Source organism: Typopeltis vanoorti, chromosome 12 (assembly GCF_054136105.1).
Source record: "Typopeltis vanoorti isolate ZY-2024b chromosome 12, IOZ_Tvanoo_1.0, whole genome shotgun sequence".
NCBI lineage: Eukaryota > Metazoa > Arthropoda > Arachnida > Uropygi > Thelyphonidae > Typopeltis > Typopeltis vanoorti.
The window spans coordinates 104,285,239-104,357,327 of NC_143560.1; the positions used below are offsets into that span (position 1 = coordinate 104,285,239).

General features: G+C 37.4%; 1 protein-coding gene across 1 annotated transcript; it reads left to right on the forward strand.

The window, feature by feature from the left end:
* Positions 1-29,277: 29,277 nt before the first annotated feature.
* Oli (basic helix-loop-helix family member olig) lies at positions 29,278-56,728 on the forward strand. Its single transcript, XM_090401993.1, has 2 exons — positions 29,278-29,762; positions 55,724-56,728. The coding sequence occupies exons 1-2, from the start codon at positions 29,315-29,317 to the stop codon at positions 56,266-56,268; spliced, it is 993 nt and encodes a 330-aa protein (XP_090258119.1). The 5' UTR covers positions 29,278-29,314; the 3' UTR covers positions 56,269-56,728.
* Positions 56,729-72,089: the final 15,361 nt, after the last annotated feature.

Here is a 72,089-nt window from a genome sequence, read left to right on the forward strand (position 1 = left end):
CATTTGAAGCGGGAATGTAAAGCTGATTGGTGCTGCCATCTTTCATCAGTGAGCAATACTTTCGAAGTATTATTTAATAAAATATTGACATGAATGAGATATTAGGTATCCTTTTTAATTCATTTTAGAAAACAAAAGATGAGAAATAAAAAAATAATAATAATAGAAAATAAGCAATACTAAATTATTTTAGGACGTTGAGTTTTTTTATTTTTATTTTCATTTTAGAGAAGCTTTCATAGGGAATCTTTTATATCTTAAAAATTCGACCTAATAAAGGTTGGTTGGACGTTTTTTTTCGTATTTTTATTTTAAATATCTGCGACCAACCTGCCAATCATATAAAACAAAATAATAAAATAAAAAATCCATAATTATAACAGCGATTATTTTTTTTTTTAGGTGAGTTAAACAAGAATAGAACAAAAACTGAAAGATAGGTTAGTGACTCATGTCTGCAGTTAAGGGGGGGGGGGGCTAATTTTGCTGGGTCCTGAAACAAACAAAGCTTTTCAACAAACATAGTAAAATTAGGGACCTGGAATATAATAACATTGAACCAAAAGGGTTTTTTTTTCTTGATGTCCTCATTGAAGAATTTCATAGATACAAGTTGGAGATGCTTGTATCTCCAACTTGTAGGATACCATCAGGGGAGCGGGTCTCCCCTGATGGTATCCTACAAGAACATGGTTATGTCCTAATTAATAGAGAATGGGCAAGTTCTTCCTGGAAGGACGTGCAGATAGGATCTGACGAATACCTTTGTAAGGAGCATATTACATTTTAACTCTTTTAATACGAAAGCATTGAACAATGCTGATACCACTAGAATTTATTAGAATGAGTTCCTCAGATTTCATAAGTCAGCTCACAAGATCGTAATGTATAAAGAGTGTGGGATGGCTTCTAGAAGGCTTTGAATGAAACTGGCCAATCTGGTTTAGGGATTAGAGAGAATTAAAAATAAGTATTTGATTAGTAAATGCGGTTAATTACCTTGCTTAATGTGATGAGAATGTAGGAAGATGTTAGAGCGATATCCAAATAATTACTTTTACATTTTTAATTAATTAACTAAACAAATAATACCACGATTGCAAAAAAGATAAAATTTCTGGTTTAAAGAGCATTGCAGAGAAAGAAAACAATGCATTTAGACAGAGAAATCAGGCTACTGTCTCAGATTATCGCAAAATGACAAAAATGCTGCACAATTCCAAATTGCCCTTCCACACCTTCGCACTAGCAAGCAATAAAAATCTTAAAGTGGTCCTCAGAGGGGTTGTCGAGGGCATCACAACAGATGAGATCACTGCAGACCTCATCCGTCAAGGACTTACCCCAATCAAAGTTAGCAGAATGCTGAGATCCGACAAAAGGCCAATGCCTTTAGTTGCCTTTAGTACTAGTAGAAATCAACAACACCCAGAAAAGGATATACGAAGTGACAGATATCTGCCGGATCAAAATTATAACTGAGCCTCTAAGGAAAACGTCATCGCATCGGCAGGTCAATGCCACAGATGCCAAAAGTTTGGGCATGCCCGAATTTTGTGCAGAGCAGCCTACAGATGTCTAAAATGTGGTGAAGGACACCAGACCAGCTCCTGCACCAAGCCAAGAACTACACCTGCGTGTTGTGCTAATTGTAGAGGACCTCTCCCCGAAAATTACAAGGGGTGCATTTTCCACCCAAAAAATAGTGGGTCAGCAAGAGTGAACCCTGCTCCCCCACGCAATGATACCATAAGCAACCAAACAGGTTGCCCTCCTGTTTGAAATACCTGATCGTCAGCAGCACAAGAAAGCACGCGATCTTCATCCATGACCAAAACATACGCAGAAGCGACTCGAACTCAGATTCCTTATCTGATGAGCAAACAAGCTCCAACTTAACATCAGTTTCTAACTGCTTCTCTTGCCATCCTGCTGCAGGAATTCAGCAAAGCAACCTCTTCACCATCTCCCAGAAAGAGATTCTATCTAGAAGCCCAATCCATACTGACCGCTATATACAATGTATAAAAAAATTCAAACCGAACTCACTCGTGATAATAGCATGGAATGCAAATGGTCTGTTAAACAAAAGCCTTGAACTGCAGGAGTTCACTCACAGATACAATCCTGATATAGTCTTATTTAACGAAACACCTCTTAGGCCAGCTAATAACCCTAAATTATGGGGATTCGTGATGTATAAATCAGACAGACTCACTGCCGGTGGAGGAGGCACAGCCGTATACATCAAAAATTATTTAAGCCATAACGTCTTGACCAAATCACAAACCAAGAACCTTGAGCTAACAGACATTGAAGTTCATACTAACAGCAATCAACACAATCAACAATAAAGGTCGTACACTAAACAACTACTCAACCCAAAACTCAATAGTTATAGCCGGACATACAGAGTCCACTCATCATAGCCCAGCTGGAAGCTCAGATGTACTTGACATAGTCATTCTCAGAAACATTAGATACCAGTATCAGTTGGAAACACTAAATGAACTTTCTTCCGACCACAACCCCCATCCTGCTTAAGGTCGGTACGCTCCAGCAACTCACTCCTCCGCACTCATTTATACCTTGGGACACATCAGCCCAGCCCTTGTTATTCACAATAAAGAGGAGATAGACTTTGCTGTAAACAACCTAAACAGTCACATCAAAAAAGCAATAAATTCATTTACCCAATTACAGTCTTTCACCCGATTAGTCAGATCCCCGAGGAAATCATGGACCTAATAAGAGCAAAAAACAAAGCTTGCAAGAGATACCACAACACAAGAGCCCCACAAGATAAAACAATACTGAACAGATTAAATCTGCAAGTTTTCTGGGTAGTAATTAAATTACTACCCAGAAACGCTATAATTCATTTAGTCAACATAATCAATGCTACTCTCGGATTTCAGGACTTTCCCACAACCTGGAAGACTACTGACAACCTATCAGTGTTCTACTCTGTCTTGGTAAGGCGTACCAAGACAGGGTAGTTATACTCACAAGGCTTCGATCTGAAACGGACAAGTTAGGAATCATTCCAAACGAGCAATTTGCATTTCATAAAGACCATAATACTGTACAACAGATACACAAACTGGTTGAGCAAATCACAAAACGCTACACTTTGAACCTCCATACAGCTGCAGTTTTCATAGATGTTGCAAAAGCTTTTGACAAAGTGTGGCATCAGGGCGTGCTTTATAAACTCACAAAATTCAACCTACCAATTAAGCTAATAAAAATAATAGATGCATACCTCAAAGACAGATTTATGGAAGTCAAAATGAATGAAATCGCATCAACTAGACGCAATATCCTGGCTGGAGTGTCTCAGCGCGCTATCTTAGCCCCCCTGTTATTTTCAATTTACATAGCTGACATTCCCCAAAACCCTAGTACAACCATAACTGTATTATATGTAGATGACACCGCTCTACTAGCGAGATCACTCAGCCCCCGACTTGTAATCAGTAGACCCCAAAGCAGTATTCATACACTAGAAAACGCTGATGGACCGGAGGATTCAAGTAAACTCCCCCCCCCCCCCCAAAAAAAAAGTACAGCTATAATGTTTTCCAAAAAGAAGGTCCAGAGCAAGAAGGACATGCACCTAGTAGGAGTCAAGATTCCATGGCAGACCGAAGTTCAATACCTAGGCGTGATACTTGTCAAAAAACTTAAATTCAACAATCATACAAAACACATCGGCTGGAAGACATCTAAAGCAATCGCGCAACTCTACCCCATGATCAACAGAAGCAGCAAGCTGGATGTACAGAACAAACTACTTATTAACATAAGAATTGCTAAGAGTGTCTGAATAATATAACAGCGCAGTAATAGCTAATACAATGGCAAAGTATGATATTTGTATTATATTAAATAAAAGGATCCCAAGAAACTGCTTCTCTAATGCAGTAAATGAATTAAGCTTTTAAACTTCAATAATAGATGGCGTGCGCGAAACATTTAATGAATGCCGTTTCGTAGCGCCATCTATCGGAGGGAAGTATAATTTTCTACAAAATCGTATACTTAAATAAAGAAAGCTTTTCGAATTATTCAGATTTCGAAGAACGTGGCTCAACTTTACCTGTTTGTGTTCGACAGTGTAATTTTCACTTACATGATGATTGCTACAATAATAACTTCCAAAAAGATTTTTTATTTAAGCACTATTTTGTGAAAATTTACACTTCTCGCTGATAGATGGCGCTACGAAACGGCCTCCATTTCGTATTACATTTTTTTTGTTAAATTAAAGGACTCGGAAATTAGTCCAAGAGGCTTTTGTAACATATACTAATAATTTAGAAAGAATGAATGAGGACAGATGGTCAAATATTGCCTGGAAATATAAACCAAAGGGACACCGATCAAGAGGAAGACCCAGGAGGAGATAGGTAAATTTTTTTAAAGTTTTGAAAACGTTACAAACAAACACTTGTCAGAACCAATGAAGGAGTTACAGAAGGAAACCTCTAAGCAGCTGAGTCCGTCAAAGATGCCCAGTATCGCAGATTGTTTGCAGAGGACCAAATGATCATAGCACGAAGTGAAGATGAACCTTCAAAAATCAATATTTTTTTAAATACAACTGCTAAAAATTTTGAATGGAAGTATCAACAATAAAACGAAGATCATGGCTTTTAAAGGACATGAAGTGACGACCTTTAGTCAGTTAGAAGAGTATTTTCAGTCCAAAGCAAAAATATTATTGCTAATAACAATTTTAAAACAAATTAACTGCTTCAAATATACATTGGATGTGATAGATCATGTCTAAAAGAAACTAACGTAGTTGCTAAAATTTCTCATTTCTTAAAAATAACTGAGATGATCAATGTCTTACGCCAACCAGGTTCAAAGCATACAAGAATGAGTCTGTCAGGGTCTATTTTGGCGAGGTCTCTAATTTGGAGAACTGAAATAGGAATCCCAAAAACCAAGAAGAAGAAGGAAAAAAATAGTAGAAAGCATAGAAATAAAATTCCTGTGTAGAATAGCAGACTGTATTATCAGGGACACACACATAAAAAAAAAGTTTGCGTAATAAATTAAAAATCGCATCAATAGTATATAAAATGCACAAAAAAAAAAGAAAAAAAAGTGTACGAAGTTGGAATGAGACCTAAACAGGACACTGTACTTAAAATTTCTAGAATAATAATGATGATAATGATTATATAAATTGTGTAATTTGCGAACGATAATTTTGACAAAGTCCATATTAAATTCTTGAATGCGCTTATGATTCATGACATACTACTTGCTCAATGATATATAATCTATATAATATGTATTAAAATATCAAACATATGTATGCACACTGCTTGCAAAGAAATCAACGGACACCACATTGTGTGGAACAACCAGCAATGGCGCCCACCTTAATAAGATGTAGGACCTCCTTTCGCTACTGCAGCAATCTCCGAAGGTCAGTGCTATCTACAAGCGTTCGATAGCAACCATGTAGGTTACAGCAGCAGCTTTATCATGGTGCATTGTCTGTTGAACGAGACAATGGTCAGTCCGGTAGAAACGCCACAAAGTAGGAAGCATTGCATTGTCCAGAATGTTCAGATACCTCTCGGAGTTCAATGTTCGTGGCAAAACAAACAGACGTCCGAGGCCAAACCAAGAAAAACAGCATTATATCATCACACCGCCACCTCCGACTCTCATAGTTGGGGTTACACGCTCTGGCAAGAGACGTTCACCGGAAATCGCTACACCCATTCCCTTTCATTTGCTCAGTAGAGTACGTAGCGTGATTCATCTATTCATAACACAACTTTGCAAGCATCCAAGTCCTACTGCACATGCTCTTTGCACCACTGAAGGCGAATCTGCCTGTTGGTTCGGATAATATGATGGAGTTGCATATTGGGGGTTCTACCATGGGAAAACCATTTTGTGAGCCTCAGTTCAGAATGTTTCTGTGCATTCGTGTTCCAGCCGAAGGCCAGAACTCCGTATTGAACGTATTGGCCGACGAATGGTGGTTTTTGCATATTATCCTTTGAAGCACCCTACAATCACGTCCGGTGAGTCTGGTGGATTGTCCACTGCGGGTAGCACTTGTAGTTAACTCCCTTCGCTTCCATTTCAGTATGGTGTCACTGATTGTTGAACTGGAATGGCCCAATTTGTCAAGAATTTGCCGAGCAGATAAGCCTGCAACATGACATTCTATCAAGGCTCTTTCAAACTCTGTCAGTTCCCTTCTCGCAGCCATTTTATCCGGACACAGTTGTATTTACTTAGGAGCATCATATTCTAACAATTCATACCGACTACAACATGTACGATGTACCTTGCTTATTGGGATGTCTATTGACTTCTTTTCAAGCAATGTATGTTTGATGTTTTCTCTACATAGCGTTTCGAATTGTTTAGCGATATCCACAGTTGTTTACATTAGTGACGAATTATGGTGATTTCTGAACAAGCAATTAATGTTATTGTAATTGGTGTTATCGTGTATTTTTACGTGACATCACCCACCAAAATAAGCTTACTACTGTGATTGAGCAAACAATATTTTATTTATTTTTATTTATTTTAATAGCCTTTTTATTTTTAACACGCAAAAAGTCTTTAAATGTTAAAAAAGAAATTGGTGTCGCCTCTCAAACAAACATCAAACCACGGCAAGATTATCTCTGCTGGTTGGAGAGCGGATACGCTAACCACTCAGCCAAAAAAACATTTCTTTTTGGCTAATTTCTTTTTACTTCAGAATTTTCTTCCAACTAAATCTGTCATTTTCAGTAACTTAATATTTAGAAGGTTTCATTTCCGTTTTTTTTTTCTGTCTACTAACTGCATCAATCCATTTAGATATTGGTCAGCCTCGGGATTTTTTTCTCGGTCATTCAAATAAAAAGATAAAGTGGTTATCTACTAATCACAGAGACGTCAGCATTCTGATAGATATTTACGAATGAAAAGAAAATAAATAATAACTTTTTAACTTATCTCATCTTCCTCAACATATAAGACCGAATGGTCTTCCACAGTCAAGTACCTTTACTTCATAGAAACCTAATTAATGTTAAGATAGGGAAATTCCATCTCCAAACACGTTGTTCTGGCCGTTTTTTCTGTCTGGAGGGATGAAAAGTCCGAGTTTGGGGGATATGAAACCCTCTACACGAGATCAGCTAATCGACCTTCAATAGAAAATCCTTCATAAAGATTCTTCGCGTGCAAAATGGGATTTGAACCGAAGTCTTTCCCACCAAAGGTCATCGTCGTTGACAACCGAACTACGGAAGATTTCGGATTTTCTTATATGGTCAGAAATTCATTTACACTAATTAATTACCAGAGATTTTGAAAAATAAAATGAAGTAAAACAGGAAATATAAAGCTTTTTCGAGAAGCTTTTTCCGATTATGAATAAGTCTGATTATATCTTATGATGAGTCTGTTCTTCACGAACTGAGATGTTAGGCAACAACCTACAAATACACTTTCGCCATTAAAATGCTAAATTCTGCTGTTCTTTCATTTGAACTGGAGTAGCCAGCTTGGAAATATCGATAGCTATTCAATACAACAATCAACTGATCAATTTGCTTCAAAACATACAATCCATCTATTAGCTTGCAAATCGGTTGTATAAATACTATTTGCTTGAGAGAGAGAAAGAGTATAAATACTCTCTCTCTCTCATGTGTGCGTGTGTGTGTGTGTATGTGTGTGTGTGTCTACATTCTCAGGACATTAAATCAAATATCTGTTATAGAAGCTTCCTTTACCAAGTTACAATTTCATGGTCTCTCTTCAGCCATCTCACTTCATGTGACTGATTTTTTTTTTTTCTGGAGATATTTTCTTTGCTCTTTCAGAATTAACAACAACCATTTCTCCACTTTCTTCTCAATAGGCAAGAAAAAGACAATTTATCGAAAATAACAATTCATGGAAACTACAAATCATCGAATGAATACCTCACCGAATAATGAATTTTAAGGCACGAAGAGTCTTCAGCCAAAAATCACTCCACTTTTTATTGGAGTAACTGTGATGCTGTTGAATATCTGCTAGCATATTTGAGTGTAAGAAAAAGCGAGGAGGGAACTTGTTTTGCCTATACGCAAATGCGAGGAACGTGAGATACAAAGTGGTCGAGTTTGTTGTTTTGGTGAATTCGTTGTGGCTTAAAACTGTTCGCATTACTGAAACCTGGCTCTCAGAGTTGGATGGAGTACCCGAAATGACATGTGAAAAGTTTAGTATTTTTAAGAATGGCACAAAAAATAAGAGTAGTGGGGAAAAGGTACTTCTAATGATGTCAGACTTGAACAGTTAGAATAGAAGCGCATGACAACAATAATGATTGGTAATAATGCCCCGTGTAGCAGTGAGTTTGAGGCTATTGATGTGAAGGTTAATAGCAACATCCCACCATATATGGTGGGATGTTGCTATAAACCTGGTAGTTCATTTGTTGGGGATGACGAGATGCAATGCTAAATTACCCTGATGAGAACTAAACAAGTAATTATTAATGGACTTAAATTATCCGAATATTGATTCGGATAGCAGAGAAAACCCATAAACACGAAGGGATAACTTATTGAGGTGTTTCGAGACAACTTTCTCAAGCAGCATATGAAATAAGGAACGCGAGATCAAAGAGTGTTATATTTGATCATAGCATCAGAAGATGTCTCAATAAAGGATTTTACTGTTTTGCCACCAGTTTGACAGTAATCGAGGTAGCAAGCTATATAGATGTCCCAATCAGGACAAGTTACATGCTGAACTACGAATCCGGAAATTATCACAAACTTGGGAGAATGCTATCTTCTGTTCAACGCTATCCGGTTCTGAATGAGAACGATACCAGCAGTGCATGGGAAGCATTGAAAAGATGCTCATATGATGTATCTGCATGTGCCCCTATAGTTCAAAGAACAAATGAAACGGGAATAAAATGGAGGTGCAACCTTATTAAGCAAGAGATTCACAAGACGAAGATGATGTGGAAAGAATATCGTGAGAATAAGAGTGAGAGGAGTTGTGAAATAGCGTCATGAGATTTCCAGCGGTATATTATATTGGTGGGATTATGCTTAGAGTAACTGATGAGACAACAGATCTTGGAGGTATGGTGGATAGAAAGTTGAAGTTCGAAGGTCACATAATAACCATTGCAAATACAACTTGCGATGTTGAAACGAACATTGGATATGGAAGTCATTTTACCTCTTTATTAAGGCCTTGATAAGACCACATCTGACCTGCAGCGCGCAGATTAGGTCTCGTGAATTCTAAGGGAACAAAGAAACAGTGGAAAGGCTGCAAGGAAGAGTTACGAAGATTGTATCAAGATTACGGGATTTAGATTGCGAGGATAGATTGAGAGTATGTGGACTGCAGACACTGGTAAACAAAAGAAAGAGAGATGACATGACAGAGGTCTTTAAACTTTTGAGAGGGCATTATAGAATATCAGTTGATAAAATCTTTGATTTTATGGAACGTGAGGAGAAAACATAGGGACATCCATGGAAGTTAAGTTCGTGTACATTTAAAAGAATTTTTCCCCTCAAAGAGCAGTGGAATAGTTGGCCTGTTGAATTAGTGAGTGCATCCGGTGGGAAAATGAGTTTAAAGAAGATTATGGCAGCGCGTGTAAGGGATGTAGGGCATCCTTCGATCACTCCTTGACTCCTTGGAGGTCTAATAATTTTATTTTTTTTAATTTTTTATTTTTTTTATATATGATACATACATTACATGCATTTGATTACATATGATACACACTTGATTACGTATTTTTCTTTTAAAAAAAATTAAATCCTTTTTTTTTATTATTAAAATTATGATTAATATTGTGATTATCTATTTACAACAGGTTTAATTCTGTTTTGTTTTTCTAACAATGAAATTCGTTTTTTTTTTCTTTTTTTTCCTGTATAATGTATTAATAATAATAATAATAATAATAATAATAATAATAATAATAATAATAATAATAATACAGCATTTATTCATTTAACAATGAGTTATATATAGTCACAATTTTGATTTTTAGTATATTTAAGCGCTGTAACTACAGCACTGAAATTTTATATATGGGTTTGGATTTTTTTTTTTTTTAAATCTTGGATGAGATGTAATTTCTCAACTTTCATCCTCGAAGCTTATTTTTAAGCTTATCTGAGGATGACACCAGTTAGTTTATATTTATTGATTTGTTTTCTGTGTTGGGAATTTACGAAATCAAACCTATGTTTAATAGGGTTTGATTTTCACTGCAGCCATTGATTGAGAAATTCGCGCACGTCACGCACACACGCACGCACACACACACACACGCACACACACATGTGATAACTTGGGATGTCTTGATGCGTCGCTGAACTGGAAGCTTGAACGAATATATTGTGTTTCATTAGGTTTGTATGGTATTTTGGGTGCGTGTTTCTTGTTCGTAGTATGTCCTTAGAGCTCTTTTCAGGCTATTGTAGTTTGTAAGGTTTCTGTGATCAAAAGGTAATTTGTTTATCATGTCTGGGATGTAGAAGTTTCGCGTGGTCTTTCTGTAGTGATTATTGTATTTATATGTGATATAATTAGTTGTCTGAGGTCTTGTTATTCGGTATGTATTTCTAACCGTCCTGTAGTTGGCATCGAAATAATGTTTTAGCAAAGCTGCATAGTGACATAAATGTTTTGCTGTCAGTATTTTGTGTTCTCACATTGCAATGTATATAAGGTCGTTATTTTCTCTTTGTTCCCAAAAGATCAAAAGAATCTTAGTATATTTTGGCATAGTGCTTTGTATATTAGTGTTTTTAGGCGTGTGGGAACTATGTCTTTTAACCTGTAGAGTTTGCTACTTATTGTTCGGAGTTTGTTGTGTAGATGGTTTACGTGGCTATTCCAGTTCATATCTGCATCGAGGTAAATTCCAAGGTATCGTATTGTTTCAACCTGAGTGATTGTAGTGGTTTTGCTGTTCTGTGTGTTTTGTATGTTGGAAAGTGGATGTTGGATGGTTATATATTTGTTATCGACTGGTCGAGTCAGTGGATTTCTGAATATCATTAATTTGGTCTTTTCTGAGTTTAGGTGTATGGAGTTTTTGGTTAGCCAGTCTATGAGCTGATTTATGTCATGTTGCATATTTGTTTGGGCTATGCTTGCCTTATTATGGATGGATATTATAGCTGTATCGTCTGCGTATGGGAAGATCTTACCTTTGAAAGGAAGCTGATTAATATCGTGCGTGCAAATGTTGAATAGAGTTGGGGAGAGTATAGCTCCCTGTGGCACTCCATAGATTACTGGTAGCTCTCTGCTTCGGTTTGATCCGATGCGTGTGATATGCTTTCTATTTTGGAGGTAGTTTGTAAACCACCTATGAAGAGGCCCGTCTATTCCAACATGCCTCAGCTTTTCTAACAAGGTTTGATGTGTGAGTGTATCAAATGCTTTAGTTAGATCAATAACGACTACCATGGCAATTTTGTTTTTGTCTAAGGCGGTATTAATTACGTCTGCAAAGTCTTCCAAGAGAGATGTTGTTCCCTTATTTTTCTGAAAACCATATTGTGTTTTGGGGATAATATGAAAGGTCTCTGTATATGCTGTGAGTTTCTTCAGTTTGATCCGCTCCATAATTTGATTGATAATTGGTAATGTTGCTATGAGTCTGTAATTGCTGATTAAATTTCTTTTTCCATGTTTGTATATGGGTGTGATTATGGCAGTCTTTAGTATACTTGGTATCTGTCCTGTTTTAAATATTTTTTTAAAATTAATTTTAGTAGGATAAGGCCTAAGCTAGTTGCATATTGCTTGATATCCTTAGGTCTAATGCCATCAATTCATGGGCCTTTGTTTGGTTTGATTTGATGTATTACAGAGAGAAGTTCTGATTCTTTTGTGGTTGGGAACCATAATGTCTGTTTTGATTGTGGTCCAAGTGGAGGATCACGTTTTGTGATTGGGGGAATATTTCTGTGCAGTTCTTGGATGGAGTCTGCAAAGTATTGGTTAAAGTCATTTGCTAGTTGTTGGATAGGTTTTGCGTCTTTCATGAAGCTGTGTTTTATGGTTTCATAGGCGGTGGTGAATAATAATAATAATATTTCTCCCATTGTATATTTTATGTGAACGGGTGTGCACTCTTACTATTCTTCTTTTTTTAAGAATTGTTCGTTTCAGTCTACGTGTATATAGTGTTGTATTTTACATAATATGAAAAAAATTACGTAAAAAATAATATTTACTCGAGACCAAACATGGAACTTTTCAGTCACTTACTTTAGACTTCCATATATATTCTTTTAAGTTTAGAATGTCTAAGGAAATAAATCGATATATTTTTATCGACGGTCCATCTTTCAGTCATAGATATTTTTATGAATGCACATCTAATTCTGCACTATAAAATTTGTTAAATAAATTTCTATAATAAAATAACTATTTAGTTAGTTATAGTCCAAATACAAGTTGTATGAGCGTGCAAAATCTCATCGGGTACCACCCTGAAGAAATAAGCAATTAAAATAATGTTTTCCATCTTCGACCAATAAAAGAACAAAACAAAAAAGAAAAGTCAGGTAATCACAAAAAATAAAAAATAAAAACTTCGGCACCTCCGTAGACATTTGATAGCTACGAAACCCTTCGGGTGAAAATACATTCGTTAGAATTTCGTCTGAAGCATACACGAAGAATTTTGTGTTTTTCCACTAAAGTTGGCTTCGTCGTCTCATACGAGGTGAAGGAGTTTGTAACCTGAAAAACAGACAAATCAACCACCTTCGTTATGAGGTTGGCTGGCTCCCATGTGTCAATCACTGATGGTCAGCAGTTTGGCAGAGATTTTTTTCCGGAATCTTTCAAGAACGGCAAACTGAACTGACAAAAATGCACGCAATTAATAAGCATAATTGATTGTCCTCCATAGCTTTATTTGCTTCGGTCATATTTCCAATCAACAGCAAAAGAATGGCCGACTATATAAATAAGATTAGTCGAGTTATGAAATAATAAATAAATACGCTAATTAGTAGCCTAGTTAGGTAGCCGTGATTGGGCAAGATACGTAAAAAGAAAATGGAATGGGGTTAATTACGCACACAAAAAATGGATCTCGACAATCAAAATACCCTTATGAAAATAAAAATAAAAAATAAAAATAAATAATAAATAAATATAAAATGGATAAAAAATAGAAAAAATCTTAGCAAACAAAAGTTTGCGCCTGAAGTATTTTCAGGCGCAAACTTAGCAGCAAATGAATTGGAAATGAATGGTTTTCAATATGCATCACTAGGTAGCAGCACGGTTTAGGATGTTGGGAGTATATGTAGAAGACACGCGTGGTATGTTTTGCAGTTCTTTTCAACAGTCTCAAATGGCGACCGTACCGAGGAATGTACAGCGTGCAGTTGTGTTTCTTGTGGCCTAAGCAAAGAACATTCATAAAGAAATCAATCCAGTTCATGGCTTGCAGCAGTTTCACAAGTGGGAATTTGTGAACTGCTACTTACGATCTTTTGGAATTTCCAGGAAGTACTGCTGACTCGTTTTCAAAGGCGCGATGAAAATGCGAATACCTCATCATGCTGAGAAATTTTATTGAAGCTTCGGGGGATGAAATTCACCCAAAACATCCAACCCTACTGCCAAGTGGCCCTAAATGACAATAAGAGATCTCATGTAACTACAGGAACCCTAAAGAGAATTCAAGAACTTCAGAGGTAACTCCTTCAAGATCCATCTTACAAAACCTCACTCCAAGCGACTTCCATCTTGTGACGTGCAAAAACAAGAACTTTGTTTTGGAGACAAGCACTTGTATCATCGCTGTGTCAGTCCTTCGAATCCAGTAGCATAGAATTAATTAAAGTTAATATACGTTGTGATATTTAGACATTTGCTTACTCGTATTTCATACATTCGGATAACTAAGATGCTGCAAATACACGTGCTGCTGATTTGTATGGTTGCATACAGAAATGAGTCTGTGTAAGTAAGTAGTATGCGGTAAAATACTGCGATCTGTGCTATGAATACTAAAAAACCTTAAAAATCCTTCAAAGCATTTTACCCTAAAACTCTCTATTATTAGCTCACGGTTACTTTGAACTTGCAATCCCCAAACTGGTTGCCTTATTTTAAAATCTATTCCGATAAAGTAGTTCGAAATAAATGAATCATCATCCTACAAATGAGTGATTTGTAGGATGATGTCCCTACTTTTTCAAAGCATCAATATGCGACTCGTATATCTGACTTGTTTTCATGAGGAAATGTATCCAATTTTCTCATTTGATGAGAGGAATTCTCCTTATATATTTCTTCAGAAAAAATAGCATGGCTTCTTACCATTTCCCTTAGTAGTGTTCTGTTTTTTTTTCCCCAGCAATGTAGTTAATATGACTTTTACATTTTACAGTAACTGAGGCGCCTTTATCTTAGTTGCAAGGGCATCTTTGATTGACAAGAAGAAAATCAATTTTGTTGAGTCCATCTTTTATAAGACATTTGAACGGAAGGTATACTGCAACAAGTCATCGAGATTGCTTCGTATAGGTATACGAGTGTTCGGAATGGAGAGAACGTCGGACCTTTTAATCCACGTAATCCCAGAGATGTTCTAAGAGATTCAAATCCGATGGCCATGGTAACACCTGGCAGTCGCTGTCGTGTTCGCGAAACCACTCACAGATGATACCAGCAACGTGGCACAGTGAATTATAAGTTTATGGAACGTACTACCTGTATTGTCTGAAAGGTTGTCACAATGGAAGCGATGTACCGGATCAGCTACAATGGATAGGTACTGTGCAGCATTCATAGTCTACGAGTATTAGGGCTTCAAGAGGCTGCTTCAGGAAACATCCGCTATCACAATGCTGCAGCCTATTTCTGCTGGACCAAAACATATGGGTGATTCTTTCCTCCTCTTTCCCCTTGTTTTTTTCGCCCAACCCTCCACCTACTGTCCATTCAACATATATGGAAACTATATTAATCCGAAAAAGACAACTTTTCCAGTGCTTAATGCTCCCATCTCTCGGATACAAATTGCAAACATAGTCGTCAATGATTAAGTTGACGTTTCCTCCACCAGATCCTTTCTTGTTAGAAATAAGAAAGCATGGGCACCTACTTCGGAAGCTTATGTGGACGAGACTACGTCGGACTATAATCTGAGAAATAAAAACATTCTTTCTCTAGTTATTCCATGGTACTCCTTCCATATTGTTTCGTCTATGGACGTACACAAGGTAGGGAAACCTATTTTCACCAAGAGCGTCGATGAAGAGAAGGTATACTGCACCACCACTCTTTGAACACCCTGAGCACAGCACTCCACGAACACGTACGATATTGGCAGTTTCTTGGCTATCCTTTATTCGATATCCTACAATCGTGCCTTTTTCAAAGTCCGTCTGATCAGTTCCTTTTCCATTTCGATGAGCAAAACTTCGAATGTCATGATCGTACTAAGTACTTACTTTCATTCAACTAAGCATCAGGTCTCTAGACATTTGTAGACATTTTCAAAATGTTTTATAGTGTTTGGGAGGCTAATGGAAGTGAGTGAGATTTAACCAGTTCTCAAGTGTGATACGAGTAGATTATGCCTGAAGAGATGTTTGCAGTGGTGTGGTTTAAATATGTTACGCACTCTACTCTTAGAAGCAGTCATCTTCACCTGTTTGAAATAGTTGTCGATATTATGTTGCGATGCTTTGATTTGTTGTGGCCTTTAAAATAATTTTTGAAATTTGTTTCTACTTTCATTCATTCCTTTTAAGGCTCCATTTTAATGTTTTCGTTGACGAGTATTAAAGTGAACAAAACTTCCCCATTTAAACTTTTAACAAAATAAAACTTTACCTACTCCCCCCCGTGAAGAAGTATTTGTTCTGTAGGTAGGTTTCAAGTCATGCTCGTGTGTTGGAATTTAAATATCAACACTTGTTTCGCAGTGTTCGGTTGCAGTGTGGTGAGCGACTTGTTTTGTCTACGTTCGCAGCTGTAAATGGATTGGAATATGACACGAAACATTCGCAACTTACAAGGGACTTTGAACAACGGATAAGCAGGAAAATAAAATTATTGTGGGTTTGGGAAAATCATTTCAAAGTATTGCGCAGTAAATAACAGGTAACAGTGTTGTTAATAAGGAAAACGGAAATACACAAATGTCAGCCATTCTGTTGGTAATAGCGACAGAATGCATCAAACTTTGAGCTCAATTCCTTACCGAACTTAGCGATTTAATTTATATCTTCAATAGTAGCAAAAACCAACTTGCATGTATTCTTTTGTATATGTACACACATTTATAGCGAGTTCATTGTAAGTTATGTTAATTACAGGGGTTTTCATTTTGTAAAATTAATGTAGTTGAATATAAATTCTTATTAGCGATTTATACAAATGATGTCCAACAAAACAACTAACCAGTCAACTGATTTATGATTTGCAGAATGTCTTAGCTCAGTAGGTAATTGATTAGAAAGAGGTAGGTTCAAATCCCGCGTGAGACGCGAAAATTCTTTATAGTAGTTTACTAAACGTGATTAACCAGTGTTGTAAGGGGGGGGGGGATATTTTCTCTCCCAGATGCTCTGGTTTTCATGTGATTTTCTATAGGACTACCTCAACGTCTTATCTCTTTGTAAAATGATAATCGGGTGCATCTACCTTGTACAGGATAGACTTGTGATTACAGCCATAGATATCTACAATTACTATCTTATTGGGAAGCCAACAGAAAAGTATAAAATGGAAAAAGAATATTTCATCTTTAAAATACAAAATTACTGAAATGGTTATTAGGATGCTAGAGTCAGAATACGCGTTAATTGCTAAAAAAAAATCAGAAATACTGAACTTCAACGATCACCCACTTGTCAATTACCAAATACATTGTGGAAGTAAATATTTCGTTCATCCTCTGCAGTCGCAAAAAAAGAAAGATGATGGTGGTCGTCCGTAATATTACTATATCGTACTCGTGATTTACATTCTTCTTAACCTCGAAACCAAAAACACTTTCGAAGAAGTAATTTACGTGTGCGTGGACCATTTAATGTATTCTAACACACCGACAAGAATATTCCACTTCCACGGAGCAATAAGTGAATAAACTGAAAATCCCTCTCCTCTTGCGATCCTCTCTTCACCCCAACCTAACTCATTCGGACACAAACGTCGTCCGAATTGACCTGCACGAACCCCCATGAATCGACTCCCTACGACGTCCTCATCCCTGCATAATCACTAGCGACGCCTCCGACTCTAATCTGTCTCCGCTGTTGACGCGAGTGATGTAGCCGAGTGAAGAAACGGAGCGAACGGCAAGCTCCTCTCGCACTGTATCTGCAGTAAAAGGGATGAGACGTTGTCACTTCGCCAGCCGACGGGTGGAAGAGAATGGGGAGGCAAAAGACCGGGGGGGGGATTAAGTGGTTGTTGATTAAATGGCGATTTCCTGAGAGATTTATTGAAGGCTGCCAGTATCTCTGGGGTGCAGTGTTGCGGCGCGTGCTAAGGCTATCTGCGTAATATCGGTGGACCAACGTTTGGGGTTCTGGTTTGACTGGCGCTATTAAAGTTGAAAGAAAAAGGCGAAGAGAAAAAAAGACTGCGTTATTTAGTGGGTCGCACTAATTGCTACGTAGAAACCTTTAATTCCAAGCGGGACACTTAGCTAATATAAGCGTACTATATATTTAAAAGCAGTCATTAACGAAATGGGAATGCAAAGATTGGTCTCTCTGGTCCTTGGCCTCTTGCAGCTTAATTATAGAGACACGCCTTAATTTAATAATTCACAGGTTGGTATTAATTAGCTGAATGACTTATTGAAGTAATAGTATCCGCTCTGATAGAAAGGAAAGCTTAAAACTGCAATTATGTAGGTAAAAACATGAATTGTTTTGTGTCAATTGAGATCGCGTGTATTTTACTCTTTATCGCAAGTGATGGAGAATTAGACGGCTGTAACCACTTATAACACCTCTGCGTGAGTAAAAGTAAACGTGTGTGTGTGTGTGTGTGTGTGTGTGTGTGTGTGTGTGTGTGTGTGTGTGTGTGTGTGTGTGTGTGTGTGTGTGTGTGTGTGTGTGTGTGATGCACTGCAGCTTTGTAACAGCATTCTTGATGGAGACCACAGTCGTTATCTGAGCAGTTGAATCCAGAGATTGTTTGGGCGTATGTACTTGGCCAATAAAAACAGGTCCAGTTTTTCAACCTGCGAAAGACTGTTCGCCTATCGGGCAGCATTAAAATTAGTCCCACGGAACTAATCTTTTTCAAGGGAGAGTAGTAAGCAGGGAGGGTATTCTAACTCCAAACAATGAAATTCATCTTCCATCTAAAGAAAATTTCAAAACATCCATGCCATGTCTCAATTGAGTTTTGTAAACGTACTTACTGGCAAAATGAATCCAATAGGTGCTTTACGCATTTGGTGAAATGCTGGTGGATTAAGGATGGTAATGCATAGAATACCAGAACTAATGGAAACAGGATCATCATCATGTGATACAAGTCGTCCACTGACTTCGATTAGAATAATGCCCATTTATCCCTCCCGTTTTATGTGGGCTAATTACGAATAGTTAAATTCCGCGTTAAGAAGTATGTATTAAACATAGCACCTTCTTAATGAAATTGGAAGAAGATGCAACACGTGACCTTTCGTCTGATTGGTGGAACTATCTTCATTTGGAACAAGTCAGGGATTTAGGAACCTTCATATAGGCCTTTGAAGGCTGATCAAATCCACTGTCGAACACACGCAGCTGTCAGAAATAATAAACTATAGAGATATGATTTATCATTATGATAAAGAGAACGGGGTTGCGTTGTCGTATCAGGTTATTTGGCCTGATATAAGCCTACAAAAGAATAAGAAGAACAAATGTTAAACACATAGAATAATAAGAGTACATCAGCACACTGTGAGTACCGTCGACCATTAAGTAATGATGTCTCCTATCTGTATAAATCCTGCCACGTGAAAGAGAAATAGGCAAGACCCACTTACCTGAAAATACAAAGCCAAACTGCAGAAAGTGTAAAAATTAGTTGGTAAAAGGAGAGAAAGGAGAATGGCTGAACTACCTCATTTTAGGAGCTCCGAAATAATTCCGATGTCTGATTGTGGTGATCCTCCCACCCACCCCCGTCATATCGTTTGTAAGAAGATATGAATAACCAGGTGAATTATTAGATATATCAGACGCGAAGTGTTTGATACAGTGAGACACAAAGCGTTTTCCACCTTCTAAAGAGCTTAATAAGCAAAATAAGTTGAGTTATGCAACTTGTTGTTCTTTTAGTGTATACAGTGGACTGAAAATACACCGCATGAAAATTTTCGAACTTTTATTTAAATTAATTAAAGAGAACCAACCAGTTCGAAACAGCTGTCGGGCCAGTGAAATCTTTATCAAAATGGACTAATAAAAGGCGAATATAAAGACGCTTGGGCGGCGCCTATGTCTTTTAAGTAGACCACACTAAGGCAACTGGTGAATTCCGTGGAGTGTATTCCCGTAAGATCTCTGGTCAACTTACCTTACGAAACTTTCATAGTTTCTATATTCGGTTTTGAAATAATCCTGAATATAATATCAACTTTGCTTACGTAATTTTGCATCGCCGAAATGAATCCTTTTGGCTCTTTATCTTAGTAAGCACTTTTCAGAGAACTGTTTTCATATTATAGTTCAACACAAGATAAAAAGGAATATTGATCAGAGCTGATATTTTTTTATTTCCTTCTTTAGATATCGGGGATGCAATTTATTAATAAGGGATGCTTATAATTATACACTGATTACAAGAATCCTTTTTAAGGAATTCTCTTTCCAGAGATCAAAGGTGTCAGATGAATAAGAATTCAGTCTTATTTTGTTTTTTCTTGGTATAAATACAGTAAGTTCCCCGTATCCGAGGGGTTTGGTTCCATCGTCTTCCGCAGATAGTAGCGAACCACTAGTGAGACCAAGATTTTTGCACATATATAGCAAACTTGAAGCAGGAAATTATTAGTAAATGGACTTAGTCTCACGCACTAGGACTGTAGAGTTCTATAGTGAATAATATTACATATTTATTTAAAATTATCATGAAATAATTTTTACATCTTTAGAATCTACGAGGAGCAATGGAATGTGTGTCCAAATGCGGTAGAAAGCACCCCTGAGTAGTACGGGTGAAGTAGCAAAACAAAAAAAATTGCCTCATTCAATAAAACTTCGTCTTTAGACAAATAAAATTTAACCCACGTAATAATTATGTAGAACGAAATGAGAAAATATGCTAATGAAATGTAATTGTTAACAAAATCTTAACCTTTTTATTCTTATTAGGAGGAATCAACTGAGAACAGAACACCTCGCTGTGTTCAGCTACAATTCAGTAAACAAGTCTGCAAAGGTTCCAAAGCTTCTGTTCTTGTGCGAGTAATTTTTATGCTGCGCTCCATCATTGAATCATGATCCATTATCTGTTCCTTTAATGTTTGAGCCGTTCGAAATATCGTGAAAAATTTTTCGAGTGTCCACGCTAGTGGTTCTTGTTCACTTTCATCCTCATCTTCTTCTGTAGAAGCTTTGGCAAGATCTTTCAATTCCTCGTTAGTGAGGACCTCACGATGTCCATCTATGTAATCATTGAATTCTTCTTCTGTCATATCGTCAAATCCCTCTCCACCTATTTTCTGTGCTGTGTTAATTATCGTTGTTATCTGTGAGTTAATATCAGGCTCGTCTTGGGAATTAAGAACGACATCACTCCACAAATTCTTCCAGCATGCAGTTACCGTTTCTGGTTTCAATTCGTCCATTGCTCCCTCGATGAATACAATTGCATCTGGAATTGTGAATGATTTCCAGCATTCCATGACTCCAAAATCAGATCCTCAACCATTGCACAAATCATATCGAAACCGTGCCGAGCCTATGAGGCTTTGAAGCATCTAATAACACCTTGATCGAGTGGTTGAAGCAATGGAGTCATATTAGGTGGGAAGAAAACCACTTGAATATCTTCGGTGACTCAGGGTGCCCTGGAGCGTTGTTTATTATCAATAAAACTTTAAATGGTAATCCTTCCATCTCCAAGTATTTTTTTCAACTTCGGAATAAAACATCTATGGAACCATTCCGTAAATAACACGGCCGTGATCCACGCTTTCAGATTTGATTGCCAAAAAACAGGCAGAGACAACTTTTGTTTTCAAGGGCACGTGGATTCCGTGCTCGGTAAGCAAGGCCAAGTTTAATTACATGACCAACTACGTTGCCACAGAGCACCAGCGTCAATCTGTCCTTAAATGCTTTAAAGCCTGGTGCTTGTTTCACAGTTTTATGGATGTTGGTCCGTTGGGGCATTTTCTTCCAAACCAGGCGGGTTTCATCACAATTAAAAAAGTGCTTAGGATGATAACCTTTCTCTGCAATAATTTTTTTAAATTCTGCTGGGAGCAATGCAGCATCTTTCTCATCAGCCGATGCAGATTCTCCCGTAATTTTTATGTTTTTTAGATTAACCCTAGTTTTGAATGTAATCAACCAGCCCTTGCTTGCTATAAATGACTTTTCTTCCTCTTCTGTTTCGTCTTGTGGCCGCATGTCTTCATAATAGGGTCAATGCTTTTTGTTGTAACGTGTTACAGTCAATAGGAATCCTTTTTCGTGTTATGTCTTCCACCCACAAATTCTAAAGCTATCTCTACCTTGAGTAACGTCTTATCACGCACTGTACCCGTAACTTTTGTAGATTTGGGTGCAATGGAAAGACTGGCACGAATTTTTTCTTTATTCTTCAACACTTCACGTATCGAAGATTCGTTTTTATTATAGATCTTGGCAACGGTTACAAATGACTTTTTTTCTACTTCAATCATATTGAGAAAAATTTTGCCTGAATGTAAACGCAATTTTTAATTGCAGTGACAGACAACAGATTGCTTTCTTCGTCGACAATTCCAGTAAAACTAAACATGAACAAACACGCATGTTTAAGTAAACGAGCCTGTTATGCCTATAGACTGACGGAAAAAAGCTGTAATAATTGCAGGTACATTTTGAGAAAAGCACCACGAAACACGATGTCCATCATTTTAAATTTTATGGTCAAATTTTAAATCATTTTAGATGTTCTAGCATCCAGTAACAATGCAACAATGATAGTGATGCAGAATACATATTTCACAGGCAGTAATTGAAAGCAAAATGTTGGAAAACATTTTACTAAATTTAAGAATCAAAAAAGGCGGTCAACTGGTTCTAGGGGTGGCCATCCTATTGGCAATTAATATTATTTTTTTAATCCATAGGGTTTTATTGGGTGGTATTATGATACCACTCCTAGATATCGGACCGCCATCCTGTTTACTTTGCAGAATCATATATATAATAGTGTTTAAGGTAATAAATAATAAAATGGTGTTTGAGATTTTATGACTAAATTAACATGTTTTAAATTAAACTAAATGTTAATAATCATGATAATTTATGTTAATATTATTAATACTATAAAATATTAGACCAATATAAAACATTAAATAAATTTAGAGGGAACTAACGTTCATTTTAAATGCATACATATTAGTTACATTAATATACGAAGCTACTAGCCTGATATGGCCAAGTAGATTAGCTATTTTATAAAGTAATTAATGACAGTGCTAATAATAATTAATAATAAATGTTGCATTTTATTTATAAGCTGTTGTAAAAGGGAGAAAAATTGAAATTATATCATTTTAAACCTAAAACCGTAGCTCCAAAAGGTTTGTAGATAAAGTGTTGCCATATTTAGTTTTGATAACAAACACAGCCTATTTGGTTCATGCATAATATCGTATTTTCCAACCATGTTTCTCCGTAGTAGCCAGGGTGACCACATCTAGTACTTTCGTACTAAATCTATTACTTTTTATAAATTTTTAGTGTTCTAGTACGTTCACCAACAGATCTAGTACTTTCTTTCTTCAGAATAATAATAATTAAAATAATAATACGAGAGTTAGACATATGAGTTTAATATTTTTCTCTTCTCTCACCTCCCCATATGTCACATTCAGTGACACAATCATGATTTCTCTTTTTTGTTTTCTGTTTTTTTTTATCCCCTTCTTACTGTTCGCTTTCTCTTCCTCCCTGATCCTATACTCACGCAATCCGACTAGTATTAGCCAATGAAAATATATTCTTCGCTATTCAGATACTTCTCGTTCTGATGATTGGCAATTGCATTTCTTGGATTCACACAGTGAGGTGAGTTTGACTTTTGTTTTTCATATCTGTCGTACATGTTTTAATTTAGCGGTTTTACATTGTGTTCATCTATGATAATAAGGTACTAATACCGTAAAATGCCCTAAATAGAGTGAATTAGTACCTTTTTCCTGCATAAGTTGGTACTAAATATTTTTGCTGTTTTCATTTCGGCTGATTGTTCTGATTTTCAGATTTGTATGTTGAATTAATATTATCGTCGGTCTTTCATTAGGTTCCGTGGATAGTATGACTTAACACTTTCTAAGCATGTATTTTATCCATTTCACGTTACTTAAACAGCATAACAAGAGTAAACAATCTCATACATTCTGAGCGCCATCTTGTGCTGCTTTTTATCCGATGAAATTTATGAATTTATATAGTCAATCTTATGCTAGCAATTACCTTTTTTTTTTTCAGCAGTATATTATTGGGAATTAATGTTTAGTGATGTAGCATAATAAAATTATAATTTTTAATCTTCGGACTCAGGTTTGATAGCGAATAACTGATTTCCTCATCAAAATAGAAAACGCTAATTGCAATTAAACTACCTTCGCTTAAATTTGTGTATTAATTTTAAAATCTAAGTAAGTTTAAGTAGTTTTATATTACTAATGTTATGTGATGAATATGGCTGAGAATCGCTGTTACGGAAAAAAAACGAAATATGGAAAATAAAACACGACGATCGGCTTAGATAAGTAAAGGTAATGTAGAAAATAATGTTAATTGGTTAGTTTTAATAACTAATCAATCAACATTATTGTCCACTAAAATTATGTTAAATGTTGGTTAATTAGATTTAGCTCACATCCCTTGTCTTTACACCGTCCTATGCACAAGTGGTTTGCCACTTGTACTAGTTCGATAAAAATTGGAAATCCGTATACTTTTTGCTGCATTGCGTAATTATAGATATTTTTGACTGTAAAATGCAATAAAATAACAATTATAAAGAAGCGCACTTAATGGTTTTGTTTTTAATGTATAAGAGTGATAAAGCCTACAAAGACCAGCTTGCGACTACTTGGACAAATGGTTGAATTGCATGAAAATCCTTATAAGACCCAAACAAAGAATCAGGAAGAAATTACACAAGATTTTAGAACACATCGGATCATATTTTAAAGTTTCTTGCAATTTTCATCGGGAGTTTTTAAGATATTACTGCACGAAGTTATATAACTGAAACTAAATATTTAATGGCCCAGTCACCAAATTTATAATACGTTTCCGGTTCAAAATTCTGAAATGTTATTTCCACTGGGTCACACTAATGATGCTATTAATGCTCACAGTCAGTTTACCAAGTCGTATTTCAATGTTGCGTAAAAGCTATCCGGTGATGAAGACTTCCAAATGAATAAAATGTTTTAAAAACACCTTATTTAGTGTCTAGAACTGACCTCACATTATTCTACTAGAAAAATGATGTACTAAACTTGTTCAAGTCAGTGGGTTGAGTGTCTGTGCATCATCTCATCTGCAGCTGATGGTTGCTGTCTGTTTGTCTGGGCATAACTTCAGTGGACTATGAACACTTGAATCCATTTGTGCAAACCGTCAAATGTTATTTTTAACGCTTCATTATCACTGAGTTCATGTTCGGAATTTGATCTGTCCACAGTTAAAATGATAAACGAAGTTTGAATCAGATTGCACGAAGATGAAGTTAAACAGAGTTATCTGTCCACATTCGAAGATCAATTACCCTCAAACAATCATAGCAACCTCTTGAAATAACTAGATTTGTTGAAAAAAGTTACTGGATCCGTCAAACTGCTAGTTGCTAGTAATTAAAGAGAAGTTTGTTGAATCCAGTAACTTTCTTAAAATTGTTAATTTTAAGAAAGTCAATGCCATATCATTTGTTTATCCATTCGTGATATCAATAGATGACTACATTACCCTAATTCAACAGCAAGCGACATAATCAGCTGATGGAAATTTAAGAGGACCAACTTGTCCAGCAAGTTAACCCTAAGAGAACAAAATTGTTTTTTGGAAGATCAGTACGAACATCTTAACGGTCTAGTACGAAAAAAAGATAAACCAGAAGTTCAATGGATCAATTATCAACAACCTTCCCAAAATTGCATACTTCAAGTTAGCCTTGAATAAATTCAAGTGTGGTATCAAAAACAATTTAAATCACCGTAAATATTCATTATTCTATCGTGTGTTGAATAAAATATAACAGGTAATTCTGATAAGAGCAATGACCTAAATTTGTTTTGAATAATTAATTTTTTTTAAGCGACTGTTTTCTTGTTTGAGAGAGGCAAAAGTGGTTGATATAACAGCACGTGAATTGCCTCGATGCAAGTCCAAGCTGGTATATCACCAGTTTCCCCTTCAAAGTCTAGTCAAATCCCTTGGGGGGCTAGAGCGTCCCAGAAAGGAACGACAACCCCCTCCTAAACCATAGTTACATATCCCGAGGACCACATTTTCACGACATATTAACGACAGTGTAACACGGACAGATGTACATCTCGGAAGGACTATTCAACGGCCGAGTCCCTGCCGCTACCATGTGCGTGTATTATTTCCATAACAATAGTCAGAATGCAATGAATGAGGGGAGAGAGAAAGGTGGGGGGAAAGGCTAGCTTACTGCTGTCTCGTCATACGTCAGGACATATGGCGGACAGTGGCAACCCTGTGAATTAAGTATTTCTTTTTTTCTTTTTTGCGGTGGTGGTGGAAATTGTTAAGGTTATGTCACTTGACGACCACCTGTTCTTCAGTTCAATATGCAGCGACAGGTGGCGCTGTATTATACACTAATGATGGTTATCGTTATGAGTTGCTTATGTGCAACGTATGGCAACATATGTTGCGTGAAGTTGTCGCGATACCTTATATCTGATCACACTGCACTGAACACTACAAAGGTCATGCTGCGATTTAAACTAAGTTCTAACTATTAGTGATAGTAGTAGTAGTCACTTTCCAAGTATCCTTGGATTTCATAACCATAATTGGAGGATAAGGTGGTTAGCCCTATACCTTATGAGTATTCTTTGTCTGTAAATTGCGTGCGTCCTATGGCTGGTTTGCCTGGTTGCTGGACGAAAAATCGGAGTTTCCGGGAGGAAAAGCTCTTGTACTTCCGTATGAGATTGGCTAATTCACCTTTAGTTGAAAAGTCGAACCCAGGTCAATTCCTGGAAATCGCATTCTCAAAGAAGCGATGCGAACTTCTTAAATGATAACTCCCGATCACGTTCTTGTCCTTCATGTGGAGATCATTTTAATTGTCCTGTTTGATGGCATAAAATGTCATTATCAATATTTCGGGTTGATTGTTGTAAGGAAATTTTTATGAAGGAACGTTTGTTTCCCACTATCCAGTTACAAACCTCAAAAAATTAAGAGAATTCTTCCAAGTTTTTCAAATGTCTTTGGTCAAAAATGTCCTTTTTCCTTTTCTTATTTAGACACAAAATATGACTTTACTAGGTCCCTTTCTTCTTCTTCTTCTTCTTCTTCTTCTTCCTCCGCAAAATGTTTCAGACAAATGTACTTTGCCACTTTTTTTTTTTGTAAAATTGAAACCCCAATACTGATCACTTGTCAAAATGGAATGGAAGAATTCACTGCGCATGTGTTTCATTCTACTTTTGCAGCAAACAGCATTACTTCACTTGTTGTCACCTCTCATTCAGAAATCATCACTGAATCGCCACCAGGAAGTATTTATTTCATTAAATATGCTGAGCTTAATATTTCTCCATCCCATCATGGACGAAGTGGTGTTGCTTGAACTTGTCTAATATCAAATCCGTTGCGTCCCCAAATTGCCAGGAAGAGCAGTTCGTTCTTCGCTCTACCACCGAGTAATTCTTTGTGAACAAGACATTTCTCAGAAGGAAAAATGAGTTATTCCTAGTGAATGCTTGGATTCATTTTAAATTCCCTGTTCATACGAAACTTGAATCCCTCTCAAATCACTGTATTTATTATTCTGTTCGAAAACAGTTTATTTTGAATATGGTGATTTCGTTCGACCAAAAAACTAACATAATAAAAAACAACGAACACTGGGCTTATGGGTCTAATAATTATTTAATAAACTTACTAGTTTCGCTACTTTGGCTTCGTCTGGGTTAGGATGAACACGCAAATAAAAATACAACAAGCGTTAAATAGGAATCATTTCATAACTGAAAACACCGAATGTGTAGGCACACAAAAATACAACACGTGGAAGTTGGCTCATTGTCAGTCATCGCTCTCTCTCTCTCTCTTCGTTTATCTCTTTCTCTCTCTCTAGCTCTCTGTGTGTGTCTCTCCATTTATCTCTCTATCAATCTCTCCATTTATCTCTTCATTTCTTCCTCTTTTTTTTCCTCTCTCTCTCGCTCTTCATTTATCTATCTATCTCTGGCCGTTTATCTTTTCTTTCCCTGTCTCTCTATCTCTCCATTTATCTCTATCTTTCATTTATCGCTTCTCTCTCTCTCTCTCTCTGTCTATTTTCTCTCTCTCTCTCTCTTTTCTCTCTCTCTCTTTCTCTCTCTCTCCGTTTATCTCTCTCTCTCTTTCTCTTCTCTCTCTCTCTCTCTCTCTCTCTCTCTCTCCTTTATATGTTATCTCGTTCTCTCTATATCTCTTCGTTTATCTCTCTCTCTCTCTATCTATCAATCTCTCCATTTTTCTCCTCATTTCTTTGTCTCTCTCTCTCTCTCTTCATTTATCTATCTATCTCTGTCCGTTTATCTTTTCTTCTTTCCCTGTCTCTCTTTCTCTCCATTTATCTCTATCTTTCATTTATCTCTCCTCTCTCTCTTTCTCTCTCTCTCTCTCTGTCTCTTCGTTTATCTCTTCTCTCTCTCCCTTTCTCTCTCTCTCTCTATCTATCTATCTTCGTTTATCTTTTCTCTTCTCTCTCTATCTCTCCATCTATCTATCTATCTCTTCGTATACCTTTTCTCTCTCTCTTTTTTCTCTATATTTCCATTTATCTCTTTATTTTCTTTCTTTCTCTCTCTCTCTCTCTCTTCATTTATCTATCTATCTCTGTCCGTTTATCTTTTCTTTCTCTGTCTCTCTATCTTTCGATTTATCTTTATCTCTCTCTATTTATCTCTCTCCATTTATCCCTTCTTTCTCTCTATCTCTCCATTTCGCTCTCTCTCTCTCTCTCTCTCTCTCTCTCTCTCTCTCTCTCTCTCTCTGTGTTTTAATCTCACTTTATCTTCTCACACTCTCTCTCTTTCTCACACAAAGTACTCTCTGTCTACCTATTAATGCCTATTATTCTCCCTCCCCCTTCTCTCTTTTTAATATTTCTATAACTAATTCTCTCTTTTTTTTATCATCTTTCCTTTCCTCACTTTTCGTCCTCTCTGGATGAATGCCTGTAGTTGTTCTTACCCACAAAAATTATTCTCCAGTCGTTTAATCTTTGTCAGCACCGCAATTATTAAATATCTTAATCAAATTACAACCACGTGATTTGCTCAGGCCATTCTGTTTCCGAATAAACATTCAAATAGAAAAAGAGTTTGAGGAAAACGCGTCGTCTTTCGGGCATTTCCTGTTTACTTCCTCTAATTAACTTCACAAAGAAAACTTGAAAGAAGAGCCAACATTCCTTAGTAAATTGTTTCTTTGCGAAAGGTGCTTAAGACGAACGAGACGTAAGGGATGTCCCAATTGGTACGGCCTTCCACGATATTGCCAAATAGAAACGGAGTTCTGCGGAGACATACTTACCTCCTATGGCTACTCATCGTTCTTGCTTTTCCGTCTCACGGAGCGAAGTCTGCCGCTCCTATTGGCTCACCCTCAGCATTAAGGCACGATCAGTGGGTGGAGCGATTGACGGCAGTTGGCGAAGGAGGCCGAAGCAAGAGAGAGGGAGAGAAAGAGAGATAGAGCGAATGGAAGAGGGGAGGATGCAATATACAGAAATAGCGTTCCTTCCGTAAAAACCAGTCGGCTTTTAGACTACGCGAATGGCCGTTTACGGCAGCCAAGTATAGCGGAAAGATCGAGAAAATATGGAAGCTCATTGTACCTCAGCATCCTTTCGGCCTATCGTGGCTCCGACCACGACTTTCGGTTACGGACTTCATGGACACATCTTTCCACCTCCTGTGCTGTCGGTGGGCGAGCCCACTCGCACGTGTCCCCTTCCTATGCCGCAAATGATGGCTCCCACTACTACGGAATATAGCATCACGGGGACTTTTCTCTCCGACAGGCCTCTCTTGTTTCCCTCGTCGACAGCTGAAGCCGCTGAAATCCGTGTGCCTTCTCCGCCATCGCATTGCCGGTCGCCTTCTCCAGCCAGGGATGGAACCCCAACCCCACGACCCGTAGGACTGCATGGAGCACTATCGTCAGCCAGCGACGCAGGAAATACTGACGGAGCAGACACAGCGGACGAGCACCAGACCGCGAGTACAGATGACGAATTCTCCCCTCGGGACATAGAAATCGAAGTTGGTAAGTTTGTTCTGTTTATTTTAATCCCTCGCTCCCGATAGCCCTCCTGTTTATTGCTGAGACACTTGTTATGCCTCTCATCTCTTTGTTACTTTGATCTCGGTTTTCTTTTATACCCAACATCACTGTTTCTCCACATCTTCCCCTTTTATCTTTAGCTCAATGCAGCCATTTGCTCGAATTCTTTACAAATATTATGATGACAAAGTAAATCACTTTTGTCTCAGTTTAAAGCAGGGATGAAATCTTCCAAATATACCATCCCTTAATTTGAATCTTTTATTTTTTTTGTTGGCTTTCAGTTTCTCTCTCTCTCTCTCTCTCTCTCTCTCTCTCTCTCTCTCTCTCTCTCTCTCTCTCAACTTTCTTATATTTTCGTTCAGCAGTCTGCCACACTGATTTAATATCTTCTGTTATTTCTTTGTTTTCGTCCATTTACTAAATCCTAAAAGCCTGCTTGAGTTTCTATCTCTTTTTTGATTAACTACCAAATAGTCAGTAATTTCATCATTTAAATAGAATAACAATTTAAATTACAAATGATTTATTATTATATAAACATCTTCTTATAATTATTGATGTTCTGCACCATATAAAACACTCTTCAAATAATATCTCAATTTTAGAGCTACACCCTAAAATCACGAGAAGGAACCGTTGTTTAGTGCTTACCACCTCAGAAAATAAAACCAAACGGATCCCCTTCGTTGCAATGAAAGGTCTTTTACTTATTTTTTTAAGAAAAGTGCTGCTGAGTTATTGGGAAATGAAGTCTGTAAATCTGCATTATCAAAATCATATCCTTCACGAAAAAAAAATCGCTCGAAGATATTTTATTCAATGATCTCCTCTCGGCTGGCGAGTGTACGGCATCTAAAACACAACGCTGGAGGGGAGGTTGTCAGCCAATAATCGCTAAGAGTGATGAGGGATGCTAATGTCTTAAAGTTAATTCGGTATTGAACTGTTCACAGGGTTAAAATCATTAGCATTCAACTTCTAAAATTAAACTACATTGATCCAGATTAGACTAGCAAACACAAGACAATCTTCTTTCATGCTACCATTAAAATATTGCATTTTAGATTGAATAAAATAAAATCATAAAGGTAGCATTAAATGGTGTGTGTTTTCGTTGATGTTCGTTTGAAGATCTCAAAGAAATGACAATCCGTACACAACGGGAGGGTCCTATCAACGTATTATGAAGTAATATGCCTTCGTAATACATCAAACAATATGCTGCTACAAAGCAAAAACACTTTTCAAAATAGGAAAGACCTAAATTAAAAAATAAAGATATCCAAAAATTACTGAATGGGTAGTTCATTATGTATACCCTGGAATTATTCTAACATCCTTGGTATAGATACACCGCTTGGAAAGAAGTCAACAGACACCACAGTATGAGGAACACACAGTCACGGTGTCCACCTTAATGAGATGTAGGACTTCTTTTCGCAGCAATCCTGCGGGGTATACTTTCTACCAGCGTATGTTTACCTTCCTGTGGGGATGTAATGAGGTCCTGGATTGGTGTAGAGCGGACATCCCATGACCTCTCCCGAAGCTCCAGTTCATCCCACAGTTGTTCAGTAGGTTTGATATCACGGTTCTGTGGAGGCCAGTCAAGTGCGATGACGTTCATGTCCACAAACAACGCAGTTACAGCAGCAGCCTTTTGATATGATGCATTGTCTTGCTGTAAGAGACAATGGTCAATTCCTTAGAAATGCCATAACGTAGGAAGCATTGCATTGTCCAGAATGATCAGATACCTCTCGGAGTTCAGTGTTCGTGGCAGCACCACAAACAGAGGTCTGAGGCAACCAGGGAAAACAGGACCATTCCCTCACACCGCCACTTCCGAATTTCATAGTTGGGGTTACGTACATTGTGGTAAGCAACATTCACCGGACATCCGCCACACTCAAACCCATCCATCTGCTCACTAGAGGATATAACGTGATACGTCGCTCAATAAGACAACTTTCCAAGCTTCCACATCCCACAGTAACCGCTCTTTGCATCACCGAAGACGACGCTGCATGTTGGTTGGGTTATGTGCATCTTGCATATTGCGGTCCTACCATGGAAACCCATCTTGTGAGCCTTGGTTTTGAATGTTTTTGTGCCGATTCGTGTTCCAGTCTATGTCCGGAACTCCGCAATCAAGATATCGGCAGAAGAACGGTAGTTTTTACATACATATATTACAACATGTTTAATATGTTTACCTTCAACCTCGACGATCTTCCGGAATCGTATCACAAAATCTTGTGGAGGACGTCTGTTGGAATAGCCAAGATTTCACGCTCGTGGAATTCACGATACTGCGGGTGACACTTGCAGTTGACTCCCTCCACTTCCATCTCAGTATGGTGTCACTGATTGCTGATCTGAGATGGCTCAATTTGTCAACAATCTATCGAACAGATAGTCTTGTAATGTGGCATTCTATCACAAGGCATCTTTCAAACTCCGTCAGTTCCCTTCTCGCAGCCATTTCAACAGGAGACACAGTTGCACTCATTTGGGAGCATCATATTCTTCCAATTTATACTGGCTAAACAAATATGTCATTTGTTCCATGGCACAATGCACCTTGTCCATGGAGGTGTCCGTTGACTTCTTTCCAAGCGGTGTATATCAAGTATATCCATGGAATGTACACATAAAAAGCAGGTATTTTGTGTGTGTGTGTGTGAGAGAGAGAGAGAGAGAGATAATGATGAGTCATAAATTACTTTCAGTGTGGTATGATAAGTGTTACTCCAGTTATCGTGAAGTAACACTCCGCGACGACTGTAATGAGTTATATTCCTCTCACCAAAAAACAGAAGATGAAGCATTTATTAAAACAGTGACAGAAACGCTGACAAAATACACTTCAGAAGTGAAAAAAAAAACACTTTGTACGATTAGTTGTGATTATGGAGTATGGCGATAAAACATTAATCATTGGACAAGTGATACCACTGTAAGCATCTTTTCCTATTGATGTCTGGGTAGGTTTCAGGCAGGTTAAGTATAGGTACATGCGAAACGTCTTCTGAATGTCAGCGTACTTGAATGCTGTTCCTCACTAGATGCATCCTTTCTTGTGGCCAGTTTGTCCATCTGGTAAAGATACTTCAAACGGAACAATGATACAAATTGTTCGGAAAGGGTTCCAGTAGAAAAAGTCAAATTTCCAGACGCAACAAGTAGACATCAACATATTTCAGTGACCCACTTAATGAACCCGACCTCAACCCAAACGAGTATTAACGTGGCAAAGATCTGTTAACGCCTAATCGGAGATGACTAACGATGCGATGGAATCTGCAAGGGACAGTATTTCTGGAGAGAAACACTTTCGATATCTTTCCCAGATGAGGAGTTGTTTGAAGAAATAAAGGAGATGCTACTCGCTGTTAGGTTGATGTTGCTAATAAACTCTCCATTCAGTATACTTCCCAACTGTCGAATCATCTCACTAGAAGAACATTTCCATTATTCTACGTCATAATGTTCACTTTCTTTTGAAAATCATTCAGCCACTACAATGAATAAAGTTGAAGTGTTAATAACAACTTTTCCTTATCAAATATTATTTGATAACTGACAAACGTATCCAATAATATTTACAAAAAAAAAAAAGTTATTCTGAGTTTTACTCATAACAGCTTAAAGTTTGTACTCCATGAAAATGCATTTGGTTTAAATAAATCAAATGCTTTTAAAGGTGGAAAAGAATTTGATTTGAACCACTTCCTAAACGAGATATTCTTTGAGCTGATTCACAGCTACTGCTCACGAAGATTTTTGTGGTAGTCTGGAATGAGTCAAATAGGATAACAGAAGCTCGTTATAAGTGGTCGTTTGGATGCTCGGTCACGTATTCTTCAAGAGTACTGATTTGTGCATGTCAGTGTCATGTTAAACTTATGCACTTTATAGACAATTAATATCATGATTTTCTTGCACGCATGTTAAATGCTCCATGAACTACTATGCAGCTTGTCATTATACAAATAATTGCAAAAGAATTGTCCATCGCAAATATAGTAACACATCAACACAGACCGAAAATGAAGAAATATCTAAGACCATGAAGCAACCATACATTATATGTATTAACCATCTCCTCAGCGAGAAGAAATCTTAATCTTAACCCACAGAAAAAAACATCTAACCCAAGTTTTTCAACTTGCGAAACCAAACCTTTCGTGCGTTTTATTTTTAACACCCTAATCCGGGATTTCGTTCATCTTTTTATAGTCATAGTTGTAAAGAGATATCCAAAGGAAATCTCTGTCTACCCTTCGTTATCCTTCATAGGTTTGGATCGTCCAGTGTCTCGTTGATATGCGTAAACTTCCACAAACTAATGTAGAGTGATTGCACTTCTGTGAAGACTTCCAAGTTCAACAGGAAATAATGTATCCCAAAATAAATTCGTTACAATTAAGATTCTTTTCTTGTTACCTTAAAAACATACATCGTCATGAAAAGAAACAAAAAAAGAAAAAGAAGGAAGTATCGATGGAGAAAATTTTCTTTAGATCATTAAGAGCAAAAAAACAACAGTTAGGAAATGTTGGTTCAATCAATTTCTTCAATCATCCAGAAAGAAATCGAGTCGCAGTGGATAAAAAAAAATTAATACCACTTCCAAATCACTGAAAATCTTTTCTTATAAACCTGTTAAATAAGCCTTCTTGTGAAAAGAATTATCCTACAAATGTAGTCAGCATGTCGACGATTTAGAACTTTTCTGAAGGTTCTACATCAATGTATAACATGAACTCTCTAAGCCTAGCTAAAGTTTATAAACTTCCTTGGAGAGTAACAAACCGATAAACTAAATCAAAAACATTCTTCAAGTTTCGATAATTTTGATTAGGTGGAGGATCTAACGAAAAGGCAAACAGATTCTTTGGGAATCCAAATGATTTGTCCATCAACTGAGCGTATACTCAAGAGTCTTTCTGGAAAGAATAATTCTCCAACGCCATTTCAGCTGGTTAACTTAACCTAAGTAAAAAAAAAAAAAAGGCCTGAAAAGTAGATCCTATCCTGATGGGGATTTGAATCCAGTTATTTTCAAACAAAACAAGTCAATGCTATCAACATCACTATGGAAGTATTGTGGCCACAATACCACTACCAACCAATCCATTGGGATTGGTTGGTAGTTCTTTGTGTTTATGAACGAAGAAACTAAGGACATGAGACAAATGTATTATGTCGGTTCAGTGTTCTCCTGAGACCGGTTTGTTCTTTAAAGGATGAAAAATCCGAGTCGCAGAAAGGACTACCCTGCCGCCTCCGTACCAGGCCAATCAGCTATTTTAAGAACCTTAAAAAAAGGGCTACTAGCGAAACGTGAGTAAAAAAATGGGGGAAAAAAGTAGATCTTGATATCTCACACGATACTGCCTCATCTCTATCGCAGCACTGCGTGGAAGGCGTTTCCCAATCATCTCTGATAATTTTACAAAGTGAACACAGTCACAAAATTTATTTTAGTTTAGCTTTTCTATTGTTGGTAATAATACATAATGTTATTCTACACCAGAGATTGGCAGAGAGAAAGACGCAGTTATCTAATCCATCATTAAAGCTACATGGCATCGTAACTTGACAGTCGTAATGTTATTCCTTCAGGCACTATACTTCGCTAATTGATTCTCCATACGATCCAACTGAACGCAGTTAGCGATCAGAAAATACATTTATCTCCGCTTCGCTCAGAGCAAAATTGTCTGCTGCAAAACAAATTTTAGAAAGCGAAAAAAAACTTCTCCCTGTAAAACCACCTTTATCATTCTTCTATTATTGTATGATTGGATTTTCGATTGGATTGCGCTGTGAGGAGTTTACTGCCTGTGGTGTAAATGCAAGATCCCATACGGAGGAGAGACAGAGAAATCTATTGAACAACACATGCATACTATAGGCAATAGAATACCAGTTGCTGCATTAGCATTAACAAAAGAGATATTCTGCACATTAGTCCTGTTCAGAACATCTCTAGTCCTGCACCCCTTACTCTGAACTCTGACACCTGTGTAACTTGTTGACTTTTTTTTTCCGAAGGTGAAACTACAACTCAAAGGTAAGTTTCAAAGATCCAGATGAAACTACACTTAGTACTGAATTAATCTCAAAGGAAGTCCATCTATGGTGTTTGCAGCAATGGTAGAGATCGCATATGCAATCAAGTTAAGATCCTGCTTGGTTTTTTTGTTACTTCTGGACGTTAGCACCTCATACCAGATTATCGGTAATTAAGCAGACAAATATTTGAGTCTCACTTCTTCAAGGATTACTTTAAAGTAAAGTTAGAAATGTAAAAAACATTTAAAAAGTTTTGTTTTATTGGAGACGCCCCCTTGAGGTATCTTCAATTATGAAAACGCCTACGTTATGCCTGTCAACAACACAAATAAATAAATAAAATAATTACTTAAATTAAGGGGATATTAAATCCCACACATAGTTTTAAAACCGAATAAGAAACTCAAAGATTGGAATCAGAGAGTTTCTTGCCGAATATAGTAAACTATAAAGTATCGGCGACACTAGCGTTAGCAAATGCAAGTGATCCTAGTACGTAGTACAATACCGGACGACTCGTTGCAAAGGTGGGGGAAGTTCATATCGCTATTCTTAGGTATTTTCCATAATGTAAAAACACATTTCCTAGGAAATGTATGCTGTTATTACATTATGGAGGGAGGTCACTACCCAGACTGGTTTCAGCCTTTTTTGAGGCTTCATCAGTGAGTAGCTAGGCCTAACACCTGTTTGGATAACTCGTTCGCAGAGTATATAAGTTCTTTTCGCTATACACTTTGGTATTAGGTCTAGCTACTCACTGATGAAGCCTCCAAAAAGGCTGAAACCGGTCTGGGTAGTGACCTCCCTCCATAATGTAATAACAGCATACATTTCCTAGGAAATGTGTTTTTACATTATGGAAAATACCTAAGAATAGCGATATGAACTTCCCCCACCTTTGCAACGAGTCGTCCGGTATTGTACTACGTACTAGGATCACTTGCATTTGCTAACGCTAGTGTCGCCGATACTTTATAGTTTACTATATTCGGCAAGAAACTCTCTGATTCCAATCTTTGAGTTTCTTATTCGGTTTTAAAACTATGTGGGATTTAATATCCCCTTAATTTAAGTAATGTTTTCATTGCCGAAATGAAGCTTATTAGCTCTTTATATTTAAATAAAATAATAGTGTGTTGTAGCTCACGCAGTTGAGACAATCCATAAAATATGAGTATCAAAACTGGATATTCAAGTGAACGAAGAATCTGCATGCCGCTAATAGGCATCCGGTTCGAATTCCGCATTGGAATGGATGTTGTAAAAGTCCTTATATAGTAGATGCCTTCATCATCCCATGTGAGATCATTACCTCGTCTAAATAACGTTTATTTTCCCGAGCAGAACATTTATAAGAATAAAAGAAAAATCGTATGAAGAAATCGCAAGCTTTTATTAAGATAAAGTGATAACCAATTTTCATAGTGTAATATCACATAATGTTATAAAAATGATAAACTGAAGTAAATTAGTGATGATTGGCCAGAAACTGAAAACAGTTTGCAACACCTTAATCCCGGATTCTAGAAATGATTTTCAAATATAATTCATATTTTGGGAATGATTCGTTACTTTTCCTTTCAGATAAACGCTCCGATAAATAAATCCAAGCAGTATGGATAATATTTGATGTATTTCGGATTGGAACTAAGATCAGCACTTCTGGAGACCTCTATGTCACAATTGATTATACAATGACTGTGCAATCGGGTAACGAATAACTTGAACGTGGATCAACTTGCAAAGATTCATCTTAATGCTAAAAGTACTCGGGATAAATTTGTGTGACTATTGATGACGGTATGTGCAACACAACGGAATTTATCTAAATCGAAGAAAGCTTTAATAAAGACAGATAATCGTTATAAAAGCTTTTCAACTGAAGGTAAGTTTTCGCGCAGAGGTTCTTCCTCCCTAAAACTGGTTTTGCATCCAGCATAACATGCAAACCAGTCAGAAGAATGCACGCATTAACAGACATAATATAGTAGCCTCATAGCTTTAATTGTTTCGGAGTTAACTCCAAAAGAACAGCAGTTTCTCATGTGAATTTTTAATGTATTTTCTTCTTCCAACCTTACGTATCCAACTGACAAAGATGCTGAGGAATTTTATGGGTTCTTTTGGTCAGTTTGCCTCTTATGAGGATGAAAAATCCGAGTTGGGTGGGTGTGATTTATAGTCTAATACATTACAGTTCATTAGTAACTGGTGTGGCTATTTTTGATACGTCACTATTACCAACAAAACTCACGCAAATTGCTTACATTCTTAATATAAGAATGAGATCTTCACTCTCTAATTCACTGTACATATTGGTTGTCCTCGCCTGCCCAGAGGAGATCATAAAATCGCGTGGACTTCTCCTTGCGAGCACAACTGTCAATATCTGTCGTATAACAAGGAATTATCTTGGTGATTGCTAATCTTTCCCTTAGTTGGATTATAATTTTAAATCTTCTGATCTAACTAATGTTAAAAAATATTAAAATAATCGTGTTTAATCTGAATGCTAAACAGTCTCCTGACTTAAAATTAAGCTATATTCGACGAATTCTTTAAGAATGACGATACATCTTTGCCATTACATTACCATCAATTCCTCCTGCTTCAGTTCTTTCTAAAATAACGAAGAAATTCATTAAGAGCCAACTACTGTACTGCACGGAAACCTTTCAACTAATAAACGATCGCTAGTATTGATTGTTCTGTCGATTCGTTGGTGATCATGTCAACCACCTTTGGACAAATGCTACGGAAATGTTTCCAAAAAAAAAAAAAAATCTGAGGTCTCTCTTTTGTAACTTGCACTATTTTTCTCTCCAATCAAAAAAGGTTTCCATATTTTTACTATTCTCACGTACAATTTAGAAAGTAAACATTCAATATTGAAAACATGACGTGTTTAGTCATATGACTACGTAGCTAGAAAATGTAGGTCATTATTTCTTACTTTTAAAGTGTGATCTTTGCGTTTACGTCAACTCATCTGTACTGTATTTTAGCATTCAGGAAATTCAGTTTCGTGATTTTTGTCATAAAGAACAGCTTCTAAAAGGTCATCACTTTTCTTGGATGATACTATTCGCAAATATTGTTTGTTCTTTTAAGTTTCTGTTGTAAGTTTTTCTTGCAACTACTAAGAATATGCAAGTTTTCAAAAGTCTGTTATATAAAACAAAAGGCTTTGTTTTATTGACAAAATGTTTGAAAATGCAACGAATTTATTTTAAAAATAAACAAACTGAATCGCCTTTTCATTTTCCAAAGGAAACAGGCCCCTTTTAACAATAACCTGAAAATTGGTATGTTAGAGTTGATCTCTACGCTCACCATCCGATGGTTGATTGTATGCGCACAACATTGTTCGAGAAAATAGATGTTTCATAATCCTAGTACATTTATTTAAATGTACCTGCGTGTATCCTACACTTCGATTGCCGAATTAAAAACGAGTTACTTCCTTGAAACCCTACTTTGATATCCAACGATCGAGTTCTCTATATCAACTTTGTCCCAAATCTACAATATTGTTTTTATACTTGCTGTGATTTTTCTAAGAGCGACCGGAATATTTTCGCCTCCGAAAAGAAGAGGTCAATTAGACTATTCAGTATCTCATTGTCATACTGACGTTTCCATTTCTGCTTCACACCTTTACTGCTTGTATTTCTTCCGTCAGCATGCATAGAAAGGGGCGCCAATATCTAAATCTAAACCAATTCTAAATTCTCTAAATCCATAGTTACAAATAAAAGCACTCTCTTACATGAAGACTTTATTCTGATATGATGTATCAGACTATATGTCACATAAATCGACTTTGATATACATCACTTTACTCTGCTCCCGCCAGAATTATTTATTCATTTGTCTATTGTATCACCAACGCATCCATTCCGGTGTTATTACAGAAACTAGAAGCATTTTCAACCAGAAAGCAGTTTGCTACACGTCTTCCTAAGTTACAGGTCGCTTCCTGCTGTTTTAGTAATCCGAAAAAGATCATACACGCCACAATTAGAGCGATTACATCATGTGTAATCTCTCTGATTAAGGAATTTGTAGTACAAATATTTCTTGTCAGTTTCTCATCTTGGTCCAACTGAAGCTGGTGAAAAAGCAAAGAATTTCTCGAGTCAATACAGAGTTCAACTAATATAAAGAAAAAGAAAAAGCTAGTTCATGTTGGAGACGAAATACAGAGCAAAAATGAATTTCAGACATACAGAAATGTTTGGGTAAATTTGGAGAAAAAGACAAATTATATAGCTGGATTTCTGTTGAGAATATGCACTAGTCATCGAAAAAAACCGTTCTCCACTATAGGACAGAAAGAGCTTTAGTAAGGACTTTTCAACTGAAAAGGTATCCGGTCTCGTACGGGAGTAGAAGGGTTGTTTCCCGAAAAAATTGGGTTTGGATTTTTCATCGCAAAACAAGCAAACACACGCAGTTAACAGATATAATACTCTTCCTTAGCCTAAATTATTTCTCGAAGCTCCAAACAGCTCAACTGGAGCTTCTTCCAACATAAAAATGTGCATAAGTTCATGAAGAAATAAGAAGCCTTATTCAGTAAGTTTATCTGGTTATGCCGGCCTGGTTGGCCGAGTGGTTAGCGTATCCACTCTCCAGCCAAAGGGCTGCGGGTTCGAATCCCGCCGTGTGCATCGATGCTTGTGATTGTCTGTGAAAATACTAGTGGTGGTGGTGGTCGGCGGTAGATGACGTTCGTGTAGATGAAGGTAGTTGCGGTTGGTGGATTGGTGGAGACGGAGAGTTGTATAGTAGGTGCCCTCCCTCGATGAGTCTTTGGACTCCCTGGAGGTGTCATATAATAATAATAATCCTATGTTATTCTTGATAGTGATATCTTCACACTGTTTCAAGACAGAAGAGGTATACATGATCTCAAATAGGAAATTACCACCATTTTCTTCTAAGCAGAATAAAAAATGAATAGCACACTAAAAAAAAAGAATAATATCTAAGAGAGCTTTGAAAAAACAAACAAAGTCGAGCAGCTATCAGAGATGAACTGTAGACTCAAATATACAAATATTAATCGGAAAAAAAAACGAAAACGTTTGCAAAAAAGGGCCCAAACCCTAGTGACTCATTGGCGAAATTTGATGAAAATATTGACTGATTCAGGCAGGGAAGCATGTGACGAAGTGCTGTGAAAAGATAGAAAAATCAAAATCCATGGTGGACTCAGGAAGTTAAGAAGTAATCCTTGAAATGAAACGAAAAGGGAAAGCTGCTAGCAAGTGTACCCTAAAGAATACAATGAAAAATGTATTCTGGGGGACTGTTGAAAAAAAAAAGGCTTTGCAATAGAGCAAACAGCGCTATTAGTAGGAATTAGTGATGAGTAATTGCCACCTGACTGGCCAAATAGGTATCCTAACCGCTTCACAGCCCACGGGAGCCAGTTTGAAAACCACCGCAGGCAGGGAAAGATGTTTACATGGTACTGAATGTCATCGCCCATGTGGAACCAATAGTCTGCTTATCGGACACCTGAAATTGGGAAGGATGTACAGAAAGGTTTTGATGTTAAGTCAAAGTAGGGTTGTACCACTTTTGTCCCTTATTATTTAATAATCTGTATGAATAATCTTATTAAAGAGATTATATTAACTTATTTCTTCATTCGACACGGTTATTTCGTCTTAAGTAAGTCTCCTACAAATCTTAAACGAACACATTTAACTGCTCTAGGAAATTTAGAATGAAAAGCGGCAGTGAAATTAGAAAAGCAGAAAATGGAATGGAGATCCTATAGAAGAAATAAAACATGTCAGATATTTACACACAGTTTTAGTGCAGACCGGCAAATTAAATCTTGAAATAGAGAAGAGAATAAGCAAAGCTGGTTGGTGGGAAGCCAGTTGGGAATAAATTTATATGGAATATGAGAGAAATTACATAAACATTGAGCACAAAAGACATGTTTAAACTTCGTGGATCTGGGAGCTCGGTAAGAAGTAAAACAGTTGAACTAAGACTGGAGAATACAACAGCAGTGTCACATTAGAAATGAAGCTATTAGGAAGGAAGTCTACATTGTTATCAAGAATGTGAGCGCAGTTCATATTGCTGAAGGTGACGTGGTCACGTGAATAGAATGGAGAAGAAAGGTTAGCAGTTTGATATCGGGGAAACAGACCCAGAAGAAGACCAAGATCCAGTGGGATTGACAGTATAGTTGCACTTAAAAAGAACACACACACACACACAGAATGTGTACTTAAACAGCGATATTCGACTTCCCAGCTAATCTCATCAGCCATCAATTCAGACGCCACCCCCTGTTTCGACAACATAACTTGGCTTCTAATGAATTGAACTGGTAAAGAGAGGAAAGTGAATCTTATCTGCATAGTCTGCTGCATCTATAAGTGTAAAAAAAGTTTTCAGAATAAAAATCACCTAACTCGCTTCAGTTGAAAACACTTAGGTCCTACTGCTCAAAAAGCTCTATTAAAACTTCGTGATACATCACAGATCACTTGTTAATACTGTCTCCTACTTTTAAGTTTACGGATCAAACTTGGTTGTCCTGTAGTCTTATTTGTCCCTTTCTCTCATTTGGAAACACCCATGAATGATTCCTTCCTGAACAGTGCTCTACAAGAGGTCCCCTGCAAACTGCGGAGTTTTCTTTTAGTATCCAAGTCATCCAGCATTTAAATAAAAGTGATGAATATTGATATCTGAGATCAAGTATTCTTATCATAATTTTGTCAGCGCTGTTTCTCTTTCTGACTACATATGGCATAAAACCTTCTCTTTTTTGTCTACCACATGTGAATGAGCTTAATTTTCATTTTTAATAATCATCGATGTTGGAATGGTGGTAGATGTGTTTTCTACTACGCAGTAATTGTGATTCTTGAGTGACTACTCGAGATGGGTATAATTTGAACTAGGATGCAGTTTTCTTTCTCTGTGTAGATTCTATGAGGCTACCGAATGTATCAAAATCTACTTAGTTAAAAGATCATTGTTCCTCCTTGGTAACTATGCCCTTATTTGTGTTCCACCTGCTATTCTATTGTGGGTCTTTGAAACGTCTCCCTGTCTTTGAGCAATAGTTTGATCTGAAAAATCAAAAGAAGTCACTGGAAGAGAATAGTGCTTACTTTAAGGATCAGGATGTCTAATTTTGGTGCAGTTTTTTATGAACATGTAAGCACGCTGTTGTAGTACTACGGGTGGACTAAGGGTCACATAATTTGCAAGATAGCGGTCTCACACCGAACAATAAAAATCATCTCCAGACTTCACAAGCATCCATTCAATAGTAAGAATCAAAACGTAATGGCATCGAGGCCTGTGTTTAAGAAATACAAACCCGGATATGTCACTTTATTTTTACGTTCAAAAGGGAACATATTAAGCTTCCTTCAAGGGGGCTATTCAAATCTATTAAGCAAACTTTGCTTCTTTCATTGAGAAGGAAACACTTCCTTTTCAGGTTCCATTTATGCTTAGACGACTAAATTATCGTATGATCTGGGATGGTTCATCCAGGATGGCAGTTGGCTAAGAATAATAAATTTTTAAAAAAATTCCGAGCTAAACAATAGCTGAAATAAATATACTTGGTTTTCATACTCATTCTTTTAGGATAATGTGGAGAGTCTTATGACTAAATATGATAGACATTTTCGTCTGTAAACTGCGTGTGTCATCCTGTTATTTTTGTTTGGATGCCAGGTGAAAAAAACCTCAGTTTCCGAGTGAAAAAAATCCATCTCCGTATGACACCGCTAACTCACTTTCAATTATAAAGCGAAGTTCGTCTCCGACTGAATTTATCACGTTTGCGCTTTCATTGGTTACAATAAAATATCAATATCAAAGACAGCACAGCAACACTCGCTGCGATAACATTGCCTCTTTACCTTCCGAGAGGTTGACAGTGAAGATGAAGCCAATAGCTTCCAACCCACGAAACCGGTAAGCATCACTAATTCAACTACCTTCAATAAGTGCAATCTTTGCTTGTCGTGCATGATGTAGAAAACTCGCTTACACCAGATTATTGGATTCATCCTGTACTACATAAGTGTCTCTTCCGCTACAGCCCAAGTTGCATTTAAAGCAAGAGGCAGAGAAAGACGTTTAGTTGTCTTGTAATACTTCTCTTTTTAAAACTGTCTGGTGCTGAGTTTAAAATAGGCTTCAGCGAAATTAAATGTAATTTTCCAAGGCTCGTCACAGTGTGTAATAAAGATTTGGAGCTACTTAAAGTAAATGAATAGTTCCGCTTTCAAACAGAACAAAACACAATGACCAATGAGCAAATTCTTTGTCTGTAGCCTCGTTACAGTCCCTTTATTTAACAACCCGTTTTATCTTCGATACTTGAAATGGGTGTGTTCTCGTAATCGTCAAACATTAAGCAATCTTTACTAGAATTCTGAAAACGACTTCCAGTATTTCAACCCACACTTTATCGTTTGTTTCCGTATATGAAAAAAAAAAAAAAAAAGCAACCAAACGGCAATTGGTTTTATGATAAAGGAGCAAACGTGATGAAACGAGTCAATGTTCATCATTTGCCCATAAAAATAGTGACAATTTTGATTTCCTCCTATGAACTAAAGTATCGTCTTCACAGCTCAGTCAACAGGACACGCAACTCAAGATTTGATAACTTAAACCATTCAGCTATGTCAGCAGTAATGTCCAAGTTCTTAAAAGTTTCGTTCATCAGAAGGAGATTTTTTTACTCCCATAGACTGACACCTTGTGGCCTTTAAGCGACTTGCTGCTAATCCAAAACTCCACCAAACAGTCATTGATCATATTGCTCCACATTTTTGGAGAATCTAATTTATTATGTTAAACATACATGTGTCTTGAAAGAAGTGGATTAGTTTCTCTATGCATCACCTACCTGCAATCCACGTTAAAATACCTTCTGACAAAAGACACATCAGATGTCTCGACCTTAACTCTAAACAACAACATCCTTCAAAACTATGGACTCGTGATCTACACCGCAAATGCAGGCAACAAACAATGGAAATAAATAACGGCAATGGGAGGTTAAGATTTATATATTTCTACAGAAATAAAGATGCGCATGACAAAATATAATAATCCAGCATAGCGAACGGTTTAAAAAAAAGTTCGTATGAATCTCAGCCGACAGTTGGCAAATTTCGGAAAGGTCAAAGGACCTTTCTGAAATATGTTTTAAACAGGAAAGTAAACAAGGTGTTGTTGTAATGAATTTGCAACAAGACCTTCCTCCTCTTCTGGATAATAATGCCGCAAACTGTTCATTATTGTTCCTTCTTTCCTCTAATAATGGCTGTGAGGACCAAAGGGTCCCAAAGGCAGAGATTCCTCGTTTATTACATTCCTCACTTGTAAAGCTCAATGTCCTGTCACGAGCAAATAACTTGACCTTATAGAAACGTAATTATTGTTGTGATAAAGCGAATCCCACCACTCCTGTATGAGGCTGGTTATCTCACCTTCAGTTGAAAAGTCCAAAGGTTCTTCATATCATAGTGCGATTCTCGATCCTAAGTCCTTCCAAGCAAAGTCGTCAGTGCCTTCATATCTAAGTTCGGCATCGTCAATACGGATTGAACTGCTGAAGGTCAGTAATTATAACGGTATTGTTCCGTTTTTGTTCAGGGTTTGTATTTTCTTTGAAACTTAGAAGTTTGGTAGATTAGCGGGCGCTGAAAAAGATTAGATACGATGGTAAGTAACAAAATATCTGCAATATATTTGTTAGAATTACATCATACAAAACATTTATATTGCTCAACAGTCTCATGTTTTTAAAGCATTTATTTCAGCACAACGAAAAGACAAAAAAATTAGCCGGAAATCAAGTTACGGGATCCACTGCCTTCTTCCTCTCTTTACTCCTAACAAAATGGCAGCCAATCTTGATTCAAGCACGTGGCGCTCCGACAATACAATACAATGTACACAATGTTGTAGTTTAAATCGTAACGTTTGATTTCTTTCCTTGCCTTCATCATGGGGAAACACATGGTACTGTCTACAGCTTATCATACAATATCTCGCATGTTCTCTCTCTCTCTCTCTCTCTCTCTCTCTCTCATTAAAATCAGGGTGTTTGTTAAGTTTCGGCTTTGATGTCATTCCTACTCACTTGCTGTAGTTGGCTGACAAATAGTCTGTGAGTGGGTAGGTGGAAGAAGGTTGTATTTGCAGAGACAGATTATCTCATCTTTTACTTTAAATTTTTCTAAAGTCCTCTTGTACTGAAATAAGAATCGAATCCAGGCCTTAAAACATTTCCATAGTGCAGAGTTCCCGGATTACATACCCCATACTCCACCAGCGGTACTAATGCACACCCTTTCACTGATGATGTCACAAAAAAAAATGGCATTCGTGAATGAATATGAGATCCAATCAAGACTACAAATAATTTACCCTGTCCTATGGAAAACAAACTGCAAATTTTGGTATTGTAGTTTGCCCGTTACTTCGCTTCCTAACCCTCCTCTTGACACACTTCCCATAGAGAGCGATCACCTAAAATACGGACAACAATATCGCTTACTGAAGAACTGTGTTGATTATGATCACGCCAGAGCATGTCTGAGGAAGGACAGTCAGTACTACGTGGCTGTTAATTTCTGTGTATGTTCGTAACCGTTTTTTTTTTTTTCTGCTTGAGGAAGATCCGATTTTCCCAAAGAAAACGTTTATACTCTTTATAATTTATCCAATCATGCATTTCTAATCTCGTTATCTTTCAATCTGCCCAAAGGTCAAGAGATCAACACATTTATCTCGTCTGTGATATGTTGTCACGCACGAGATGATTAGTAAACTGATCACTGATCAATCTCGTGTATGACAGCATATCACCCACGAGATGAAAACAATTATCTCTTTGCCTTTCATCAGTTTGAGCAACAAACTAGTTATGACCACGAAAGAATCGAAAGCCACACGTTTTCAGTTCTCTCGTGTGGAAGAATATCAGAGATCTCTTCTGTAAATTTAACCGGTCATTGCACTTTACGGATGTCCTAAAGATGATGCACAGTATAATGGTATAAAGTAAATTTTAATAAGTCGCAGCTGTGGCATCGTTTGTACACTGGGAGAGAAAGCAAGATTTTAGTCTATGGAAATATTATGCGTCTCGGAGAACCATAATATACCAGTTTTAAGCTATCGGATGAGCATCGGAGTTTGAGGATTGTTCTCTCTAAAATTTGGGTTTCTTTCCCTCGCACTGCGAAAGCAGATTGGTTTTCAAATTACCTGACCCCTAACTCTTTCCACGATACCAATGCACTTTCCTTCTTTGCTTGGAGATCATTTATGATTCATAGAAATTGAATTTAAATTTTACACTCTTTAAATTCATCCGAAAATTTAAAGACTGCATTCTTTCATCGTGCCCGCCTCTCTCTCTCTCTCTCTCTCTCTCTCTCTCTCCCCTATCATACAAATAAAGCACACGCATCTCTTACTAATGGCCCTCAATTCTTCCTAAGGCTAATTCATCATTCATTCCTAAATAAAAAAAAGCCATGAATGCACAATAACACAAGTCCTTAAAGAGTGTAGTGATGGGGGTGGCCGTGTGTACCGCTGCTGAACTCAGCCGTTGTTTACACGTGCAGCGCATTGTCTGTTTCGATGTAAGCGTCACCGACTTCACCGCATCACCTACGACATTCGGAGGGAATGTTGCATCCCCGATTTCATTAATCTACAAATAAAAAAATGAAATATATAAAAATGGAATTACCAGGTAAACTCTATTAAGCAAAGAACAGAATCAGGTAAGGGAGAATCCAGTGTATTTATTTCGAGGGGAAAAAAATGAAATTTATAAATTTATAAATTTATAATTTTCCTTACGGCAGAGGCAAGGAGTAATTTTGTCCAAGAAAATCTCCATCTCCAAGAGGGAGATTGCTCTTTTCATAAAACTATCCACTCCTCCACCAGATCTCTTTACCACAGGAGCAAACAGAGTTGAATACAATAGCTCTAAAAATAAATACTTCAAAATAAAATACAGTCTTTTTTGAATGACTCTTTGAATACACGTATTCCAATAAAATGCTACCTTTTGTTTTCAGCATTTATAAATTAAGAACCAGGAAAATGTGAATCTTCGATTTCACTGACTTCAGAGATCGCTCGAATTAGTCGCCCAAGCAATCTCCAAATACTTTGGAGATATTCTCTCACTTAGAATATAATTAAATGAGTATAATGAATAACTTAGAGAATAGAATGAAGAAAGCGTGCGATTATTCTTATATCTCCTTAATCTGATATTAGGAAGTTATCATTTGACCTTAAGACAAATGAGAACAGCTCAGGAAAAAGAAATAACGACATGTGTGTATAGTGCACATAAGTGAGGAGAAAAATTATGTTATAATAATATGAAAGAGCCACCCTGGAACTCATAATCTAAATGCATCTTATTGCGTAGAAATTGCATGAGAAAACAAAAGTGTGAATGAACCGAAGCAGATGACACACACATCACAACATTTAGTTGGAATTACTGAAGGGAAAACGAACTACAAATCCCTCATTACATTGCGCTTTATTTTTAGGAGAAATGTTGAAAATCAGGAAAGGTATGTGCCTATCATCTCCAATTAGACAGCCAGCTTTATGAGTTATATCTTATCTGCAGGCTTTAAGGTCCATGACCGACCAAGCATCCTTGGCTTACAAAAACTTAACTCGAATAAAGTTACCTATTGAAATGTTTCTGTAATTTGCGTATATTGAGTTAATCAATTTGAGAAACACGAGTTTCTCGGAGAAAACCCTGGCAGCTTCATAGGAGAACTTAGCTTAACGTCAGCTGAAAATCCTTCATAAAGATTCTTGTGACCAACTGGAATTCGAACGCAAGTCTTTCCTGTTAAACTTACTGACTGGGGAAACCTAAGGACCTCTCAAATGTATTGTATGCTAGATAATAAGAAAACAGGACATTATATAAAGGCATGATGATGATGATGATGATGATGCATATAAAATATATTCAGTTAATTGCTTTAAGGATTAGAATAGTCACTACTTTCCTGCATAATATTTTTGTCAACGCCTGTTGTCACATCTTCGCTGCCATATATGCAGGATGATTGATTTCCTGTCTCATTCCTTGGGTCTATTCCTTATCTAAAATCTTATTCGACATTTAAGGAATAAAGAAAAAGCCCCAATAAACATGAATCCGTATTTTCCGATGTACAGCTTCATGTAGTGGCAGCAAGAAGGACAATAGCTCTCAACGGGCAGACGGCAAAAGGTCAAGAAATATGCAGTAAATGTGAAAAAGCATTTCTAAAGAATAAAAAAAATAAATAAATAATATTAATAATGAATCCTTTGTTGAAAAGAGATGTATCGTTATATTAATCCTTCGGTCTATTTTCACGCTTAACACACACACACACACACGTGTGTGTGTGTGTGCCTGCGCGCGCGATTAAATTCATCTTCCACCTAAAGACAAATAAGAGCTGGAGGGTTTTTCCGTCTGAAACTCAGGTTTTTCATCCCTCAAAATAGTCAAACCGATCCCATGAATACGCATATCTACAGACATAAAATACTTAGCCTTAGGGGGATACTTACCCTTGAGGAATGGGTCCCATTCTGCCAAACGTGTCCACAGGTTGTGGATAGGGGAATGGCCTCTGGATACAGAGGCTAGCTATGAATAACAGGGAAACCTGTAAATAAGCAGTCGTGGACAATGGGACTGCATCTAAGAACAGGAAGTGCTAGGATATCCAGTGGCATGGCCATCTCTGTAAAAAGTCGCATATTTCCAATGACGGGGATGCGACACGGCGAAATATAATCCCCATTAAATAATTTCCAGCCAGCTGGATGTTGGGGAAGCCACAGCATTCATCCAAATCAGCGGAAGATCGCCATTGAGTGACAACGGTGTGAAGGATATCGTGGTAATCGTGAACGTGAGGATCCATACCAAATCGCTTTAGATGGCCATTGCTGGACAAGGAAGGCAATGAAAAAAAAAACCTTGTTCTAAGAAAATTACAATAATTGTGCACGGAAGAGAGTCGTAAATCAGAGAAATCTTTGTACACTCATTGGGATGTGGAATGTGAAAACCTTCCTACAAATTGGAAAGTTAGAAAATATAAAGAGAGAAATGGATAGATTAAAATCAGCCATACTAAGAATTAGTGAGATGAGATGGAGTGGAAGTGGAGGCTTCCGGAGTGGCGACTGTAGAATCATTATTTAATGGTGTGACAGGAAAAGAATGGAGTCGCAATAGTCTTCAATAAAGAATGGAGAAGAATCAGTAAAATATAGCAGCAGACTCATAATGATAAAACTCGAAGCAAATCCAACAAATATATTAATAAGAATACAAGCATACATGCCTACCACAGTGATGACGAAGTTGTAAAAACATATGCAAATATAGAGTACTTGATAAAACTCGCTAAAAATGAAGACAACCTAACTGTCATGGGTGATTGGAATGCAATCATAGGAGAAGGGAAGGATCGCAGAGAAATGAAAAAATATGGACTGGGATGCGGAAATGACAGAGGTGATAGGCTTTTATAGTTCAGCCAGTAATTTCATGTTATAATCACCGACAAATGGTTTCAGATACCAAAAAAAGAAGGTATAGTTGGAAAATGTTATAGGAAGGTATCAAATATGTTGTATTATGACAAGATATGATATAAAATTAAAGTAAAAAAGTTACCCTGGAGTTACGTGAAATACACGGAATAGCTTCGTTATTGTAAAATTTATTAATGTAAAAAGTTACGTGCAAAGGTTACCCTGGATCTGATGTAGACAAAGACCACAATTTGGTGTTATCGAAATGTAGTTTGAAATTCAAAAAACTATTAAAATCAAGGGAAAATGCCCAAATGAAACCTGGATAACCTGAATATATAGGAACACTATAGAGCCTATAAAAAAAAATACTGATGCAATCATTAAAATAGGAGAAAGCGGAAAGATAAATACCGAATAAAAGTGGAACCATTTTAAGGACACAGTCACCAAAGCAGCCCATGACTGCATAGGAATTTGAAAACGATCAACAAAAAAGCATTTGATCAACCAAGACATTCTAAACCTAACAAATGAAAGAAGAAAATACAAAACCTCTCAACATAAAGAAAGTAGGGGGAAATATAAACAACTAAAAATAATATGATAAACAGAAAATGTAAAGAAGCAAAAGAGCTGGAGGGTTTTTTCCGTCTGAAACTCAGGTTTTTCATCCCTCAAAATAGTCAATGGCATAAAGAGAAGTGCAAAGAAATTGAAGATTTAACCAAGATTGGGAGAAATTGGCCCAACAATATTATAAGATGAATATGAGTGGGTGCTGAACGAACTATCTTCTAACAACCACCGGGCATTAATAACATTCCCTCAGAATTAATAAAATATTCAGGAAATATAACTAAATCATAGTTATTCAAGATCATAAAAGATATATATGAAATTGGAATAATTCCCAAAGACTTCTCTTTCATTCCCATTCTTAAAATAAATAATGCAGACAAGTTTGAAAATCATCGAACAGTAAATCTGATATCACATGCGTAAAAAATATTGCTAAAAGTTATACAAAAATATTAACAAGTAAGGCTAAGGAAAAACAGAGAACCATCAACTGGAACAAGTTCACTCCTTTAAATACTTGGGATCATATATACAAGATGGTAGAGTAGACAGAAATTAACAACAGGATAAGAGGGGGAACAAAGCTATTCTATGCAATTGAAAGCTCCACTCCTAGATAAGAAAGAAGTCACCCAGATTACCAAACTGGCAGTGTACCGTTCAGTGTTTCTACCAACATTAACATACAGTTGCGAGTCTTGGTGTTTAATAAGAGGAAACACAAACAAACTACAAACAATCGAAATGAAATATTGTAGGAAAGTGGCGCGAAAAACAAGACTAGATCGAATAAGAAATCAAACCATAAGAGACAGCCTTCAAGTTGCACCTCTGAACCAATTCCTAACACAAGCCCAAATGAGATGTTTTGGACATCTTAATCGAATGGAAGAAAGAAGAATATCAAAAACTGTATACGAAAGCCAGAAAAAAGGGAAAAGAAACATAGGCAAACCCAGGAAAGGTTGGCAAAAGGAAATTAAAGAAAAATTGGAAAAGAAGGGAATTAACTGGAAGGAAACAAAACAACAAACCGTGGACAGGACGGCATGGAAATCTGTTTGGCAAAATCTCGACTCTTAAAAGCACAAGAGACGAAGAAGAAGAAGAAGGCTGAGGAATACATCATCAATGACCAGTTTGGATTCAGGAAACAATTCAGAATAAAATACTCTGATAGTTTTCTTTGACTTGGAAGAAAACCCTCGATGGTTAGACAAGAACTAAATCCATAATTTAAAAACAGTAAATGTAGACATGAGAGATAGAAGACTCATATTTAATCTCTACTAGCACCAAAAAGCCCAAATAGAAACAATAAACAGCAACAATACGTAAAGCTGTAAGACAAGAGTGTTCTCTTTCTCCAATATGATTTAATATGTACATTAAAGAAGCAATAAAACAAATTAACAGAATTAATCAAAGACGATAGAAGAAGCTAATCAGATATAAAAGCCAAAATTAGTCAAAAAGATTTCTACAATAGAAGAGACATTTTACTAATAAAAAAACTCAGCATTCAACTAAAAAAGAGACGAGACCGGTGATAATACACATATGTGAAAACGTTGGAGGCATTTGAATTTTCTTGATGGAGAAGGATGATCAGAATTAGTTGGATAGAAAGATAGCCTAATGAAGAAGTCCTAAACATGGTTCAAGAATAGCGGTTAGTATGAACCACATCGATAAGAGAAGAAAACGCCTAATTGGATACCACGCTGCCACCAACCAACCTCGGTTTGATGCACCCAAGAAGAGGGATGCAGCAGGGGAATGGCAAGCCGCTGTATTAAATGGCCTAAAGCCTCTAATCGTGAGATTCAACCCGTCCTGGACGAATGAAAACTGGATGAATGTATTGTGAGATGCCCTTTATTCCTTAATGGTTCCACGTATTTTTAAGCACGTCACTGTCAAGCTAGTGATTCACAAAATATTCATCCCGAAGATTTGAGGACAGGTATATCTCCTTCACATCTCCTTGATGTGAAGTCCTCTTCTTCAATTGCATTTTGTTGCCACTTACAAAGTGAATTTTAAAAATGCCTTGCATCCAATCTGAACTTCCAGCAAGTTTAACGTAAACAGTCTGGTAATAATTTGTTATTGAAGATCAGGCAACAAAACAGAGTCGACTGAAATTATACTATTTGTATCATTTCATGTACAATTCATGAAAGTTCCCTTATGGAAAAAATGCTTCAACTATCGTAAAACTTTCTGGTCTGTATCAGCACAAGAGACGAAGAACTTATCACTCTACTGATAAGTTCTTCGCGAACTCTTTCCCAACAATTAAAGACAGTTTCTTGACATCATATTTTGCATAATTCATGAGTTATCTCGAGGTTTCTTTTTGTGAACTGTTTGATTGGTGCATTCTACTATAATGTTTCCGCTACACCTCCAGACCACTCAAATCCATTTGATCCTATTTTAATTCTTCATTTGGAAGTTATATTTACAGTCCTCATAATAACTACTGGCTTCACTTTGCTTGTCTCTATAAACTCTACTGATGATATCATTTACAGCCTCCAACTCCATGCTTCACTTAGCACTTGCGAACGGTTGAACGCACGAGGAATGGCGGAAAATTGAGAATTTAAATACCGAGGAAATGTTCTTTTTCATTTGAAAAAGAATAATTTAAAAAAGGCGCAGTTTTTAAAGAGGCTAACAGTTCTAAAACTCAAATTGTCTAAGCTTTAAACTGTTAGCCAGTCTCATACGGAGACGGCATTAAGTCTGTTAACTGAGTGTGTTCTTTGGCTGGTTGGCCTGTTTTGTGTGATGAAAAATCCCAGTTTTCAGGAAGAAAAACCATTCTCATCCCCCTCCGACTTCCTACGGAACTCACTTTCAGTTGAAAGTCCCCTTTAATGATTCTTCATGTTCCGAGCAGGATTCGAACCCAGTCCAGTCGAAAGGACATCTTTAGCCACGGAAGCTTCCCTTGAAAGTATACTGTGGGTGTTCAGCAGGCACCCATAACGATGATTTTTGTGATAGGCACATCATCGTTAGCGATGAGATCTGAATTTATTGATTACATCGCATGCGACCTCGCTTTGTCTGCGAGCTAAAAGTGAACTGAACTCCATGACATGGAAGAATGCGGGATCCTTAACATCAAAAAAAAACTAAAAATACCCCTTTACTAAGAACATTAACCATCTTTTGTGATGTCTAAGGAATTCACCAGGTGGATTCCTCGTCCCAAAAGCAACGAGTTTGGTTTTTTTTTACAACAGAAAGTAAATGACGATGACTGACGAAAAGAATGTTGACAAACGGTGTGAACAAACTCCTTCAGCCTCTCGGTCAAAAGGCATTTTTGACGCTTTAGTGATGACTTGACTTTATTCCCTTTACCAAGACTGTTTTTTTTGGGGGGGGGTGTAATTCCCTTTTTTTCTGTGTGAGAAATACCCTAAGTGGATTAGAGATTGCGTATAAAAATAATACTAAAGTGCGAGTAGAGCAAAGAACTGTACTTCAAGCCTGACAGTGACCTTGTGCACCTTAATTCGAAGGTGTCTTCTTGTGTATCAGCCAACACAAGAGGGATCAGATCACTTATAACACGGTAGCGCCGTGTGTGGGTAGGGAGAACGAAAGAATGTGTTACTTGAGGAAGTAGGGGAGTGTGTTCTTTGGGTTGCATTCATTGTGTGATTCAAAAGTATCATGTTTCAAAAAAACATTTTTTGGATTCTGATTTCATTCTGGACCTCGTGTTGTCCCTTTGAACTATCCCCAAAACTCTATAAATATAGATTCGTAAAATACTAAGAATGTACAGTAATCATTATGATCCTTACGTTTTGCACGGGATTAGCGTCGAGGTAGGAAAATCTGACACTCAAAAATAGTAACAAAAATCTCAAGAAAAATTCGTATACTTAAGTTCATTTTTCAAAGTTAAAAGAAATCCTTATAACTTTAGGAAGAAGTTACAAGAAACCTCCGGAAACCAACAGGTGCGTTTCGTAACCCCATAAAACAAAATAAGAATCCCCCTTCTCCTAGAAAACTTAATGAGGAGGTTATAAGACACGTGAAATGCTTTAATAAGACCTTTCATTGCAACGTGCGATCTCGAATGGTTGTACTGGATGGTGTGATAAACAGAAAACTTTATTTCAAAGAGAGAGAAAGAGAGAGAGATTGTAAGCATGTTATTTAGCGAGAACTGTGAGAAATGTATCATTAGGCAATGATAAGCTAAAAAAAAATGCTGTTGTCACGTGGGAGACGGAGGACATAAATTTAAGCTTCTCTTAAGGGAAATCAAGAGAAACATTTTACAAATGTGACCGCTGCGATCTCGGTGGGCGGCGTGTTTCTCCTTCCCCCGCATCCATCACAGAACAAGAAACCGAACACAAACATTGATTTATCAACTCCTCCATTTATCACCCGCCATTCTTCGCTGCGGAATCCGCGTCAATCAATGAGTCTTACACAACTAAAGTCACTGCTTTTATCAAAGTACAGTAAAAAAAATAAATTCTACTCCTGTATTCATTTCTTTTTCGTCTCTTTTCTCTCTCTCCCTCTCTCTCTCTCTCTTTCTCTCTCTCTCTCTCTCTCTCTCTCTCTCTCTCTCTCTCTCTCTCTCTCTCTCTCTCTCTCTTTCGTAGCTTCCACCCCATTGACCAACAACAAGGACCCCGGGGACAAAAGGGAAGATAAGAGCTCCGTCTCTGGGAGCAGCAGCACGTGCGTGAAGAAATCCCGCCACGCCAAATCCGTTCGACTGAGCATCAACGCCAGAGAGCGACGAAGGATGCACGATTTGAACGACGCCCTCGACGAACTGCGATCCGTCATCCCGTACGCCCACTCGCCGTCGGTCCGCAAGCTCTCGAAGATCGCCACCCTCCTACTGGCCAAGAACTACATCCTGATGCAGGCGAACGCTCTCGAGGAGATGCGCCGTATCATCGCCTACATGAACCAAGCCGGCGTTCCTCTTCCGCCAGCTGCCGCGGCCGCAGCGGCGGCGGCGGCTGCTCTACCGACGCTGACGCAAGCCAGCTTCGGCGATGCCTACGGTTTTGGCCGGACGTCTGTGCCTGCCGAAAAGGGGCCCGCCAACAGTTCCATGGCACAAGTTCCCGCAGTCTTCGTCGGGGGAGCTCCGCCTCCGACTGCTCCCTGTACTCAGTGTAACGACAAGGCCTGACCACCCCGCAATTTGGCTGCAAACGAAGGTGGGCGACGACCTCTTCACTGATGCAGCCGGAAGTGCATCACGCTGTTTAGTTATGGACTGCCATCCAGGATGCCGTTAATTACGTGTGACCTTTCCGTAACCCAAGTTGATAATTCGGAGTTCTTCAGGGCCTTATTTCCGTTACGTGGTGGAACTGTTTGCAGTTTGCTAATGTGGGTTCTTAGGGTATGCACACACAATACTTTTTCTCTTTTCTGTTCTTTACTTAACAACGAACTAGCAAAGCGGAAGACCCAAAGATGTGTTTAACCTTGCAGCTAAACGAGTGTGTTGTTGTTGTTCATCTTCTGTGTGGTATGTTTCGATCCACCACTTATGTCTGTAAATGTCACACAATCTTTGTGCTTTGCTTCACCATCGAAGAATGCTGTATATTCGTAGTCAGAATAATAAAATGTTTACCTTCTCACTGAGTCAGTCAGTCACTGTGTGCTTAAATCACATACACATATACAAAAAGAGAGAAAGAAAGAGAGAGAGAGAGAGAGAGGGAGATCAAGCCAGCTTACCTTAACATTGGGGTAAAAAGGAGAACTTGCACTCTCTCATACAATTCCATCCTTCTTGCTAGCTTCGTACTCTTTCTCGTTTCTTTTTTCTCTCAAAGTATTAATAGCACTCACAGATCATAACAATCGTTTTCGTTTTTTAGTGGAGGCGAGCCTAGTTTCTACTTTTTGAAATTGCAACATTCATAGACTACTAAATAGATGAACATTGCATGGATTGTAGATGCGTACTGTATAAAGATTAATATAGAAACTTAGAGTGTGTGAAGATAAGTCATTGGATTCAGTTGGAAGGTTTGTGACAGTACGAATTTACTTTTTTGGTAAACAAGAAAAGATGCAGGTTTAACAAATATAAAAAAACAATCGCTGTCATCCTCTGAAATTCTTACGACTCAGATTTCCAGAGAATGACATTAAAAAAAAAAAAAACTGAACACACACACACGCGCGCGCGCCCACTAGCTGTTTCTAGCTCTCAGTACTCCGGCGGAAACCAAACTACGTCCATCTCATGCGTATACATATTACGGAGATCGTGTCTTTTAAGTTGTACGATATCAAATTAACTCATTCCAAAGGCTATGCAACACTACTTGCGACACTTTTAGTGTTCGACTCGCAAACAACATCTACTGGGCATAAAAATAATAATGAATATTTACAGTAGTTATAATCCATCCATAAAATGAATATTTTAAGTCAGAATGATATACAGAAATATGTTATCTTCAGCTTTTCATAACAATATCAATTATTTCAATATTCCCAAACTACAATCCCATTAAGATATTAATTACTTTCCGCTTAAAGTATTCCAAACTTTAATTCTTGTTCATCCTACACGCCTTCGAAATCTCAATCCTTGAATGTTAATGTGACGTTTGGAAAAAGTGTATTGTGAAGCTACGTTTGCTTCCAGATCTCTGTGGAATGCGTGTCGGTATTCTTCAAGCATACATCTGTGCCGAAATATACATCACTGCACCTACATTTTCAAATATATTACCGTTAATATACAGGGTGTTCGGGATAAATTTGACATATTTATAATTAATTATATTTTTCCGTAAGTTACATGTATTAACACACACTTCTCTTCATTTAAAAGTTTGGACCCTTCTTCATTCATATACAAGATGTCAGAAAGGATGGATAGCTGGAACCCACCTGAATCATGGAAGAGAATAACTTGTATCATGATGATTCGTGCCCGCCATCAAAATAAGGATATTACGACTGCTGCCCAATGCTCCCTGAATACAGTAAAAACAATCAGGCATGAACTAGAGACTTGCAATGGTGACTACGAGGATGTAGCAAGAAGAAAGATCCCTAGCAGACGATCTGATTGCGTTCGTACAGCAGAATTCCTCGCAAATCTGCAGGAACAGGTGTTGAAGAACCCTGGCATTGGAATTCGGGCTTTGTTCGTGGAGTTGCTAACTGTAGTCAAGCCCTGGATAACAAGGGTAGCCAATGGTAGGCCGTATGTATGGCAGCAGGATTCGGCCCCTTGCCACACCTCTGGGAAAAGTCAAAAATGGTTGTCTGAAAATTTCTACGACTTCACCAGTCCAAATGTTTGGCCTCCAAACTCCCCAGACCTTAACCCCATGGATTATTTTGTATGGGGCGCAGTTGAAAAAGACACCAATCGCACTTCCAGTAATACAAAAGCCCAGTTAATGGATAAAATTAAAACAGTTTTTGCGGCCCTTCCCAGGGAGACTGTAGCATCAGCTTGTTCGAGGTTCCGAAGCAGAATTGAAGCTGTGATCGATGCTAATGGTGGTTATTTTGAGTAAATCTTGTTGATAGTATTGTAATTAACTCTGCCTGTAATGTTTTTTTGTTAATTCATTAAATTTAATAGATACAAAGAAGATTTTCTTTTTCCTTACGAAACTGTCAAATTTATCCCGAACACCCTGTATTTGCAAATAATATATTTAATATATTTACCGTTAATTATGGACATGACCACCAGCAGTTATACTTATTGACCACAACAATAACGCATGCCCATTACACAGCTATTTAATCCAGTGTACACGTTCATAAGATTTTCATGTAACAAGAAATCGTATCCTAATCTACCTCCTCCCGCTACCACACACATTCTTCCTCAAACACCTCAAACCTGCATCTTGTGATACAATTGCATAGTTACGATATCACAACTATAAAGTATTTTCATCATTGGTCCAATATCTATTCTTATTCTTTTTATACTGTAACATCTAAAAGAATAACTGCACACAACTTTGTGTTTGACAATCTGGTTCCCTCAATACGACAGGATTTGGTCGACCACGATTGACAACTTGGAATGAATACCTTCATTTCTCAGGACAGATCGAAGTCTTATTACAATCCGTTTACAACTCTGTCTTTCTACAATATGTTAAGTAGATGTTCCATTGGACTTGACAGAATTCACAGCAAGCCATGAAGCTAATGTCAACTGAGTCAACGGGCTGGTTAGTGTGTTTTACGGAAAAAATAACTCGTTTCTTGTAAGAATAAAACCACACTAGACTGAGATCAGACACTTAACTTCGTTTAAAGAAACCCAAATAAAGTTCCCACATCCTCAACGGGATTTGCCCTCGGATCTTTAGGATCAGACAGAAGAATCATGCAGGAATTGTAAATATCGAACATAAAAGTGATTTGAATCAAGCTAAATCAAACAGAATCCTTCCTTTACATATAACCCGAAGTTTCCGAAAGACAACACATTTAATTCTCCTTCACCATGAGTTGCCTCGTTTTTTTTTTCAGAGAAATAATCTCTACGTTGATCGCGTTTTCTTTTCATTAGAACATATTAAAAATCATAAGCATTTCATTCTGCATGAAAGATATCTTCAAAATATCTTTTTATTTTCCTATTATCTTTCGAATAGCGCTGCCATTTATATCCCAAGTGACAAGTGAATTCGCCTATTTGCTTGGATTTCAAATGGTCGCAAAACGTGTTGATATACATTATATATTTTCCAATCAAAACGAAAACGGATATCTCAGATATTCAACATTAATCAACCCTAACCTTAGACCGAATCATTTGCACTGACTTCCAATGGATTTCAGAGGCGTTTGAATAACACAGTTGATAATTCTAATAAAACATGACTTGCCCAAATGCGGTGCAGAAGCACGAATATTTTTCTCAATCACTCTAAGTCGAATCATTTCCAATATTGATATAAACATTGATTCCACCAGCCAAATCACCAGGCACATTACTTATCGTATAGAGCCAACGAACTATCAAAGCCCCCCCCCCCCTCACCAACTTGATGGTGGCGCAACAATAGACTAGTGGGGAAAGTAGTTTGAATCAGAGCGAGCGCTGGCTACAAGACCCAGAGGAAATAGATAGTTGTGCGGATGATTGGTAGGACAGCTTATTTGATTGTGGGACGCCTGCGATAAACCGGCAACGTGACACGAACGATGTAAGTAGGGGGATTTTTCACGCTTAGATCCCTCAGGGCTATTTTGTACAGATGAGGTGTAGTCAGCAGAAAGAGAGAGAAGGAACGAGTTTACAAAACGGATGAACATCAGGAAGTTGATTGTGGTGTCTATAAAGTGAACTAAAAGTTTGCATAACGACCAACTGTGATAAGCAACATGCAATACGAGAATTAACCGGAAGTTACGAAACTGTTTGCAATATTTAGTTCCTGTTATTAATTGTTGGGAGAGATACGATCTGGACTTGGTACTGCGTAGATGGGAAGTTTGTATTCTTGTCAGATGTTTGACCTGTGAAGTGTGATTACGTATCAGGTTATATTTAGGAAGAGACAGGACGAGAGGGAGAGAGAGAAAGAAACAAAGTCAGAAAATAATAGACTATTGTGTTTGTGAAAACTGTAGCTCCCACACAAAATGACAATGATTCCACACGCTCAGGATCTGAAGACAAAATTCGAAAATAGAAGGTTGGTTGTGGAGTCCTGAAAAATTGATAACACGCGTTAAAAACATCGAAATAGAAATTAAAAACAATCTTAATGTTCCGAAGTACGCATTTTGAACTTGCAGCTTTCATTAGTAAAAGCCAGTGTTTTATTTCAGTCCCTAAGATTTTAATTACTTGCTATTGTCATTTTATTATTAATATTATTGTGAATGTTGAACTGCTGTCCAGTTTTTCTCCAAGCTATTCTCGGTCAGTTGCCTCGGCAACTCTTCCGAATTTTGTACCATCTCTTATACGCAGTCTGTTACTAACACAACACATGAGTTTAACTGCTACAATTTCAACGCATGCCGATTAACATGTACCAAAAGTTACATGATCATTTTTTTTTCTTTTTATTAGAAGCTGTACATTAAGGAGAAAGCTCCCAATGTTCGCGCAAGTTTTGACCCGTTCATTTCTGTCTTGGCATACTCGGCTCAATATCTGTATCATTCTTTTGCGTGAGCTTATTTAGTCTGAGATGAACAAGTAACAAATCTGTTGGTGAAAAAATTGAACATCTCTTCACAAATATACCAATAACAGAAACCTGACAATTACAATAAGATCTATGTCCAATGTGTTCATTGGACATAGATCTTATTGACATAGACCTCTTCAAACATTGCATTAATAGAACTTTCTTCATATTATTATTATTATTATTATTCGTGACACCTCCAAGGAGTCCGACGACTCATCGCGGGATATTCCAAGAATAATATTTTGAACAGAAGGAAGGATTAACAATGGACTCGCTCCTTTACTAGCAAAATTGTTCATGTAGTGGTTTGAAGAGGAAGCCATTCGATATGAGGGAACACACGACCTAATGTTTGGCTCAGATAGGTCGACGATGTTTCCGTCGTTTGACCAGGCTCTATTACCCAATTAGAATTTATCACGTATTTCTCATCAAATAAATTCACTACTCAGTTGGAGGTAACCAGATCTTTACCATTTTTGGACCCACTTGTATACGAGAACAACAATTTCTCAGTATACAGGAACCAACAAACATCGGACGAACCTTGCACGCCACATACCATCATCTCACTGGGCATTAAATTGTTATTATTCGTTCCCTACGTGATGGGGATTACAGAATTTCCACTAATATAGATAAAAGAAACCAAAAGCTAGACTATGTCAGCATCATCCTACCAAACAATGGTTATAGCAGAACACTGGTCAGCGAAATTCTACGTCAACGTCCAAAGACAGTTGGATGAACGTGAAAAACAAGACTTCAGAGGAACTTAGATTCTCCCCAATATACAGTTAGTCATAGATAATATATCAAGGGATACTACATCAAGAAAATATAAAGGTTGCCTTCTATCCCTCAACAAGATCTCTAATCTCCTGAAACCTCCCTAACTTCCCCATCTACCTCTCAAAAAACCTGGTGTCTACAACATCAAGTGTACCAGTGGTTTGCGCTATATAGGACAGACGGGCAGGTCGGAGGAGGTGCTCCAATCTGAACAAATGAAGGACATAGAGCAACACAAATCGAGGCTGATTTGTGCTCTATGTCCTTATCAACTCTATGTCAACCAAACATGAAAACAAACCAAAATGCTCCATTGATTACAGATTCTTCTCAAGAGCGTTTAAGGAATCAACATCCTGAACAGTTTTTTGAACTTTGTTTTTTGAACAGTGCATCAAAAAACAAAGGGATCATTTGACATCAGTCTGACCTTCTCTGATTCAACACAACACATGAGGATACCAGTAGTTCGCGGGACACGAACTAGTAAACAACTTCATAGCAAATGTGCTTTTACCAATGCCATTCCTGTTTTCAAATATTTCATTGTGGTCATTACTTATTATAAACTGTTTTTCTTCTGTTAATTATCCTAATTACGTGAAACGTGATTTTTTATGTTTATCCTGATTATGTGAAACATGAGAATTTTCACAAAACTAGTTGAGTAGTCAATAAATTACTTCCCCCTGTGTGGCTTTTTTGGTTTTTTTAATTATTTTTTTTATTTCTGTTCCACGAATCTTATCCTATATTTATATTTATTTTTATTTTTATTTTTATCCTATATTTATTATTAGGTCTTGATGTTTATTCTCACTCTCAAAATTATAAGAAAAATGTCATTATTCAACATAACGTCAAATCTGACAATACCACTCTAAAGATAAAATTTATGACCTTATTATTACTATCAAAGGATGTCTGATTATGCTATTTAGAAATTTTCACAGACATGACAACAATTAATACAATTAGATATATAAGTTGCTTAAGGGGGTAGGTGGAAGAAATATTTCAGAATATGAATAATGCGAGAAAAATTAGAGGCCATCCATGTACATGGAGTAAGAGTGTGGTTAGCAGTGAGGACGAGATTTTTTTTGCTTAGAGAATGGTGAATGAGTGGAAGAGATTGCCACTGTGGGTCCTTTGTCGGTGAAAATTTTCAAGGCAAAAGATAGATATTATAAAATTATCGATAATTGTTGATTATTTTTCTATTATTATTTTTTTACCTCCAGCGATGAGTGAACGGACTCCATAGAGCCTGTATAATAATAATAACAATAATAATAATACAAAGTTACTCCGCTAGGGGTTCATATAAAAGAATCGATTTCGTAATATAATTATTTGATTAAAATAAGAAAAAAAACCACCGAAACATTGCACTGCACTAATAATTAAACCGTTTTATTATAACATGAACAAAGACCTAAAGACGTATTTGTTAAAGGAAGGCTCAGCTGAATTGGCTAGGCCTTTCACATGTTGGTATAACTTGAGTCTCAGCTCAGGATGATACCACAGGAATGTATGATAGTTCCATTGCATAAGGGTGGTGCAAAAACTGATGTGTCTAACTACCGACCTATTAGTATCTCTGGTGTGGTAGTGAAGATTTTACAGAAGTTGGTAAGAACTCGCATACAAAAATGGGTAGACAAGCATTGTATACTCTGCAGGAAACAGCATGGGTTTACTAAAGGAAGGTCATGTTTTAGCAATTTGCTCATATTTTATAACAATGTTATGGCCGAGTTGGATAAAGGGAATGGATACACCATGATAATGTTGGATTTTTCTAAGGCATTTGATAGGATACCACACGATAGGCTGTTGCGTAAACTGGAGAATATGAGATTGGAATATAATCTATTGACTTGGATCAAGGGATGGTTGACAGACAGATATCAAAACGTGGTATACAGTGGGTGTGAATCTGCTAGATTTAAGGTGACCAGTGGTGTACCTCAGAGTTCAGTGCTTGGGCCATTATTGTACAATCTATACATTAATGACATCAAGCAGGGTCTATCGTCAGATTTGCAATTGTTTGCTGATGATGCGAAGATAGGCAGGGCAATCAGGGATGTTACCGATATTCAGCAATTACAAAATGATTTGAATAGACTGGAAATCTGGGCAAACGAAAATGGCTGTCAGTTTAATGTTAGTAAGTGCAAAGTTATGCACTTTGGCGTGATTAGAGTTACAGCGGCATATTATAATAGCGGGGTTATGCTACAAGAAACTGAAGAGGCAAGGGACCTTGGTATATTGGTGGATAATAATTTAAAGTTCAAAGGTCACATAGCAAAAGTTGCAACTACAACTCAGAGGATAATTGCTATGTTGAAGCGAACCTTGACATGTAAGGATAAGGAAGTAATTTTGCCTCTTTATAAGGTTTTGATAAGACCTCACTTGGACTATTGTGCGCAGATTAACTCCCGGGTTCCACGGGGATAAAGAAGCTGGGAAAGAGTGCAAAGAAGAGTTACAAAGATTATATCTGGATTATGGGATTTAGATTATGAGGACAGATTGTGAGTATGTGGATTGCAGACTCTCGTTAACAGGAAAAAGAGGGGGGTGATATGATAAAGGTGGTCTATAAACTTTTGAATGGGTGTTATAGCATTTCAAATGATGAAATTTTTCGTAATATGGAAGGCTGGGAGAGAACACGGGGGTATCCATGGAAGTTAAGGTTGTTCTCGATCAAGAAAGGGATAAGAGCTAGGTTTTTCTCCCAGAGAGCAGTGAGTGATCGGAATAATTTGCCCTTGGGGGCAGTGAGTGCATCTAGTGTAAATGAATTTAAGGGAAGATATGATAGCTGGTTTGGGTCATTTACAGCCTCCCTCGATGAGTCCTTGACTCCCTGGAGGTCTCATATAATAATAATAATAATAATAATAATAATATCATCATCAAATACCGTCCCTAAAAGGACGAACGGCTTCATTTAAAAAAAAATCAACAGTTCAATGGAATAGCATAGCGTCTTGCAGTAATAAATAACACGCTATGTGTATATATATTCAAGAGAAGTAATCCGCTGTTTTCTGGTATTCTTTTTGTCTTTACTTTTATTTAAAATACAAAAGAAAACATTTCCTATTTATGATGATATTAAGACTTCTTAACTGAATTCTTGATGTCTTCAGTTGTCTTGGTGATATCTCTTGAATTCGAACCCAATAATTTGAAATCATTTTCTTAATCACAGCATCAAACGCACTTTAACGATATCTTTAAGACAGTTATTCATCTTGCACTAGACCGTTTTCAAATCCTTTTGATTCTGCATTCTTAAAGATAGAATTTTGTATATTAAGTATGTAAGTTTGCTATCACTTTAATATGTCCGACAGTCCGAGCATCGAGTAAATACTCAGATTTTCAAGTAAATATTTTAAGTGCATTTTTAAAATGGTGTTCTCGCACTTTATTCAGTATTTTGATTTTTGTTTTTAATTAATATATGATGTTGACAATGTTTTTGATCATTTGGATTCATATTACTTTCGAAAAATCTGTTACGGCCAAATTTGTTGACAAAGAGATATTTGAAACAATTTCAATGACATTATAATGTAAGGTGAAGAAAAAAATTACAGAAATTAGAGAAGTTTGAAAGAACGGATAAGATTAAGTTGTCAGTAAGTATCGTATACCAAATAGGGGATGGGGGAAAACGTAAAAAAATTTAATATTCCACTTCCATTTTCCAATGTCTTCCCTAAGCAGAGACATCCCAGTGAGAATTCTGGCTGCATATCCATCACTGTCCACATGTCCAGTCATCCACCCCCTATCTCCCCCCCCCCGATGAAGCTCCTCCAAGTACTCTCTCGGCAGTAAGGTTAAACCTCTTGTTGGAGCGGGGCTCCTACCTCACCAAAAGCTGATTGACTGTCGGCTATCTACGGAGTCTACCACCAAGCCAGCCAGAGTGGATCACCGCTATTTGTCGTGTTCAGTGGAGCCTGAGACCGCCGCTTCTCCTGCCGCCTTAGCGCGTCGCCGGGGCGGCTAATTCGGTTACCCCCTCCCCCTTCGAAAGGCTGCTTAGCGAAATTGCATCGATGAACGCGGGCGCAAACTGACAAGTGGACGAGATTAGAGTCGTCACGAGGAGCTTGGTGTCGCCGCTGTTTACTTCCCGTCCTGCTCAACCCCAATACCCCAAATTCCTCTCCCCCCAATCCCTCCTCCCCTCTACAACCACCACCAGCAATCTCTACTCTTTTCGCAGCCTACACTGTATGAATCAATTCGCGGGGAAAGAGGCTTAGCGGCGTAAATTTACGTGCGATCACCGCGAAGTGGGAACTTGCATGGCACGAGGCAAAGAACTCGTTGACGTCAATTCGAATAAAATAAACAAGAAACGTATACTAGTCAGATACTTTTATTTGTCCACCATTGCTTGGTAGATCATTGGCATACAAAAAAGGGGAGGAAGTGAGAATTGGGGGTCGGTAAATGTCGATTTTTAAGAAACGTCCCATTAAAAGCAAATTGATGTGAAAAATATTCTGCTTTTAAATTCGGATTCACTAAAGAAGGCGGTGTGAGAGCGTGGAAGGCGATGCACGTAGAAGGTAGTGCGCAATACCGTGAACATTGCAGCCATAAAATGTCACTTTTGCTTGTCGTAAATTCATAATAAAATTTTGTGCTTATCTCATCTCCTCTTCTTTTTACCCTTTTTTACCTTGTGGTGTCGAGGGTTTATTAATCATCGGACCTCAAACCGTTCACAGGATAAGGTGGGCAGCCCTACGCCAGGGTGTATCCTTTGTCCATAGTGTTGAGTTCTCAAGGCCGGTTTGCTTGCTTTGCGGGATGAAAAACTTGGCTGAGGAAGATCCTTAAGCTGTTCAAGTCATCGACGGGAATCGAACCTAGGACACTCCTTCCCCAGGCATAGACTTGCGAAGCGAAAGCCATTAGGCTAACCGCGCGAACTTGTGTGCTTATAGAAAGCTTAAAAAAAAAAAAATCTTATTGAAACCATGGGAACTATTCAACGTGATCACAATGCATTCTTGATGGAGAGAGAGCTTGTTAGAGATCCAGTTCAGATGTAGATTAAGAACTAATTTAATTTTCATTTTCGGAAACAAGCAATAAAACGAAGGCACATCGTGAGATTACCGTCCGCTAATTTTTGAAAAAAAAATCATAGACAAGCGAAGTGAACGGGCGCATTGTCATGGTAGTACAACTTACCCGCTGTTCCATTTTTTTTCAGTCACTTTCATCGTACGTTCTTTCGTCACCGTCTTAATACATCTTCAGAAAACGTCGCATTCACCGTTTAGATTTGAGAGATTCTTTGCGATGAGCCCTTCCATGATCAGCATTTTTTTTTCTCTTCCATCTTCCTTAACGACTTTCTTCGGCCTTAGAGATTCGTAAATCCCATTTTATTGTTCGCTATAAATTTCAATTAAACTTTATACAGACTTCTTCATAACTCTCCGATTTGGAAAGATCCTTGCCAATCTGGCGACCTGATTGAAGCGTTTAGCAGTGAACAAGGACGTCTTCTTCAGCTAGCGACAACCTCATCGCTACTAACAATCAGTGAATTAATAGCTAAGTGAAGTATTGGCCCTCTAGCGGCAATACTGAAATTCTTAATTTGAGCAGTCAGAAATGGGTTACCTACCGTTGGTTAGATCTTCATAAAATTCACCAAAATCAAAAATATATAAATAAAAAAAAAGATTCTATACACATAAAATTCGGGAAATTTGCCAATTCGCAAAACGTTATTATTGAAGAAATAAAACAAAACCTTAAAAAAAGTTCTTAGAAAACTCTGGGACGAACATTCCATTGCTACACAAATGCTGTTTGTGGAACGGTTTACGCCTTAAAAATGCCTGACAACTCCTGCCAGTCATAATTATCATTTATTTCGAATAATATACTAGTATTCTATTAGTATAAATTTTATTTTTCCTTGACAGATTTGAATAATTTATCTTTTTAAATGTTAACAGACTTATTCTGTTGTTCTAAGGCCTTCACGCCGAACAGTGACATTCAATACGTAGTCCAGTTGTAAGTCATATGAGGAAATGAATTTGGCGCCCTCTATAATTCTGCAATTTTTTTCTCTTCCGTGGAATAAAAGTACTGAGTTATAGTACTGTAATTTCAAGACACAGGTTCAAAAAAGAATCAAGCCACTTGTACATGCATAAATTTATTGCAGCCTCGTATGCTGTATAACCAGAATGAAGTCTGACAGAAAATCTCAATCTGATTTTTTTTTTAGTAATTAAAATCGCGTTCTGCTTGTAATAGGCTTATCAGCAAAGTCATCACCATTAATAGAAACGTGTTTCTTGTGGTGCTTCCAAAACACAGTGGAACAGATGCCCACTTAAAGCTCGACTTTTCAACTCAAATCTCCCCGCTATTGTTTATCCAAGTAAACGCAGCGTCTCGCGTCAGTGGGATGTGAGTAAGCTCAAGAGAACGCTTGACGCTTCACACTCATTGTTGTTTGCGTATGACACGCGCAAAAGCGTGCTGTTGAATTTCAGCTCGTGCAAGTGACTTGGTAAGCTGCCTATACGATGGTAGGGGTGTCGTGTGCTGGGCCATCTGTCGCTTTATTGGGTTCCTGGCTACCTTTTTACTAAAAGGCTCTTCACCCGCCTAAATTAATCATCCGTTACTGGTTAAGCTGGAGGTTAACAAGGATAAAAATTATTTTCATTATATATTGATTAATTTATTTAGTTATTTACTTATTTATTTGAAATCATGAATGATTTTTGAATCTTGAAAACCAAATGCTCATCAGAAGGTTGAGTTCATCTCGACAAAAGTCATAAAACCTTTTATAGTCACATTTGCCAAAGAAAATAGTAATTTCACGCTCTCGAACATCAGAGCCCTCTAGGGAGAAACTGAAATTTCCCTAACAAGTAAGGCAACCACCACTTAGCCGCAATCACTTGTGTTATCCACCCGGCACTTGCCCCAGGCTTGTTCGCTTCTCTGCACAACAAGTCCCAAGTGTCTCGTTACTTGGGAAACGCTCCTGACAAGCTCTGTAGATTGCTTTCTAGATGACTGCGGGGCATGCGGAGAAAGAGTAAGTAATGAGAACAAACGCTGAACTGTCGAGATGACGGTGGATGGAAGTCACATTACATCCGACACGATATTATGCTATCAGAAGAGAAGTCACACACACACACACACACACACACACACACACACACACACACACACACACACGATGACAATGACTACATTTGTCGTGTTTGAGAGATTCCTTTCCCCTGACATTGTCAGACTTATTTTTGTTCACATTTGTGACAAAAATCTAATATTTAAACAAATTTTGTGAAAATGAAATACAGTGTATAATGTTTTGGCTATTCAGTGTGTGTGTATATATATATACACACATACACACTGATCACCAGCCTCTTTACAGTCATCTAGTCTGCAACAATTGACCACAGAAGAAACAATCCAGTCATGGCGGTATCCTCGTAGGATGACTATTCTCATAGTCATCATTGGGTCCTCTCATGCCCATTGAAAACAGCTTGAATGCTGAAGACATCTTCGAACCAGGTATTGCTGTATATGATGGCAAGATGGCCCGATAGATCTGGACTCTTGCGGCAAGACGACGCCCCATGTGACAAGGTTCGCACTGTGCAATCATGGTTCGAAAAGCATATCAAATCTTCCTTCTAATTCGACTAATTCAAATCTGTTGAACCTTTGTGAGATCATCTGGAAAGTAGCATCCGTTTTGTCGACGCCAGTGCCTTCTCGGTCACTAACCTCAGGGATGCAATTCTGCCTAGTTGGTTCAGAATACCTCAGGACATTTGCCGTGGTCTAGTGGGATCAATGACAAGTTCGATGCAAGCGATTATCTTGGCCATAAGAGACCTAATACGCCACTAGTTGGTGGTCATTATGTCTGCATATAAATTTCTGACCTTCCTGATAAGTACCAAGTATAACTCATGTCCTAAATCGGATTCAAACTAGGCATTTATAAGGCGGCTTTATCATGTCAAAAACAAAGTACAAAAAGGATATCCGAACTATAATTGACTAGCATTGTATACTGATGATCCGTGTCTGCGAGAGAGCACAGCTCTAACTAGATGCATTCGATTCACTTCATAATCCCACCTTTCAAAAAATCGAGATGTCTGAATGGCTATCTTGTGGAGCTTTTCATCATTACTTTTTGGTCCTTCTCATTGCCAATTCCAAAAAAATCTACTTAAAAAAACTTTTACGACAAGCGCGAATATACCATTTGTCTTGCACCAAACAGGAACCTTTAAAAATAATGGATACACGAGGATAGAAGGATAGTGCGCAGATAAAACATCCCCCCTAATGTTTTATGTTGTTACCAACCAATGACGTCTATTGTTTTGAAGGCTCGTTAAACACCAGAACAGAGATACCCCCTCCGATACTTCGATCTCCTCCCACTTTAGTTGCTTCCCCTTGTGGGTGTTATCTTGGTAATATCGAACCATTTGAAGGGCCTCCTCGTAATCTTGTCTTTTGGCAGATTCTTTTATCTTTCCGGCGTTCTTTAAACTCTTTATAAATGGGTTTCCAAGTAATCTTAAAAATCATTATGAAAAACTGAATGCCAACTTTCGCAATTGATTCTCAGTAAATGCACAGGGCCATTAACATGGTTTAGGTGCCAATCAAGCATTCCCTCCACAGTAATGCGACCCCATTAAATATCCCCCATCCTCTTCTCTTCCCCCTTTGCATTGGCAGGCTTTTCGACGTCTCCCATTTAAACTGGAATGCAGTCAAGCGTTTTTTCATCTGCTTTCTATCGATAAATGCGTTAATTTTTTTCTGCCAAAAAAAAAAGAAAAAAAAAACGAAAAAAAAAAAGGCAACCTCGCTCACAATGAGACTGTAGCAGTTAGTTCGAAATGAGCGATAAAATGCGTTCGGCAGTGGTCATAATTTCAGAGACGGCAAACTTGGTTAAAGCAAAATGCCATTTTTGAAAGAAAAAAAAACCGCATCAGCAATTGTGGGGTTATCTCCGAAAAGTTCCTCCCTTTACGGTAATCAACATTTCCGAATGATCGCTAATTCTGTTCAAGACTTCAACTTTTCGAAAGGCAAGGGTTAAAAAAAAAAAGTGCCCGTTTTAAATCAACTTGATTGCTGAAGTTATTTTAATATAGCGTTAGGACGTTAAATGCAAATGGATTTGAACGGGACTAATTGAACCGTAAAAACCTACCCAATTTACGTAGATTAATTACTACCTAAATCCTCAGTTCCGGAAAATTTGCACTAAAAAAAAAAAAAAAATGAAAGACCAATGTTTGTTTATTGTTTAAAGTAGCAGGTTTTTTGATTATTGTTATTGATATTTATTACTAATCGCAGATAATTGAAAAGTTATGTGGAGAAGTCTTAAGTCATATCTCTGATTGGTAAACTCTCAAGAATAAAAATAAAATAAAATAAAATATATATATATCGCTATTATTATATATTACATTTATCTATTCATTGTATCTTACTAAACTATTATTATCCATTTCTTTTATTTTTCTTGATGGAATTAAACACTCATTCTCTATTATTTTTATGTAATTATGTGCTATTAACAAATACGTTTATAATTAAATCCTCAGTATTCATTATAATTTGTAATTGCTCACATTATTTATAAAATGAATGCATTTAAATTTCAATTATCAACGTTATTTACGCGATCGGCCGCTCGCCTCCATCACGCGATATATTTGAATCTTTAGCAACAATGCTTCTGAAATTAAATTGAAACAGTTTCAATGAAATTGTTTCATGATTGCTTGTCCTTTTGTCATTTCGGAATCATGTGATCTTTGAGATTATCATAACTGAGTTTAAAACCAGCACAAAAACGTTTCTCCATATTTCAAGCAAAAATTCCCAGTAATTTACAAGACTTGAGATA

Bases quoted from the DNA above. Each gene is read 5' to 3' on its own strand.
- Oli (XM_090401993.1), top strand. From the start codon at position 29,315: ATGGAAGCTCATTGTACCTCAGCATCCTTTCGGCCTATCGTGGCTCCG. The intron at 29,763-55,723 runs GTAAGTTTGTTC...TCTCTTTCGTAG, and splicing joins GGACATAGAAATCGAAGTTG to CTTCCACCCCATTGACCAAC.